The 72089-nt window shown below is 39.6% G+C and overlaps 1 protein-coding gene across 1 annotated transcript; it reads right to left on the reverse strand.

Annotated features, from left to right (window-relative positions):
* Window positions 1–3947: 3947 nt before the first annotated feature.
* Window positions 3948–55526, reverse strand: gfra4b (GDNF family receptor alpha 4b). Its single transcript, XM_058076646.1, has 8 exons — window positions 55147–55526; window positions 17977–18252; window positions 17817–17897; window positions 16724–17069; window positions 10298–10407; window positions 9563–9697; window positions 7737–7897; window positions 3948–4782 (listed from the first exon to the last, which is right to left on the reverse strand). The coding sequence occupies exons 1-8, from the start codon at window positions 55187–55189 to the stop codon at window positions 4645–4647; spliced, it is 1290 nt and encodes a 429-aa protein (XP_057932629.1). The 5' UTR covers window positions 55190–55526; the 3' UTR covers window positions 3948–4644.
* Window positions 55527–72089: the final 16563 nt, after the last annotated feature.

Below are 72089 nucleotides of genomic sequence, written 5' to 3' on the forward strand. Positions count from 1 at the left end.
ATTTCTCAATCAGAAATCACTCCACACTCTTTATTGCTCTCTGGTTCTACCATATCTTACTTATTGTGTGGAAATATGGGATAATAACTATAAAAGCAATCTTCACTTGCTAAATGTACTGCAAAAAAGGTCAGTAAGGATAATTCATAATGCCGCCTACAGAGAACATACTAACTCCTTATTTCTAAAATCACAAATACTTCAACTTGCTGATATAGTTCATCTTCAAACAGCTTAAATAATGCATAAGGCTAAAAATAAGCAATTAGCTAAAAATGTCATCCAATACTTCTCTACAAGAGAGGAGAAATATGATCTCAGGGAAGAAGTACATTTGAAACACTTCTATGCTAGGACTACGTTATGCTAGCCATAGCATTTCAGTATGTGGAATCAAACTATGGAATGGATTGAGTAAGGAAATCAAACAATGCACAACGATGAGCCAATTCAAGAAACAATACAAGCAGTTGATGTTTGCTAAATACAAGGATGAAGAGTCTTGAACCAGTCATGATGTGCTATATATATCACTATATTGACACTTACTATGGTACCCATTATGGCATTGGATGCTCATATCACCGAGTACTTCGGTACGGGACAAAAAATTTAAAAATAAAAAAAAGCAAACCCTTAAACTATATTAGGAAAGCAGGAAGTGAACAAATGTAACAGTTAGTGATTATAAAAGTACCAGATGCAGGGGTAGGTTTTAATAAGCTTTGCTTCTTCCTACTCCTTTTGGACATGTGGAACTGGGAACTGATTATGTGATGCATTCAGTTGTAATCTGATGCATGTTCAAATGAAATAAAACCATTCCCATATATTAGACATAATGGAAAATATGACATCTTAGTCTAGACACGGCCAATACTCAACTTGACATCGTAAACTAGCTAGCTGATTTTACACACATTTCCCAAGCCATGCTCCTTAAACCAGTCACGGATGTTACACTACATATGACATTTTTTTTTTCATTTAGCTATTTTTATGCTTCAAATCCATTCTGTTGATTCCAACGGATAACAGAGACAAAGTAACTTTACAGAAATAAATCCGATATTTGTATCTCTTGTCTTTGTACATTCTACCACCAGATAAGCCTTTCAATATTCTTACTGACCAAGAGATGGCAGTGATCCGGCCTGAGTCATTGTCACACATTTCCGTTTGCTTAGATTAGACAGTGCAAAAATAAACCATACTTACTTTATGCTGAGCCCTCAGAGCCAGCCACATGACAGACTTAAAAAAAACAACATTGTTTACATGTAATGAACAGCTTTTGTTCATAATTGCTGAGAGATTTCATTGCACTCACTGTGTTGTGACAACTAGTGTGTTAAGGGAATTACCCGCAGTGAGAAGATGGAGTCAAGAAAAGAACAAAAAGTCAGGTGTTTACGCCAATTAGCAAGGCGATCAATTTCAGTTCTTTCTTCCAACTCCAAAGCTTGGCGATATGGAGAAAAGAAGAAATCACAGATATAGTGCAGAGCAGTGGAGGTGTGTTGAAGTAGTGCAGGTGAAATGATCTTGTGGTAAATAGTGAGGCTTCAACACCCTCGAGCAACTTTTGATTGTTCTTATTGATCGCTGCTGGATTCAGAGTCTCCTCTCGCCGGGAATGGTGTTGATCATTGTTAATGCATGGTAGTTATAAAGCATAAAACAAAAGAAGCAGTAGGACGAACAACTCTTTCTTCTGTATTTCTGGATATCCAATTTTTCCATTCAAGGCACTCCTGGTGTCAAATGCAAATACTCAGTGTCAAATATGTAAAATCCTCCGTCTGAAATGATTTTCTAAAGCCCATTTTCCGTTGATCCATGCTCTGAATACATTTCCATCACTCTGTCAAAACCTAAAATGACCTTTTTGCGTTCATGTGTTTATGCTGTTGAGTAGGGTTGGGCATTATTTCAATTTGAACAATTCTGATTCTTTGTTTTGATTCCGCATTTGAACGATTCTCGATTTTAGAGGCAGGTTCATAAAAATGTGCATAGTTTTTGTTTGCTACGCCAAAGTTGGTGTAAGGTATTGTTTATGAAAGTTTTTGTTTGTGAACACAGGTCAACGGAATATAGCTGTTATTTTGAAGGCTGGAAGTGTATATTGTGTGAGCTGAGAACGTCCCTTGAGATGGACTGTACCAATAATGTCACAACAATGTCTAGCCAAGGCCCCCCGTTGTTTATTTGCAGTGAACTACCACATCAGCTAGCATCCTGAAACCCTGGCTTGCATTGGCATGAGACAGATGTGATTTATTCTTTGACTTCCCCGACGAAGTACGCCGTCGCACATTATAGACAATGTACTGTAATATCTCAATCTATTAATCATGATGATCGTGCACCCTCTTTTGCATGATATTATTGTGCTGAAAATATTACACTTTACTGACTTTTTAGCCGCTTCTTCTTCGCTGGTGTTCGCCGGCTTCTTCTTTGTTTGTATTCACAGCGAAGTGGACATGGAATCTAGGAATCGATCCGGAGACTTGATGCCAAACCCTACTAGTGAGGCATGTCTGTTTTTCTCCTCAAGTCTGTTTACAAAGGAGTGATTCTTTTTGACTATAATACATCACAGTGCTCTGGAAATGCATTTAACTATTCTTGGAACAGAATGTAGTGGATCTCTCTCAGCGGCCATGAGCTAATTTAGCTCTATCAACGTAATATTTAGTCTCATCAACGTAATAGTTTGTCATACAATAGCCACGTTTACATGAGGAGTTTTTCTCTTTCCGAATGGAATCTTTCCGAATGACCTTTCCGAAAGCAATGGTATACATGGAAAGGAATATTCCAATCGCGTGTCTACATGCGTCGCTATAATCAACCAGAATAGTCAATGGGGCATGCCCAGTAAAACGTAAACACCAACATCACGTGATACCGACTTGTTGGAATAACTCCGTATTGCCAGTTTTTCCTTCGTCCAGTCTTGAAATTTAGTTTGAATCAAAAACAAACTTTCCTTAGCAGTCCAGTGCCGATTGCTCGCCTCCATTTTTTTAATCGAAGAACGTCTGGATCTGCGTGTTACGTCATATCTCAGCATTCGCTGAAAGAACGCACCCGGGAACAGGAAAAGATAAAGTTCAATCTTGCTAATATTTTATAATTAAGCTCGGTACATGTTTTATATAGATATGTATTTTCTTTTTTAATAAAACTGGACTTGTGATTGGCGTATAGAAGGGTTTAGATTCTGTTCCACAGGTGGCGCTAATGCACACCAAAGCTGCTTGCCAACCGCCAATAAACAACAGAAGAAGAAAAACACCACGAAGAAGAACGCAGTCAACAACATTCGATTGAGCGGGTACAAGATACCTCAATCGGATTGGGGAAAGGAATATTGCACCCCTGGGAATCCGATTATATATTCATTCGGATTGGCACTTTTCTTTGGGAATGAGGTGTACATTCTTTCCGTTTGAGCAAATAACCCGAATGGAATTGGAATATTTGGGTCCATGTATACGTGACATAAGTGCCACCCATTATCCGTTGTGCTAAAAATGCTTTGGAAGGTATGCTAGCATAAATATGTGTTTCCCGGTCTCCTTCAAAGGTGTGTACCAAATAGTGGGTGCTTTCTTGATCTGCTTGAGAAGTTTCAAGTCAGTCCGACTTACAGAATTTAGTAAGAACTAAATTGTTCTATTTGTAAGAAAAATAACAGTACAGGCAACACAGTATGGGGTGCATGTTGGTCAGGAGTTGAAGATGTAGCTCACACAAACGAATACAGTGGAACCTTGGTGTGTATCATTAGAGAAAGGGACTTAACCCAATCAGTGTTTCCCATAGGAAATCATGTAAATCCAATGAATCCATTCCAGAAAGCCAAAAAATGTTAACACAGACACATTTTTATATATATAGCAATCGTAAGTAAAGAGACCCTTTTTTCAAGACTTTTATTTCCAGTATAGGAAAATTGCTTTTTCCTGGAAATTTCCTTTTAAGTGCGACAACGTATTTTATACTGTAGCTTTAGCAATAACGGTTTGACAAATGGCATCAGTCCTGATGGAAAGCATGATCATGATGTCAAGGTTTGTCTTATGCACTCTCTGCCAGGTAGCGCTGCAGGACAACGAAGAATCAGGGCATCTGTCCGCCATGTCTGAGTAAAATGTTGTTCTATTGTCTCAGCGCCTCACCCCCCCCCCCCCCCCCCTTTTTTCCCAGTATTGATCAGAAATAATGGTCCTCTTGCAGTCACTTGAGGAGAGTGCTATTAAAGCCCCATGTGCTCCAACAGCTCTCTAAACACTGACTCACAATATTCCACATAGGAGGTTCTGTTGATGTCCTCAGCTTCTCATATTCTTCCTTCATAAATCCTCGTATCATACACCCACGGAGATAGCTGTGTTATAGGGTCACGTTAACTTGAAAACACACGGAAGCCGAGAGCTCTGTCAGCTTCATTTTGGCATCAATTATGTACAAATGTACATACAGGCTTCAGATTTAGCGTCCAACGATACCTAGACACAAAAATAGAATTGCTGTACATGTTCAGAAGGAAGGAGGAGCTGCACGGTGCGTGAACTGCCTCCGTTCCGCTCTGCACCGTGGGGAGCCAAAGGGGGTGCACCCCTGCTGTCTTTAGTGTCCGCTGTCGAGCAAGTGAAACAACAAAAGGCTGACAGCAGCTGGAGGAAGGAGCCGGAGAGGGGATGCCGAATTTGGGATGCCGTTGGATGAAAGGGTGGACCGGGCTACCAGTAGCTCATTTCCTATGGCCTGCAGGGAGAAACAAAGATTGATTAATGGACGTTTAATTATTCTGACAACTCTGTTGTCGACTATTCCAAAAGATGATACTTTTTGTCTAAATTCAGGACTATGAATGTGTCTAAGCACATTGGCTCTATATGAAATGAACAAAGGAAATGAATAAAGAAGGGAGTGAGCATCTTCTCAGCTATTAAGCCTCTTTGTGCCAGTAGTGGGGCTACTTGTTTCAAGTTAGCAACGAGACGCAAATATGAATAACGGCACAAGGCCATCATTTGTAAGCCTAATACCACAATGCACAGCCTTCCTCCTGACAGTCAACACTTGCTGAGTGTTTTTAAACGGTGGAGTAAAAATTCAACAAAACGGCACAAAATGGTGCGCAGTGTTGTGCGCTGTGGTCCTGCTTGTAATGGTGGTGACGCGTAGTGTTGTGTTCAAGCACAGGGTGGATGGCTACCATCTAAACAAGTCGTGCAGTCTGTCATATCCATCATTTTACACGGCTTAAATACATATGACCCCCCCCCCCCCCCCACGATAGATTAACAGTACACTACATAACTGTGTGTGTGTAGGTTTAATTGGAGCGTTTTTTTTTCTTCATTGAGACGATCTATATCAGGGGTCTCAAACACGCGGCCCGCGGGCCAAATGTGGCCCGCAGGACGCTAGTTTAGGCCCCCGCCTTGATATGAAAGTTTAATGTTCGTGTGGCCCACCAAGTTTGATATGGATGCTGTATGGTATCATGTACCCAGAAAAAATTATTACGTTTGATTAATGTTCATGTTAAAAGTTAAATAACTGTTAATACTGTTAATTTTAATCTGAAAAAATAATTTGTCTACCCACCAACTATATGTGGTCTCGTAAGTTTTTATTTTTTGACGTTTTATTATTATATTTATTTATTACTGATTGATTTTCTTTATTCTTGATTTGTTTATTTATTTTTCATCTTATTTTGTGTAGAAAAATAAAAATTAAGATATTTGAGAACAGTGGAATGTTTTATCAGAGCTTTTATTGTAGAAAATCGGAACCAAAGCAAAGTTGATTCATTTTTCTGTTTTTAATAAATGCGTTTTTTTTTTTTTTTTTGAAAACCTGATGCGTCCCAGTCTCACCCAAACCCTAGCTCCAGTGGCCCCCAGGTAAATTGAGTTTGAGACCCCTGATCTATATAGTATATCGTCGCTGTGAGTACTTCCTCTTTCCTTGTGTGCTTTGCTGTACAGTTTTTGTAAAGCCTGCTGGTTAGAGCTCACATAGTTGGGTAATATTCTGCATTATACGTTGGTAGTGCATTTACTCTTTTTATCCACCTATTGTGTTGCTGCGTGTGTAGTTCTTTCAAGAGTAGGAATTGTGTGTGATGTGGTGACGCTCCGCAATCTGGAGCTAATATGGGTGCCGAGGAGCCGCTTGTCATTTTGGAGACGCGGTTTGCTGACTACTGGTCTAGTGTAAGGAACTACAGTAAACCTCGGATATCATCGCTATTAAGTTCAACAACAGAAAAAAAGAAGGTAGCATTGCTGAGGAAGAGAAATTACCTGAAATAAAAACAAACATCTACATCAATAAGCATCTGACATGTGTCGGTCGTAAACGAATCAGCTCTAAGAGGCTCATGTGAGCCAATTTCCAGTTGTTTACTTTCTGTTAAAGGCAAATGTCATTGGTCAAGATGTGTAGTGAAAAAGCGACAAATCAACAACTTTTTCTGGCATCATTGGAGAGGTTTCTGGTATATGGGGACTTAAAAGTATGTATTCTTCAGTTTCCGTTCCTACTACGGGCTTGCGTTCCGCCAAGTGCACCGTATCACACACTGCTCTACATGCCACAATATCACAGTACATGTCGGAATTCATCTTTCATCTCATTGAACCACAGCTCCCCGGCAGTTCTTGACAGGGTTAGGGTTAGTCAGTGTCGGGAGGAGCGTTGGAGGTGGACTCTTGGTGAGGCTGGACCCCGAAAAGTAGTCACTCAGGAATCAGAAGGCATCCCATTGCGAGGAGTGCTCCCCAGCCTGCTTTGCGGATTTGGCACTTTTTCACTAAAGTTACACGTTTAGCAGGGCTTCACGGCGGACAAGTGGTTAGTGTGCCGACCTCGCAGCTAGGAGACCCGAGTTCAAGCCTGTGTGGAGTTTGCATGGGTTTTCTATGGGGACTCCGGTTTTCCCTCCCACATTCCAAAAACATAGGGGTGTACACAGGGTGTACCCCGCCTCTCGCCTGAAGACAGCTGGGGTAGACTCCAGCACCCCCTGCGACCTTCGTGAGGATAAGCGGTAGAAAATGAATGAATGAATGAATGAATGAATAATATATTATGGGGCTGCACGGCGGTCAAGTGTTTAGCACACAGGCCTCACAACTAGGAGACCCAAGTTCAATTCCACCCTCGGCCATCTCTGTGTGCATGTTCTCCCCGTGCATGCGTGGGTTTTCTCCGGGTACTCCGGTTTCTTCCCACATTCCAAAAACATGAAAACATGCTAGGTTAATTGGCCACTCCAAATTGTCCATAGGTATGAATGTGAGTGTGAATGGTTGTTTGTCTATACGTATGTGCCCTGGGATTGGCTGGCCACCAGTCCAGGGTGTACCCCGCCTCTCGCCCGAAGACAGCTGGGATAGGCTCCAGCACCCCACGCGACCCTTGTGAGGCTAAGCGGTAGAAAATGAATGAATGAACACTATTAGCATTAACATCGTCGTTTATTCATCCCCATAGTAGCAACAGTTGTGATAGGTGTGTTTATTTCCCTGTGCTCTCATTTCTGCATTGGCACCTTGACTGTAGTTAGTGTTCTCTCCAGTGGACCCCCCGGACTTACTCTTATGGGATATTGTACATAATTATATTGATATAATGCAGTGTTACGCGTGATGTCCTCATCAGGTACCAAAAAAGTGACAGATGATATCAAGGGTACAACACACCTGTGTGGGTATTTTTGTATCCAGAATGTTCCGCATGGTTACTTCGGTTTCGGGCGGGAAAGTTGTGCTCCGGTTTTCTCTGCTGCCATGGGTTGTGGAACTGGACTGGCCCACTGTTGGATGCTGGTCAGATTCACTTCCAAACACCCTGAGGGCATTCCCTGATGCACGACAAGACAAAGGTCAGCTTCATACGTTTATTTAGTAGTATTGGATGGATGCTGGCGTGAATTGTAGCTTAGCGTAGATAAAAATATCTTCTTTTTTGAACGACTCATGTTCATGAGGTCTCGGTTTAGACTTCACTGGCAGGGGATGGCCCAAACAAACCAAATAGCATCAGTATTCTCCGCCAGCCCGGGCACTGCACCTGCATCTCCACATCGGCCTCATTAACTCATAGAACCTTGTGAAATGGCCAAACTACTCTGAGGCGCTCTCTGTGTATCTTTTCTCGGCAGCAGGCCCGAGAGAGCCGCTCTCATCTGTGCCACGACGAGCTGTGCAAGCCTTCCGCTGGCAAAAAACGAGTGCAAATCAGAGTCGAGCGAGCGCCTCTGGAAAATAATTTGGGAATTGGAGATCGGAGCCGCGTACGGAAGCGTTCATGCGGCGGCGTCATATTGGCTTTCACAGGTTCAGGCTGCAAAGTGCAGACCCTATCTGCAATATTCCTGTGAATCATGTGACACGATCTAATTATATCCAGAATAACCATTATAGTGCAGTCACAGGGCAGTATTGTTACAGGTATTAACACCTAGAATACCTCAACTCCAATAAATCCAGCAAATTAACAGATCTAATTTCATGCATTAACCCTGGTTGCTTTTTAACTTTGAAAGTTGACTGTTTTTTTATTTGCAAACTCACAACAACCCCTACCATCATACAGTAGCGTCGTTGTCAGACTATGCAGCCTAACCAAGCCTGTGGTATTCCAATCCCAATATCAGCTCAGTTATTATTCTCCAAAAGAGTGAAATTCTGAGCAAGCTAAGTGGAACCAGTGTGAGGAAAATGAGTAATAAAAAGAGAAACAGTGAGATACAAAGAATATTTAATTATGTTTAATCTATAAAAAAAAGAAGGGGCTGTTTGATTAAAAAGCACTGCTGTTGAACATGCTGGCAAACATCTGTCTGGCGGCCTCCCGTGGGCTCTATCCCATCATGATGACAATTTTTCATAGACGTCATGGGCACATTCTGGTTCAGGTTATGATTATAAATGACTCTGACAAGTCAACAGTTCATCACAGATGAAAATCAGCCTTTTACTGGAGTTGGACAAAGGCTACCAAAATAAACGGTAAGTTCATGTTAGGTATGTCAGGTCATGCCAGTGTCCAAGAGCTTGTACACTTTTTCCGTTCAGTTAGATTCACATCGCGAATGAATACACTGAGAAGTCCCACGTGGTTGACGCCATGTTTGGTTACAAATGAGCTCAGGGTATGTTACGACAGGCCGCACGTCACAGAAAAAGAGCACTTGATATGAGTTATTGGTTCATGAATCATTCGTCGTTCCTCACATCGGTCCGAAAATGATCAGTCTAATAATAGTTGTGCACCCCTGAGCACCTATAAAACAACGCTAGGTTACATTACAGACAGTATTGCTCTATAAACCTTATTGGTCCCTCTCCATTAAGTGTGAATAGTTTCATTTTAATATGGTTTTATTCTACAGTGATTAGCTTCACTTTGCACTATTATGTGAAGGATGTTACGGGAAATTTTGTTTTAAAAATGACACCAACTTCAAAGTCGACCATTATCCATTGTCTCCCGTCATCATCTGACCCCAAAAATCACAACTCACTGAGACAGATGTTGTCTGTGAAGTAGCCCAGGAAGTCCTCACATTCTTTCCTCTGGTTGCCGCTGGCCGAGCAGGAGCAAAATGGCGCCACGCTGGATGTAGCGTTGTCGACATAGTTGGGTGTTATCGTACTTCCTGTGGAGAAAACAGCACCTGGTATCAGTCTGGCTTTTACATATTCATTCGCCGGTGCGTTGTAGCACTAATGGGCTAACCGGCTCTCCTCGACACCCACCTGATGTAAAAGTGTATGATATAACATACACAGCCAGGTACGCCAACGTTCAAGTTCAAGTAAAACGATTTTTTTGTTCCGTGGCAAGGCGATGGAATTGGGATTTGAAGTACTTTTGTAAATACAAGCCAAGTGTGTTTGTGCCATGGGGCATGGAGTGTGTCAAGTTATCTCTGTGGTGAGATGGATATTCTTTTTTGTTACAAAAATAAAAGCCACTTTAAATTGCACAAACGAGCCTCCTTGAAGACATTTCCCTGCTGTTTGTGCGCCATCGTCTCCAACATTGTTGCTGTTTGCTTGAGAATTTCACAGATTTTGTTTACTTTTGTGGCTCGCTCATCAGCCTTCCTAGCTTCGCAGGTCTTGTTCGTCATCCTCTCACACAACAGATGCCGCCTTTTCAAGCTGCATACACACAAACTCCGTCTTTCGCTCTCCCTCCATCTGTTTGTTTCATGTTCCTCTTGAGAAGATATTTCTCAAATATATGCACCCACCGATGAGCCCCGTGTAGGCGAGGAGGCAAGCTCCATAGTTTCTTTGCTTGCAGCCGCTGGCAGACGCTTCAGAGGGCTCGCAGTCGTACTGAAACTGTGCCAGACGAGACCTAAACAAGAGTAAAAGGAAAGATTGTGCTTAGTGATTAATTCTTGTTTTGTTTCATGTGATAGAAAAATCTTCCCTGGTTTTTGCTTTATGCATTATTTTTCCTCATCATGTTGACTAGTGTTTAAGACAAAGAGCTTAAAATGTAATAAAAGTAGGGAAGTCCTGCTACTGATACCCGCTGCATTTTGAAGATTGGACAAAATCGGCTTCCATCAGAGTTCAGGCCGATCCATTTGCTGTATAAGGCAGTGTTTTTCAACCTTTTTTGAGCCACGGCACGTTTTTTACATTGTAAAAATCTTGTGGCACACCACTAACCAAAAATGTTCCAAAATGTCACCACGACCTCACACGTGCATCAATAAGTCTATCGGAGGAACAAGCTAGGTGTTGCCACACGGACCAATATTACATTATATTATTATATTAAAAATATATATAATATTACATTGCTCTGCCAGTCTTTACACCACAGACACTCCACAGTAGCCACGTTTTTACATCACCACTTTTTCTCTTTCCGAATGACCTTTCAGGAAACAATGGTATCCATAGAAAAGAATATTCCAATCTCTACATGCGCCGTGAAAATCAACCAGAATAGTCAACAGGGCATGCCCAGTAAAACGTAAACATCAACATCACGTGATACCGGCTTCCCCGAGTTTTTCTTTCACTTGTTGGAATAACTCCGTATTGACAGTTTTTCGTCTGTCCAGTCTTGAAATTTACTTTGAATCAAAAACAAACTTTGCTTAGTCCAGTGCCGATTACTGGCCTCCATTTTTAAAAGTGAAGAACGGATCTGGATCTGCGTGTTACGTCATATCTGAGATGCGCTGAAAGAACGCACCCAGGATCAATTTAAACAGGAAAAGATCAAATTCAATCTTGCTAATATTTTATAATTAAACTCAGGACGTGTTTTATATAGATATATATTTTCTTTTTTTTATAAAACTGCACTTGTGAATAAAGTATAGAAGGGTTTAGATTCTGTTCCACAGATGGCGCTAATGCATACGAACCACTGCATACGATGCCAACCGCCAATAAACAACAGAAGAAGAAAAACACCACGAAGAAGAAGGCACCCTGACAACTTTCCGTTTGAGCGGGTACAAGATACCTCAATCGGATTGGTTAAAGGAATATTCCATCCCTGTTCCATTCTTTCCGTTTGAGCAAATAAACCAAATGCAATTGGAATATTTGGGTCCATGTATACTATTGACATAATATTTGTAAATGATGATTAATAAATGTTAATTATAAAAAGTGATATTGGATAATTCCTCACGGCACACCTGACGGTTTCTCAAGGTACACTAGTGTGCCGCGGCACAGTAGTTGAAAATCACTGGTATAAGGTATAACTCCGGGCCACACTCCAACAAGGTATGTGCGCTAATGCACCTCAAAGCTGGTTGCCACTCGACTCCCGTCACCCACAAGAAGAAGGAAACGATACACCAGCGTGCACACATGTCCGCCGTGAAGTTTCATTTTGGATAAGTAGCTACAGCGGTAGTTCCCCCTCACTGTGCCTGGATTGCTGTGTCATGGTCACACGGAAAGTGTCACTCCAACCGCTGGTTGTTTGTACTAGGGACCATCAATAAAGGACTATTACGTTGAAGAGAGTTTGTTTTAAAGGCATATATTCTAAATCACACCACAAATTGATCTGTAACCATGTCAAATGATTCGTTCAACACTAAAATATTTTTGCACACCCATTTTTTCCCCAATTGTATCTTTTATTGAATTGACTTTTATTGGATCTTTTATTGAATTAGGGACCTGACTCACAGAAGTTTGTTACAAAAGCCAAACAATATTGTTCGTCATGCTGTGTAATAAAAAAGTAAATTCAATGAAACTTGAATTGAAGCTAATATCATAACCATATTCAATTCAATTAAATTCACGTTTGCAACAAAAGCTTTCATTCATTCATTTTCTACCGCTTATCCTCACGAGGGTCGCGGGGGTGCTGGAGCCTATCCCAGCTGTCTTCGGGTGAGAGGCGGGGTACACCCTGGACTGGTGGCCAGCCAATCACAGGGCACATATAGACAAACAACCATTCACACTCACATTCATACCTATGGACAATTTGGAGTGGCCAATTAACCTAGCATGTTTTTGGAATGTGGGAGGAAACCGTAGTACCCGGAGAAAACCCACGCATGCACGGGGAGAACATGCAAACTCCACACAGAGATGGCCGAGGGTGGAACGGAACTCAAGTCCCCTAGCTGTGAGGCCTGCGTGCTAACCACTCGTCCGCCGTGCAGCCCGAAACAAAAGCTTAATATTGAAAAAAAAAATTATAAAAAAAGGATCAGGATTTGATCAGCAAGGCTATTTAAAAAAAAAAAAAAAACAGATGGAAGTCCAGGATTAGAATAGAATTTAAAAAATAAAACTAAGAATAGAATAGAATAAAAATCTAGCATTTCACCCCAAACTGAAAGCCTGAGATGATAAGTAAAACTTTTGAGTCAAATGGAGCTCTGGAAAAATAATGACCATGACACGAGATTGCAATGAGCGATAACTCTGATCCATCTGGCTCTTTATTGGTATATTGGTACATATTTCATGTGCTTCTCCGAGTGGCTCTCTGGGGTGTTCTCACCAAATGATGACGAGACTTCAGGGTAAAACAGTGGTTAATTTTTTTTGCTCAATGGCTGTTTGTTTGCTTTCAGAAAGCCTTTAAGCCCAACAGCAGTGGCCCCACTCATTATGATGAGTATCCAGTACTGCGTGTGTGGCTTCAATGTAGGAAGGTTTGAACGGGGTCAAGTTGAATCTGTCCACTACCAAGCACTTTAGCAACAATTTTCTTCGAATTCTGAGTAGTCGTCTTCAAACCAGATTTGAAAACGTGTCCCAAGTGGTCTCCTGACTGGCTATGCCACGTCTGGACTCAAGACTTACCACTCCACTTCCGACACCATTTGTCACAAAAAGAGTAGTGCAGTAAACCTCGGATATATCGGATTCAATTGTTCCCACTGGTTTTGTCCGATATAAGCGAAATCCGTTATATGCGTATACCGGAAAATGTCCGTTTTGTCGGATTTTATCCGTTATAAAAAGGCACCTCCTTGACTATGTTTCCAATGTACCTGGATGCGCAGGCAACGCTGCAAACGCTGCAAATGACGTCGTATAGCGGCCTGTCACGATTCGGCGAATCGGAGCGCCACGATGCGGCCATCCGATATATGCGAGGGAAATTTAATGGAAATGCATTGGAACGGGACTGGAGATTTTGTCCGAAATAGGCGAAATCCGTTATAAAAAATCCGATATATGCAATGAATTTTTATTGGAAATGCATTATAGAAAAATTGGTTCTTTTTTATCTGTCCGTTGTGAGCGAATTTCCGATATATCCCAGTCCGATATATCCGAGGTTTACTGTACTTGGTAATGATGGCATGCTCCATCATAGGTGTCCATTTTTTTTCTCCTAGTGGCTCAACCATCTCCAGAGTAAGTCACATAGAGGTCACTGGTCACAAACATAAAGTCATTGTAGCCATGCGGTACGGCTCTGAATGCAAACCCCAAACCGCTACTGTCCAATCTTACGATTATGCTGCGTTCAAGAAAACTCTGGGAAAGGTGTATGTTTTTGTGTGCTGTGCTCCAAGAAGCTTGTGTATGCTATAGGGGTGGAGCCAAACCCGAATACAGTATTCGGAATGGCACGAATCATGACTTTCTTTTTACGAATAATTAATTCAAACAAATACTTTTAAAATGTTTGTATTCGGAACATTTATTCATTCATTCATTTTCTACCGCTTTTTCCTCACGAGGGTCGCGGGGGCTGTCTTCGGGCCAGAGGCGGGGTACACCCTGGACTGGTGGCCAGCCAATCACAGGGCACATATAGACAAACAACCATTCACACTCACATTCATACCTATGGACAATTTGGAGTGGCCAATTAACCTAGCATGTTTTTGGAATGTGGGAGGAAACCGGAGTACCCGGAGAAAACCCACGCCTGCACGGGGAGAAACTCCACACAGAGATGGCCGAGGAATCGAACCCTGGCGCGCTAACCACTAGACCGCCGTGCCGCCTGTATTCGGAACAATTAACACACATCAGAAGGCTGTGTTTCTTTATGAAACGGCAGTGCATGCCCAGATCAGCCTATGAGTGACTGGCGTTCAGCAGTCGGGGGTGGCGACAGAGCAGTCCGCCTGTCCGTCACAAGACGCTGCAGCAGAGGAAGAGGCTGAACTTAGTTGCATCTGTATTTTGCTTTGTAAACATACGTACTACCTTTCACCTCAACTGGGTTTCATATGCTGTCTTCAACTATCAGTAATAGCAGAGTTTGACCGGGAGATGATTCTGTTGGGCTGCATTTAGTTGCTACAGTAAACCTCGGATATATCGGACTCGGATATATCGGAAATTCGCTCACAACGGACAGATAAAAAAGAACCGATTTGTCTGTAATGTATTTCCAATAAAAATTCATTGCATGTATCGGATTTTTTATAACGGATTTCGCCTATTTCGGACAAAATCTCCAGTCCCGTTCCAATGCATTTCCATTAAATTTCCCTCGCATATATCGGATGGCCGCATCGTTATGCTAATCTTGTTGATGTCACTGGCTATTGTCTTTCTCCTGGCTCCAGATTTAGGACAAATACAAAAGTGAGTGACGTCAATAATACTAGCACAGCAGTGAATGAGATCTTAACCTCACTATTGGAAATAACGTAGGCCTGACGGGCGTAACAGGGCCTAGCTTAATTAACAATTTGTTATGCTCAGAGTCCAATAAAGTTAAATTGTCATTACCTTACGTCTCTTTTCATTGCCCAGTCCAGGTACATTGGAAACATAGTCAAGGAAGTGCCTTTTTATAACGGATAAAATCCGATTTTATTGAATATATATCGGATTTATATCCGGTATATGCGTAAAACGGACATATACGCATATAACGGATTTCGCTTATATCGGACAAAACCAGTGGGAACAATTGAATCCGATATATCCGAGGTTTACTGTATTTACTTCTGCAGTTGGGCTCCTCCTGTTGGCTCTACATTCACCCGCTAACGTTAAGGCTGTTGACAGTGTAACGTTCACATTGGCTTGAAACAGTTAAGTAACTTTTGGGTGGTATCTTTGGTACCTTTAAGTTAGTGGGGGATTAAGTGTGTGTGTGTGTGGGGGGGGGGGGGGGGGGGGTGAATTCATGTTCACAATGATATGTTGGTAGTTTATTTTTTTTTTTGGGGGGGGGGGGGTTCAGGCTCAGGATTATTTTTACTTTCAGCCCCGTGACTTAGCCTAACTACGAAGCATCCCACGTCTGACAACATCTGTTACAGAAATAAAATGTACACTTTTTATGTTTATGAGGTCAATATAAAGTGATCTTGAATGAAATTAGGTATATGGGGGGTCGGTAGCCAAACTGAATCCAAAAGTTCCGGTGCTAATCCAATTTCTTTTTTTTTATACCAACAAAATTAGGGTTCGGCAGTAGTCCAGAAGTAGTCCGAAGTGCTCAGGAGTGTGACCAATCACAGCAGAGTCTGGTGAAATAAATTAAAATAGACCATTGAAATCCAACAAAATACAGCTGGAATAGGTGCAGATTCTGGAAGCTCTAGCAAGATCTGTGGGGTTATTGTTTGTAGCTGCTCTATAGGAATCCACACCTCAATACAAAGGGCCGAAAATGTCTTTTAATTTTTTATCCAAATTAAGATAAGCTCAGAGTGCAGACGGCCGTTTTGTATCCATTTCAAAGTCCTTCTCATCACCTACAAAGCTCTCCACAATTTGACCCCCCCATACCTCGCAGACCTCCTCCAACCACACAATCCCCCTTTGCTCCTCAGACTCCAACCTCCTGGCACTCCCCTGTAAGACCAAGCTCCAAACCTGGAACCTGGGGAGACAGAGCCTTCTCTATCGCTGCCCCCGCCCTCTGGAACTCTTTGCCCCATTCACTCCGTGCTTGCCCTGACCTTCCCACCTTCAAAAACCAACTCACAACCGTCCTGTTTAAATGCGTTTTTAATTCTAACTTTTTATACCTGACTGCTGTGCCCCGCCCCGCTTTTAGCCTTGTTTTTAGCTCTGAATGAATGTATGGATATTGTATTTGAATGCATCTTTTACTCTATTTTTCATTTCTTTTTTCTTCACTGTAAAGCGTCTTTGAGTACTCTGAAAAGCGCTATACAAATAAAATGTATTATTATTATTATTATTATTATTATCCGAGTGAGCAATGAAATGTTTATTCTAACCTGCACACGTAATCAGCATCACATATCCTCCTCTGTGTAATACAGCTCGGCTTCTCCGTGCTTTCGTATGAGCAGATTGGCACGATGGTCTGCCGCCGACGTTCCGCGCAGGCGGTGTCCGTGCAGGGGCAAAAGAGCAGCTCATGTGTGTAGTCTGCAGGGACTCGGTCAAAGAATCTGCGCAGGGCCTTGTTGCATTTGGCACGGTTGCACAGGCCGGATTTAGCGGTGGGCTTGATGCAGGCCGAGACGTACTCCGTGCGAAGCTTCTGGCACAAGTCGTCCACGTTGCAAGCCTTGGCTGCATCGAGGCAGCGGTTCACTGTTGCTATGCCAACATCAGAGTCTAAAGACACAAACAAAACAGTTTAGATTGTCACAAAAGTTGAGGAGTGAATTTGCTTTGGGAAGATACTGGGAAGATGATCCGTAGGTAATTCCCAAGTAAAAACATTAAAAGACTGTATGACAACGATATAAAAAAACTTCAACTTTTTAAAAATCTTTTTAGTCCTATTTTATGCTTTTAGTCTTTAGCTTTTAACTCCAGTGTTTCCTCAGGGGGGGTCCTCCACACTGGGGGCTGTGTCGGGTCTGCTGAGGGGGTGCCGTCCTTGGGTCCCTTCGACCCGGCCGGCTGGGGGTTCCTCCCTTTGATGTGGGGGTCCGCCTGTCTGTCGAGGCGGGGGGCCCGGGTGCTGGTCGCCTGATGGCACGGCCTGTGGCCCCTCCCAGTGTGGATGGCCCCAAAGGTGGCGTTTCCTTGATCCTCAGTGCCATGTGGGTGGGTGGGTGTGTCTAGTATGAAGGGTGGGAGGGAGGGGCTTTCTTTGTAATTGTTTTTCTTTTCAATTGTGTTAATTGTTTTTAATTCTGTAAAGCACTTTGTGTTGCGTGTCCTTGCAGGAAAAGTGCTCTACAAATAAAGTTGATTTGATTTGATATCATTTTGGATTCAGGAATTCTGTAAAGATAAATTTTCGAAACAGAAAGCACTTGTCTTTGCCTCAGGCCAGCTGCTCGGGAAAATCCAACCGCGCTCGAAAGGCTACAATAGAAAAACATGAAAGTTAATGAAGGTCAGCTGACTCACCTGCTGTGATGGAGGCCAAACGGACGTAGTCATAATCCCTCTGCACCGTCTCGTAAGGATAACTCTCCACCAAGTTGAGGCCTGACAGAGGAAGTAAAGACACAGGTGGTTTGAAGATGTTGTGTTGAAGGATTTGTAACCTTACCCGTCAAGCACGAACCGTGAATGATGGATTGGTGAAGGCTCCAGTAGATGCTTAAGCAGTTCTTCTCCTTCTTCATGCCCCTTTTGCACTGGCAGCCATGCAAAGGGCTTGACATGAGCGCTGACACTGCATTGGCGCACTGGCTCCTGGCGCCAGGGCCCAGCTTCATGCTACCATTGCCTGCTACACACTGACGCAGAGTGCGGAGGCGTGGACTGCAGGTGTCGTCGCTTGAACAGGAGTCTCCTGCCATCAAGCAGTCCCTGCCTGCCAGGATGACCTCAAACAGAGCTGTGATGGAGAAGTGAGGAGTCTTAAACATTTAGCAGATGTTAGACCAGACTCTGCACAGACTCAGCAAGGTCTTTCAAATCACACAGTCTGCTTGAATTAATTACATTTTTTAATGTCCTGTGAAAATTTGCAATGACCCATGGCGTTTATTTTGAGGTACAAAAGCCCAAGACGGAATTTCTTTAGGATTCTTTGAAAGCACCACCAGAGGACAGCTTGTGAAACATTTGTAAAGCACACCAGGTCTTGTCTGAATGGGTTTGAAATCAAAGATTCTAGGCTTTTTTGTCTGGGTGATGTAGTTTGTGCATGTGCCTCGCATCAGGTGATCTGTGTTTTGTTTGTGTAAGGTACATAAAATATATGCATAAATATGTTTAGAGCATTTAAGAGTAGTAATAGTTCATGTCATACATAAAAAATTCAGTTGTAAAAGAAAAAAAACCTACTACCCTACTATTTTGTTAATATGTTTGTTTCTAAAATAACCAAGTCTCCATTGTTGGCGTTTGGGTGTAATACCGCGAGGTCCACTAGGGGGTGCTAGCAGCGATGGTGGTTTTGAGTAGGTGACAAAACCACAGAGGAAGAATAAATCCTGAGGGTAAATATACGTCAAGTCATCGTGGATTGTCTTCCTTATTCTGTACCACAGGTTAGTACAAAGTATAGATAATTTATATTTTAACGGCTGTAAAGAGTTTAGAAAGTTGCTAGAGTAAACAGCTGACTGCTAAATGTTTGTTACAAAATGTGTTGTAGAGCATTTGAACATAAGCAAAATGGCTAATGCTAGCAAGCCTTAATGCACAGTTGATAGCATGAAGCAGGCTTATTGAAATATGTGAAATATGTCTGGAAACAAATGGGTATTTGTTGATGTAATCATCTTATGATATCTGAAGTGTTTTTGAGAGAAGAATAAATCCTGAGGGTGAATGTACGTCGAGTCATGGTGGATTGTCTTCCTTATTCTGTAACACAGGTTTTTCAATGCAGACCCCTCTCGAAGTTGTGGAGGGGCTACATTTTGTTTGCAAAACATGTTGAGGACTGTAAATTATCCATAGACGCGACTGTCTAGGTTAGGTTCAAGTTCACTTGGGACGCTCATGACGATGACAAGCGGTATTAAACATTGATGTAATTAGTGTAAAGGAAATGGGTAGTCTCATTTTAAAATAAAAATCTATTAAATTGGAGAGTAAATAATATTTTTTTTTGGAATAGTCCATCGTCCGGGCTGCACGGTGGTCTAGTGGTTAGCGCGCAGACCTCACAGTTCGGCCATCTTTGTGTGGAGTTTGCATGTTCTCCCCGTGCATGCGTTGGTTTTCTCCGGGTACTCCGGTTTCCTCCGGCATTCCAAAAACATGCTAGGTTAATTGGCCACTCCAAATTGTCCATAGGTATGAATGTGAGTGTGAATGGTTGTTTGTCTATATGTGCCCTGTGATTGGCTGGCAACCAGTCCGGGGTGTACCCCGCCTCTTGCCCAAGACAGCTGGGATAGGCTCCAGCACCCCCACGATCCTCGTGAGGATAAGCTGTAGAATATGAATAATAATAATAATAATATGGAGAATAAATAGATGACACCAAATATGAACAAGAAAATGTACAGCGTAAACAGTAAATTGCATACATAATTTATAAAAAAAATTAAAAATTTAATAAATTTAAAATAATTTTAAATAAATAATAATAAAAAAATACAAATACAGCCAATAAGACGGCATTTTATGAATGTAGTTCTATACATTGGTCACTAGGTGTCAGTCATTGTTCAATGATACACGATTTTAAAGACAAGTACAATGAAAAAATATGACTGGACAAACTTTTTTCTTTAACGGAGTCGCTAAACAATGCAGGTGCATTTTGAAATGAACAGCTGGGATAGGCTCCAGCACGCCTGTGACCCTGGTGAGGATAAGCGTTAAAAAATGAATGAATGAGTCCATCGTCCTCCTGATTTCAATGACTTGAGAGTGATGATCTTTAAGACATTTCTGTTTCTTTCCATGCATTTTCTAAAAGCCATACTGTCAAGGAAGTAGCGTGCGGTGATCGCGAGAAGAAATCAGCTTCTATAAAGTGTTCGTTTCCAGGTTTGTATGTCATCTCCAAAAGCATCGATTTTAATCTGAACTCCTGTGAACTCTCTGGCATTGGATTCAATGAAACATCCTCAGCAATAATTCCAGGATGCAATTCTCCAACTGTCTCATCACTGACATCACAAGCTTAAGCGAGAGTAAACGCTCATCTTCAATTCATCAGATGTCAGCAAAACCTATACAATAGAGACGTGTGTGTGTGTGTGTGTTTGAGGACGTACCGGCCCTTTTCTTTGCGGCTACACATGTCAGTATGTGCTGCCTGGGGTTGTACGCTGGAATAGATGCCATACATCATGAATGCAAATGAGTAACTTGATTTGACATTTTCCAATAAGCCCATCTCAGTGTACGACTGGCTTTAGCCAATTAAACATGTCAGTAATCGATGTGTTCTAAAGCTCAGTGAAGTCTTCACTTTCACTGGCACATAAATCACCGGCGAATTAGCTGATCAGTTAGCTGTGCACACTGACTGAATTGTCCACTTCGGGACAGATAAAATGGAAAATTAAATGTAATGAAGCCGAGTGGTTTTGAGTGAAGTTCAGGCGTCACTCCCCGTGGCACCATCACACGTGCTCCTATGATCCGGAAATTGACTTTATGTCTGGATTAAAGCGACTATTCCCAGTGTGCCAACATCAAGTTACTTGAGTGACAAGCCCTTTTCCGAGGAGCCAAACAGTTCACAGTGTTATTACACGCTCATCTGCAACTGAAGTCCGCCCGCAACCGAAACCCGTCACCAGGAATAAGATGATAGAAAACTTTTCTTTATAATTTACAGTTGTGCCTTATTTTCCTAAATTGATTCTTGAATTTCCGTCTTTCATTGGCTGCACGACAGCCAAGTGGTTAGCGCACAGGCCACACAGCTAGGAGACCCGAGTTTGAGTCCATCCTCTGTATGTTCTCATGTTCTCCGTGTTCCGAATACAGGCGGCAAACCTAAATACAGTGGTTTGCGCGCAGGCCTCACAGCTAGGAGGACCAGGGTTCGATTCCTCGGCCATCTCTGTGTGGAGTTTGCATGTTCTCCCCGTGCATGCGTGGGTTTTCTCCGGGTACTCCGGTTTCCTCCCACATTCCAAAAACATGCTAGGTTTATTGGCGACTCCAAATTGTCCATAGGTATGAATGTGAGTGTGAATGGTTGTTTGTCTATTTTGATATAATTATATATATATATATATATATATATATATATATATATATATATTTTAAAAACATATAATTTTATATAATTATTATTTTTTAAAATACTAAAAAATAATAATTATCTGATTCAGAATATTACCGAAGATAATTAGGATCAAGTAAAAAGTTGCAAGAAAAAAAAGTTGGCATTGTATAAAAAAAAAAAATTGATTGTGATATATAGATTTTCAACAAGAATTTTCAGGAAATTGCAAATTAAACAATTAAAAAAACATAACACTGACAACAGGGATTCACGGCAGACGAGTTGTTAGCGCGGAGGTCACACCCGAGTTCGATTCCACCCTCGGGCATCTCTGTGTGGAGTTAGCATGTTTTCCCTGTGTGTGTGTAGGTTTCCTCCCACATTCCAAAAACATGCTAGGTTAATTGGCCACTCCAAATTGTCCATAGGTATGAATGTGAGTGTGAATGGTTGTTTGTCTATATGTGCCCTGTGATTGGCCTCTCGCCTCTCGCCCGAAGACAGCTGGGATAGGCTCCAGCAGCGGTAGAAAATTAATGAATGTAATTATGGCATGGAAAGCATATTTCCAATCTTCTAAATAAGTTTTTTGTACGTTAGTCAAGCCATCCAGACATGAAATAACCCTCATCATCGTCACTTTTACATGTTTATTACATGATTATGAGTGTGTTATTATTGGAGATAAAAATGTGACGAGACAATGGCATTGATACTCTGAATGATAATACAGTAATATGGAAGTGGCAGCGTGCAAGGCATTATTGTAAGCACACAGTAATTGCTTTATGCACACCTTGCAATCCAGCCTCCCTAATTTGATCAAATTTTACAGCAGATTTGTCCCATCAGCCCATGAAGATATTCAAGCTTGTCTGCACCCTTAATGACAGTACGATTTTATTGACGCTCATTACATTTGCCTCAATGCCAACTTTCAAACATCGGCAACCACTGGTTCCATTTCACAACACACCTCATACATAGAAGAAATCCGCTTTGACAAATTAGCCATATTGTCAGTATATTTAGTTTCCTACATCATGCATGTACTATATCCGGTAATTTAATACAAGCCATCAACAAAGATGAAGAATCCGCTGAGTTCCATCTCCATAACCATGCAATGCATGTATGGAAGATGAAAATAATAGCTTTGAGCCTCAATTTGTGGGACAATAAACATTTCAAAATGCACCTGCATTATTTTGCGACTCCGTTAAAGAAAAAAGCATGTTTGTCCAGTCATATTTTTTCATTGTACTTGTCTTAAAAATTGTCTCATCAAACAATGACTGACACCTTGTGTCATGTATAGAACTACATTCATAAAATGTGGTCTTAATGGCTGTATTTGTATTTGTATTTTAAAATTATTATGTATTTAAAATTATTTAAAATTTATTTAAAATTTTTTAAAAACTGTATAAATTATTTATGCAATTTACTGTTCATGCTGTACATTTTGTTGTTCATATTCGGTGTCATCTATTTATTCTCATTATTATTATTATTATTCATTCATTCATTCATTCATTTTCTACAGCTTATCCTCACGAGGGTCGTGGGGGTGCTGGAGCCTATCCCAGCTGTCTTCGGGTGACAGGTGGGGTAAACCCTGGACTGGTGGCCAGCCAATCACAGGGCACATATAGACAAACAACCATTCACACTCACATTCATACCTATGGACAATTTGGAGTGGCCAATTAACCTAGCATGTTTTTGGAATGTGGGAGGAAACCGGAGTACCCGGAGAAAACCCACACATGTTAACCACTCGACCGCCGTGCAGCCATTATTATTATTATTATTATTTATCTACTTTTTTTCTGATATTATACGGGATCCAGGCAACAACATTTCATTGGCAATTTCACTGCTGTGTTTTTGTGCAATGACAATAAAGGAAGTCTATCTATCTATCTATCTTAGTTAATTAACCATGTTTGAATAAGCTTCATGAATATTTGTTTACAGTCAACCACTGAACTGCGCTCATTAATTAATGAATGTTTGAAAATAGTGAGGAAGTGTTGTTCGAACTTCCATGTAGCGAGGGACGGCTGTATTATCTGGTTCTGCTAAAACTGCAGTTATGGTAGGTCTCAGTCTTTAGAGACCTGATGTATCTGATCTTCCTTTATGGATATTAAGCCCAGACATTAATAGGAAGTATAACACTGGACTTGTTTGGTATCGAATGGGATGACTTCAATTGGTTTCAAAAGGTCATCCAAAAGGGGACTGTTTCTTCAATCATTTTGTTTCCTGAATCGTTTCTTGAATCAACGCCAACTAAAGGGCATACAATAGGGCCATTCGTGCCTGCTGGACTTGGATGTGATTTACCTTCTTCTCTCCTGGCTCCCGCTGGCCTGCGCTCGCACTGAGCATTCTTGCTATAGTTCTTGTGCCATCGCTCCCGCACTGCTGTATTAATGCAATTTTTCTGGCTTTGTGTGTTATTTGTAGAGCTGTCAAATGATTTAAAAATGGAATCAAATTAATCAGTTTTCAAATAAATGGTAATGGTTTTATTTCATTTGAACATGCATCAGATTACAATTGAACGCATCCCATAATCAGTTCACAGTTCCACATGTCCAAAAGGAGTAGGAAGAAGCAAAGCTTATTAAATCCTACCCCTCCATCTGGTGCTTTTACAATCACTAACTGTTACATTTGTTCACTTCCTGCTTTCCATAATACAGTTTTTTTTTTTTTTAAATAATGTACCTCGTACCTCGTAGGAGGTGATATGAGCATCCAGTGCCATAATGGGTACCATAGTAAGTGTCAATATAGTGATATATATAGCACATCATGACTGGTTCAAGACTCTTCATCCTTGTATTTAGCAAACATCAACTGCTTGTATTGTTTCTTGAATTGGCTCATCGTTGTGCATTGTTTGATTTCCTTACTCAATCCATTCCATAGTTTGATTCCACATACTGAAATGCTATGGCTAGCATAACGTAGTCCTAGCATAGAAGTGTTTCAAATGTACTTCTTCCCTGAGATCATATTTCTCCTCTCTTGTAGAGAAGTATTGGATGACATTTTTAGCTAATTGGTTATTTTGTAGCCTTATGCATTATTTAAGCTGTTTAAATAAATCACGATTAATGACTATCTGCACTTATGTGTGAAATATGCCCATTTTTACTTTTTTATATACAGAAAGGTAAATGACAAGACAGTTATATGAATTTGTATGCATTAATGGTTCAAAATGAACTGAAATTAAAACCATGCTAAAAGACATCACGTCTTAACATTAATTTGCCTCATTCTTGCCTCTTCGGTAGTAGCAGAAAATTTGAATCACACTTTAACCGTGTTATCATGAGCCATAAGGGGTGGCTTTGAGCGAGTGTTGGTGCATTATTGGTCTTTTTTTAAAATTATTTATTCATATTCTGATATATGTTGGGCTGCACGGCGATTGAGTGGTTAGCACGCAGACCTCACAGCTAGGAGACAGGGTTCAATTCCAAACTCGGCCATCTAGTATGTGTGGAGTTTGCATGTTCTCCCTGTGCATGCGTGGGTTTTCTCCGGGTACTCCGGTTTCCTCCCACATTCCAAAAACATGCTAGGTTCCAAATCGTCCATTGGTATGAATGTGAGTGTGAATGGTTGTTTGTCTATATGTGCCCTGTGATTGGTTGGCAACCAGTCCAGGGTGTACCCCGCCTCTTGCCCCAAGACAGCTGGGATAGGCTCCAGCACCCCTGCGACCCTTGTGAGGAAAAAGCGGTAGAAAATGAATGAATGAATGAATGATATATGTTGACTGTCATTAGGAACTTACAAGGAGGGCTCATATTACCATCACAAGTCAGCTATGTTGTCCGCGAATCGGAGCCAAATATGCCCAAGCACGGTGCGGCTGGCTGAATGTGAGTACACCATTAGACACAAAGGATGTTCAATTAACCACTGAATGCACATAATCTATAGTTCTTTGTTAGCACATCTGCATTTCACGATTAAAAATGCCTTTGTAATCAATGCATCAAAAGTCTGACAGAGCTCCTTATAATAAAAAAATGGTAATATTAACTATCAAGTAGGCTGGGTTAAAAAAAAAAAAAGTTCTGAACACCTGAGAGACTCCTGTATGAACCCTGTCTTCATAAAGTCACCTTTAAAGGCTATGTGCATTAATATTAAACATTAAAGTCAGGCCATAATAAGTGAATCTAAACTTTGGCAGCTATGAATTATCATCTCTCTGAATATGAAGCATGTATTTTTTTCCCCTTGTAAAATATTAGATTTTTAGGGCACAAAGTGAGCTATTTCAGACATCAAAGACCCGGTAGTAGATTGATATTGAGACAGCAAACTATTCCAAATGAAGCGATGTCACTTGGCTCACACTTCAAACACGCTGCATTCACTTTTCCCGAAGAAGCAGTGTCATTTTGGCTTCAAAGCGTTGAAAAGAGATGGCGTCACATTCAAAGCACAATATGCCCAAAATGCAAAACAGTTTGACCTGATATCCACCCGGCAATTTAGATTACATAAGAACACAGATAAGATCCTTCACGTTCTTAAGATGGTTGTATATAACAAATGCGGTTTTAAACTTCAAAGCTTGACCCCATCAGTATTGTATTGTCTTGAAATTTCTCACACAGCTCAATGTACTCAATTCCAACACTCGCTGCTACTTTAGGGTGTTTAGCCAAATCAGTGTGAAATTTGATACACAGCTTTAGGACACTGGCAAGCTCATGTATGTAAAATTTGATCTAGATTGGTTGGAAAACATGGTCGCTATCAAGCAAAATATCTTTGCTTGGGCACGTGCAGAACTTAGCAACTTAAAGCCGTAGCCGTCTCTTGTGTCCCTGCAGTGATCATGTAGCCTGCACATTAGCAATGTGATGTAAACAAAGAATAGTAGGTGTCTAAAGGTGACTATAGGGGTGTTATTTCATGTCTACAGAGCTTGAATAATGGTTACAAACAGGTTTTCTATGCTCTAATTATGAAAATATTCCATTTATTAAATGGAAATTCACTTATCGCTAATTCATTTAACTACGGTGAACAAGGGACGATTGTACTATACTATACTATACCATACTATACTATACCATACCATTCTATGCTATGCTATGCTATGCTATGCTATATTCTATTACTCTATATACTATACTATACAGTGAAATTTTGGTTTGTGTTTTCATTCATTCATTCATTTTCTACCGCTTATCCTCATGACGGTCGCGAGGGGTGCTGGAGCCTCTCTCTTCAAGCGAGAGGCGGGGTACACCCTGGACTGGTGGCCAGCCAATCACAGGACACATATAGACAAACAACCATTCACACTCACATTCATACCTATGGACAATTTGGAGTCGCCAATTAACCTAGCATGTTTTTGGAATGTGGGAGGAAGCCGGAGTAAACCGGTCTGTGTTTTTAAGTTGTTCCAAAAGGTTCAACTTGCTGAAACAAACCTTTACTTAATCTTTTCTTCCCATAAGAAGTAATGTAACTACAATTAATTAGTTCCAGAATGCCAAAACGTTAACACAAAACACATTTTTATAGTTTCACAATGAATTAGTTTAACAACAAAAAGGTGGTGGTGTTGATCTCACTGCTACATTGTATCTTTGGGAGAAGCACGTCATCAATGAAGGTAAAAGTAACCATAAATGTTAATTTATCCATTTTGTTTATATTTATATTTCTTTTATATGCCTTTAGGATTATTTTATACACTTAAAAATATATTTGAAAAACTATAAAAGTGTGTTTTGTTTTAACATTTTTGAAAAATGGGACGGACCAACTACTGTATTTTTCGGACTATACGTCACTCGTAAGTCACATCTGTTAAAAAACTAAAATTAAAAACAATATTTTATTCTTCGTATTATTATATATTGTTATATTTATTGTATTTATATTCTGATAACAGGACCAGCCAAACTATGAAAACACTGTGAATATAGTCTGGTTTGTTTTTAAAATAATGAAACTCTAAAGTTGAATGTCGCCTACACAACTAAAGATATATTTGCATTTTGTTTTCATTGAGCGCAATAAAATCTGCAGGTCCCTCTGTATGTCAAGTAATTAAGTAATTGCAAATTTGATCCGACCTTGTCTCTGTACACATTCAAACAGTGTCTCCCCTGCAGCTGAATGCACAAGATGATGTGCAGACATGCTATGATAAACAGGCAGAGACACAAATGCCAACTGGCACCCCCTCGGATGCTTAATGGAGAGCTAATGTTGTGTCAGTGTCGCTTGTGGTTCAGAGGAGACGGGAAATGAGATCAACTAAGCCTTCTCTCAGATCCATGAAGGCTTATCAAATGTCAGAATGTACGCACAAATGCACAGCGCCAAGTACAAGTCATAATTTGTCATCCGCTCAATCAAAGGTGCACACTAGTCATCATTTTTAATTAGTCTGTTTTTATTTATCTTTGTTCTTCAAAATCAACAACTTTACTTTAATGAGGTTTCTCATATTGTTCAATGTACTCTACTAAAACACTCACTGTTTACTTCTAATCGACAAATAAAGTTTGGCAGAATTGGTTGAAAAACATGGCCACCATTAAGAAAAAGGAGTTGTTTGATGTCTGAGAGAGTGCAGCTGCACTCGCTGACGTAGCGCTAACTACCTGTTATCATGTGGATACTGGAGCGTTGCAGGAAATATGACTCTGTGACCTAAGTCCTGTCCCACTCATGTATTTGTATCAATTGTGACTCCACTCCGAATTCCTGCTGGCGCACATTAAAAAAGAAAACAAGGAGGTGTTTCTTTCATCATGCATTTTCTCATCAACTTGCAGCTGGAATCGAACCGCTTTGGAAGACTGCAGCCAGTCTGCAGCCACTCACCGCTCCCCCAGAAATATGGAAACCAGGGATGTTCAAGATGTGGCCTTAAGGGACTAACAACAGCACATTGTAGAAACAATATAAATATGAAAACAATTCTAAGGTAATGAAAAAAAGCAGTGTAGACATGTAGGAGTCTGAAAAAAATGGCATTTTGCCCACCAGTAAAATGTACATAAGACACATGTTTCCATACCCCCATTAGTAATGTCAGCTTTTGATGGGATGTCACTCATGTTGTGTGACTGCATTTGTAGCTTAGTACTGTGTGTACAGGATGTAGTATGCCAGGCTATGTATGATACATGAATATTTGTGTCCCAGGGAGATGTAAGAATTATGGGGGCACTCTGATTATACTATGTACCAGCCCACATGTCTGATACTGTGTACGGCTGTGGAGCCCTGAATTGTGAGGAATAGCAGCTTGTACACCAAGACAATCAGAACTTAACAGGGACCTATTATGCTTTATCCACTTTTCTGACCTTTAAATGGAGTTAGAATGTTGTATTCATTCATTGATTCATTTTCTACAGCTTATCCTCACAAGGGTCGCGGGGGTGCTGGAGCCTATCCCAGCTGTCTTCAGGCGAGATGCGGGGTACACCCTGGACTCACAGGGCACATATAGACAAACAACCATTCACACTTACATTCATACCTATGGACAATTTGGAGTCACCGCTAACCACTGGACCACCGTGTAGCCTGTTGTATTGTTGGCTTCTCCTGTTAAACCATGCCAAAGTTTCAGATAATGAGGTTTGCACATTTGGAAGTGCAAACCTGACTTCCTTATATGGTTCATAGTTAGGAAGCACTTGTGACCAATCACAGCGGAGTGGGCATGCCTGTAGGCGGGCTGTGGGTAGAATAAATTAAAACAGACCGTTTTATCAGGAAGCACAAATAAAAGGAAATCCAAATGGAATAGGCGGCATGACGGTCGAGTGGTTAGCGCGCAGCACAGCTAGGAGACCAGGGTTCAATTCCACCCTCGGCCATCTCTGTGTGGAGTTAGCATGTTCTCCCTGTGCATGCAAAACCCATGCATCCAGGTACTCCGGTTTCCTCCCACATTCCAAAAACATGCTAGGTTAATTAGCCACTCCAAATTGTCCATAGGTATGAATGTGAGTGTGAATGGTTGTTTGTCTATATGTGTCCTGTGATTGGCTGGCCACCAGTCCAGGGTGTACCCCGCCTCTCGCCCGAAGACAGCTGGGATAGGCTCCAGCACCCCTCGCGACCCTTGTGAGGATAAGCGGTAGAAAATGAATGAATGAACAAATGGAATAGAAATAAGTTTTCTGTGCGGGTTATTGTGTGTAGCTGCTCTACAGGAGTCCACAACTCAATATAAAGGGTGGAAAAATGAGCATGATACTAGGTCCCCTTTAATTTTTTTGTTATATGATCATAACTTTAATTTTGCTGTTTTTATCATTGAACTCATACTGGGTTGTACAGATAACTGACAAGCGTTATTCTAAACCAAATGCAGTCTCATAGTACGGTACTGTAGTTTTATAAGAAGGGTAATACTGCTCTGTCTCAGCACACAAGGAGATTTAGCCCTGAAACAAAGAGTTTTGTAATGGATTCCAACACCAAAAGGCTATTTATTAGACAGTACTTTTGGCCTTGTGTACTGTGAACAGTAGTAACATTGTGATGGTCCTCCATCCTGCTGCCAGCCAGCTGTGGCTGCCTTTCAAATGCCACAACATGAAAGAGGAGTTATCATACTTTTGCTTCCAGCATGCATTCAGACCTCAGGATCCATTTGGGGTCGGTGCAATGAAGCGGAAGCAGTGAGATGTTCTCGCTGCATGAATCATGTGACTTTTTCAGCCTCCCATCACCATAAAGCCTCTGAACACGGCAAAATCCATAGCGTGTTTTATTATTATGCCATAAATCCACAGGCATTTGCTTTGTTTTCCGATTTTATGGATCCAGATGCACACTAAACTAGCGATGTGCGACAAGTGCGTCTGTTTTTAGCTCCATGTTATTTAAATGCCTTTCATGGCCTCTCCAAAGCGCCACTGCTTTATGTCTCACTTTGATTTTGTGTCTTCAGCTGAGCTTGGTGATCTGTAATCATAGTCCTCGCGCATCCATGGAAGAAAGCAGATTTTCTGGGAAAGAGCCGATACAAAGATCACAAAAGTGAATTGTGGGTCAACGTGACCAGATGTTAGCCTATCGCATTAGTCTGTGGAGCAGAGGAGTTCATCACGGTGCACCCGCGGGAGTCCAGCTCAGTTACATAGTTTATAGGGGCTCCTTTTTCTCGTCACTGTTTTTAAAAGGCTCAGGAGAAAGGTCACTTGCAGACCAATGATATGTAAAAGCAGATCCAAAGAAGAATTAACGAGGACTTTTGGCTCTATTTAAGTTTCTCATAGTTGGTGTTGGCTAATGTGGAAGTTATACTGATGATGATTGATCATGTCATATGTGGGGTTTAATGAGACATTTCCTCATATTTTTCATTACTGGAACATTCAATTCCCTCCACATTTCCAAAATATGCATGATTAATTTGGGTTTGTAATTTCTTGGTATGAATGTGAGTGTGAATGGTTGTTTGTCTATATGTGCCCTGTGATTGGCTGGCGACCAGTCCAGGGTGTACCCCGCCTCTTGCCCAAAGATAGACACTACATACACATTGAGTAAGGAAATCAAACAATGCACAACGATGAGCCAATTCAAGAAACAATACAAGCAGTTGATGTTTGCTAAATACAAGGATGAAGAGTCTTGAACCAGTCATGATGTGCTATATATATCACTATATTGACACTTACTATGGTACACATTATGGCATTGGATGCTCATATCACCGAGTACTTCGGTATGAGGTACATTATTTAAAAAAAAAAAAACAAAAACGAAAAAAAAATATCTTATTATTAGTATTATGGAAAGCAGGAAGTGAACAAATGTAACAGTTAGTCATTGTAAAAGTACCAGATGGAGGGGTAGGATTTAATAAGCTTTGCTTCTTCCTACTCCTTTTGGACATGTGGAACTGGGAACTGATTATGTGATGCATTCAATTGTAATCTGATGCATGTTCAAATGAAATAAAACCATTACCAATTGTATTAAGGAGGTTAGTGTGGGGCGGCATGGTGGCCTACTGGTCAGCATGTTGGCCGCACAGTCAGGAGATCAGATCGATCTGGGTTTGAATCTCCGCTTGGGCACCTCTGTGTGGAGTTTGCATGTTCTCCCAGTGCGTGGGTTTTCTCCGGGTTCTCCCACAAAAATATGCACGTTTGATTAGAAGACTCCAAATTGTCCATAGGTATGAATGTGAGTGTGAATGGTTGTTTGTCTATATGTGCCCTGTGATTGGCTGGCCACCAGTCCAGGGTGTACCCCGCCTCTGCGACCCGACTGAGAACAAGCAGCATAGAAAATGAATGGATGGATTTGCGACTGAAAGGAAAGAGATTTAAATGTCTGTGGGTGAGAAAGAGAAAAAGTTCTAATTTCCGTCCTTGATTTCAACCAAATGACAGTGCAGAGATTAATTTATGACAGATGACTGATGGCTCAATGTGCACTGAGGAGACTTGTCGTGTATGTTTCTTCTGTGTGAAAGAAACTTTTAGAGTGCACAAATCGGACGAAAACAGGAAAAAAAATGACACTGAGTGAGGGAAGTAAAGGGGGGGAAGCAGACTGAATAATTCCCCTCCTTAACAATACACTGAAGGGTGCACGGTGGTAATCACACAGTGTGCTGTGTTACCATTTGGATGACATCACAGTGAATGCTCGTCTTATTTTATCTTGACACTCTTGGCCATAACCGGCTTCTGCTGAGAGCTGCATACGTCAGCCACTTGACAGCCAGTTCAAGGAGTTCTGCTGTCGTCTTTAAATAGGAATGCATGATGGGCAGACTAGTGTGATTAACCAAGTCACTCAAACTAAGTCTCAATCCCATTTCTACCCCTTATAGCTAGGATTTGCTTGTTCACGGGAATCAAGTAATGTCCCAATTGTCCTGAAATCAAGGGGTAAGTGTTGTCAGGTATCAGACTTTAAACTAAGGGGTAGGCGAAGTTAACATGGATACACTCCAGCGGCAGACCACAGACCGAAAGAAGTAATTCAGCATAATTATTGATTTCCACCGTCACTCACTCATTTTTTTGTAGATATTTTATCATTTGATACTCCACGTAAATATTTGCCATGTTTTGAATTGCTGGTTGTCGCTGGTTATAACTGGCAGACTAACACCGATATCTAACTTCTACCTACCCAAAGAGTTGCATGGAAACAGGAGTTCAGAACACCCATAGAAAGATTCTCCCAGCCCTCGTTGGATGTTGGATTTAAGTACTTGGTGAAAATGATTAGTTTGGCGTTTTTTGATGCTTTTTTTTTGTTAGTGCAACATCCATCCATCCATTTTCTATGCCGTCTGTCCTTGTCATGGAGCTATGCTGGAGCCTATCCCAGCTGACGTTGAGAGAGAGGCTGGGTACACCCTGGACTGGTTGGCAGCCAGCATATAGATATAAACAACCATTAAAAAACTAAACAAAATAATATTAATACAAAAATATACAGTATTTTCTGGACTATAAATCGCTCCAGGGTATACAAAAAATAAACATGAACAGAAAATGTATCCAGTGTTCATGTAACATACCAAACAGTTTGAAGTACAATAACCGTTTTGTTTTCTTCATGGCAGTAAGAGTAGCCTCCGCTTTATGCCAGTGCCCTGTTCTGTCGTGTGTTCTGTCGCTCTCAGTTTTCTTATCGATATCGGTGCGAAAGTCTAGAGTGCCCTCTTGTGGCTGTCTATGACATATATATTTTTTTCATTAATACCTCACTCTGGAGTATAAGTCACAGGAACAGCCAATCTATGAAAAAAATGCAACTTATAGTCCGGAAAAATACGGAATAATATAATATATAATATATACATTTAAAACATATTTCAGTTCTGATGTTTTAAGAGGAGAAGCACAAAACAACTTTGAAACATTCCATTTGAATTTAATTTCCGTACTTTTCTGTAATTTCCGGTGTATAAACTACAACTTTTTGTTAAACTCTAAACCTTGCGGCTTTTACAGGGATGTGGCTCATTTACGGCTAGGCTCTAATGTTGTGACATCTCCTTTACTTTAGGTCTAGTACTACTTCTTTAAATACTGTGTTGCTCGCAAGTCAGCGCTTTTTTTTGGCAGGAGTCAATCAAGAGCTATCAGTGCACTCACAATGAGCTTGTCAACTGATTGGAAATCGCAGGAGGTCATTGTACTGGATATAAAAATAACAATATAACAGTCTGATTCACTGTCATCTTACCAAGAACACAAAAGTCATCACACAGCAACTTAACACTAAAAACTATATATGAGAAATATATAAACACAAGTTAAAATGATGAAAATAAACAAGTTCAAAATGGAAAAAAAAAACATCTTTTAAAGTTTTGCCGTAATGAATTACATCTGAGCAACACAATCATTGGTTTCTGCCAACGATGCGATGACATCAGCCTCTAATACATTATGTATTAATGTATTTTACAGTACAGGTTGGATTTTAGTTTGTTGCACTGCAAGGATTTGCGGTGTTTTGAGAAGACAAGATCAGTGCGTGATTGCACACACGCACAGCTTGGAGGGGAACGTTGCATATCACATATAACACAAGATGGTCACGGTTGCTGGAATCGAAAGTGAGAGTGGTCAGTACTTGTTACTTGTTAGTACTCTAGAAATTGCAAAAAAAAATCATACAGGATATTCTCAGAGGAAAGTAACCACTGAACTGAGAGTACTATATTATCAGGAGGTTGCAACTGAGATACCGAAAAAAAAAAAAAAAAATCACTGAAGCAGCAGGGCATGCATAAAAACAAAACATTGAACCGTTGGACAAAATTTCGAGATGAATAAAAGATGAAAGTTCACCTGTAAAAGGTTAAGTTGATGCTGAAATTTCACTTGGAAGCCCGATACCTCCATCTTTTTGTGAGTAGTGCATGCTGCTTTTATGAAGTCAAACATCTGTTTCGACCTTTTTTAAATAGCTTGTACTGAACAACTGAAGCAAGTAATCTCAAGCAGCAGTTTGTACTGCAAACACACTCTGCCCTCAAAGCCACTATGCATCCACTGATAGTTCTGGAAGATATGCCAAGCTCATCAAAAAAAAAAAAAGTCCACCATTCTCAACTTTGCTCGGAATTCTTGCGCCGAGTGGACATTCAGCACTTTTTCACTTCATACAACTTCTGTAGTGCGGTTCGATGCTTATAGAAACACAGCAGGTGGTGTGTATTAATGTAGTATATTTATCATGACGCATCCCTGCAGGAGTTCCTGATCCCCTAAGAGTCTGCGGCTGTAATGTGTGGTGATTCTTGTCAAGGAACCACATTCTTAGGAACGCCGCTCCGGTTTCACAGTGATTACTCACACCGAGCTGTCCGAGCATTCGTGGCATTCTCTTCATCCGATTAATTAGGGCCTTAACAAGGCTCCAAGAGGGATGGGGACTTGGATGTGGATGCTGGTGACAGAGTCAAAGGCTTCCAATGCCAAACTCTTGTTGCCGCGGCCTTAATGAGGCACAAGAATGTATAGCAGTGTCAGAGAATACTTCTGTTTAACTTTCTGTTTGCATTTTTTAAATGTCCTCATGCGGTATCCAACAATAGTCCAGTCAAGTTTTTCCCTTTGTAGCATTGTTTAAACATGCCAGCGCAGTATAATGCATGTCAAATGAGTAATTGGCCAAACCAAGTCCTGAGGCCCGACATTGTTGTTTTGGTTTGTTTACTTAAAACAGATTATCGGACTAATCACGTAACATAGTCATGGGCCTATTTAAAAAGTGTAAATGAAGCTGCCTGCCCTGTGAGCTTTTACGAACAATACTCGACGGAATGGAACGGCTAAGTGTTAGCTGTCAAACATTTGTTGCATTTCTCTTTTGTTTATTATAAATTATTGATAACATACAGTATGCTGGTCTTGGACTGTTGACTTAATTGAGACATTTGGTCGTTTAAGTGCTTGTGATTGACATTGTGTTCTGTTTTCTGAAAAGCGGTTTTGTTGAGCTTTTAGCTGAAGTGCTTCTCGTTATGTGGAAGAATCGTGTAGCCGTTCCCAATGCAACACAAAAACAAAACATCTTCCATTAGTATGGGATGCTGGTGTTTTTAAATGTTTTGAAGTTGTTTCCATCCCCCAAATATGAAATACAAGGATTAAATTGCAACTGTAGTATTTTTGGAACACAAAAATCCTTATCTTTATGCACTTTTGTTCCATTTTCTTTGCAGTCTCACCCCAGAGAACAAGTTAATATGAGCTAGCTAACAATGTACGTCATTGGGATAAAAACAAAAACGACAGTGTACCATTTACATAACTGACCTGTATACCAACCAAGCTACAGTGATATTGTTATTTTAGCAGCTAACATGAAGTACTATATTTCTGGTATAGCACCACAACGCGTCGCTATAGGTGTTACTTCAAGGTACTCCCTAGTAACGCTACCTACTGGTGCTGCTAAATGTGTTGTTAGTTTTGAAAAGGTACGCTAGGTTATGTATTATATATTGTTGAAGGTTGTGGCAATAAGTCGAAAAGTTGGTCAAGTTTGAGATTCCACAAGCTACCAACAAAACAACGGGACATGCCGAAGCAGTGGGTACAAGCCCTCAACTTAGGTGTGTCCCAATGACGTGCATTGTGAGTTAGCTCATATTAACCTGTTTTCTGGTGTTATAATGCACAGAAAAGCTAAATAAATATGTGTCCATGTTTCACATAAGGATACTGAATGACGGGCAAAATTCCCAAAAAGTGCAGTTCCCCTTTAAAAGTGGAACCGAATGATTATTCAGTAATGCGTAATGTGTAATTTGAAGTTTTTATTTTATCTTGTACCTAAGTCGCATTGATGTCCCTCAACAGATTCAAGTCTCAGCATATTCCAGCTGAGCCCGTACTCCAGGAAACCTCACAATCCTACAAGAAAACTTTTAATAACCCCAGTTTCCCAGAGTTACAAAAGTATCGCTGAACTTGTGAGTTGGGGATCTGCCACGCAATTTTTTGGCCGCATCATTGCCTGCTCCGGAATGATTAATCTTGCCATGGCGAACGGAGGTGGCATCCTCCCCCCTCCTGCATGAAGCAGATGTTGTAAATCCACTGCAGCTCACGCAGACAGGTGCCCTCCAGCCACTTTTTTTTTTTTTTTTTTTTTTGCGTCTGGTGCCTCGGTAATGGCGCATTTCCTTTCCTTTTCCTGGAACACGGAGGGAATGAGGCAGGACACCATCCAACCTCGATCATCTCCTCATTATAAGATTATACGGTAGAGGATAGTTGACCAGTCACCTCAGAGGGGGGGTTGGAGAACACGGTTAAGTATTTTCAGATGTAAGCTCTTTGTAGATGGTGATTGAATAAGATTGTTGCAATGAAAGGAATTAAAGTTGAGTGTCAATTTAGAACCACGAGTTGTGGTGCAAACACTTTAGAAGACATTACAGTCTAAACAAAGAGCCACTTCTGCACCGCTCTGGATGGCGGCCATGTTGTTCAACCAGTCTTGCTCAAACTTTACACATATCTGCTTGTCAGTCCACTAAAGCTGAATACTACATTTGGGGGAGATTCAGCTAAACATCTCAAAGTCAAGTTAGAGGGGACCTATTGTGCTTTTTTTTTTTTTTTTAATGCAACTTATAGTCCGGAAAAATACGGTATTTATAATATATACATTTAAAACATTGTTCACTTCTGATGTTTTGAGAGGAGAAGCACAAAACAACTTTGAAACATTCCATTTGAATTTAATTTCCGTACTTTTCTGTAATTTCCGGTGTATAAACTACAACTTTTTGTTAAACTTTAAACCTTGCAGCTTTTACAGTGATGTGGCTCATTTAGGGCTAGGCTCTAATGTTGTGACATCTCCTTTACTTTAGGACTACTACTAATTGTTTAAATACTGTGTTGCGCTTTTTTGGAAGTCAATCAGTCAATCAAGAGCTGTCAGTGCACTCACAACGAGCTTGTCAACCCATTGGAAATCGCACAAGGTCATTGTACTGGATATAAAAATAAAATAAAAATAACAATATAACAGTCTGATTCACTGTCATCTTATCAAGAACACAAAAGTCATCACACAGCAACTTAACACTGAAAACTATATATGAGAAATATATAAACACAAGTTAAAATGATGAAAAGTTAAAAATGGAAAAAAAATCTTTTAAAGTTTTGCCATAATGAATTACGTCTGAGCAACACAATCATTGGTTTCTGCCAACGATGCGATGACGTCAGCCTCTAATAAATTATGTATTAATGTATTTTACAGCACAGGTTGGATTTTATTTTGTTGCACTGCAAGGATTTGCGGTGTTTTGAGAAAACAAGATCAGTGCGTGATTGCACACACGCACAGCTTGGAGGGGAACGTTGCATATCACATATAACACAAGATGGTCATGGTTGCTGGAATCGAAAGTGACAGTGGTCGGTACTTGTTTCTTGTTAGTACTCTAGAAATTGCAAAAAAAAATTCTATTGTGCTTTTTCCACTTTTCTGACCTATGAATGTAGTTGCAATGTTATATTCTGGTGTTAATCAATGCCAAAGTTTCAGATAATGAGGTTTGTGTATTTGGAAGTGAGCCCTGAAAGAAGTTTGGGATGGCTCAAAACGTTCGTTTAGAAAAGGTGTGGTAGAACCAATCCTTTGTGACATCACAGAGGGGTGGACTTCCTTATAGATTTCAGAGTTAGGAAGCACTTTGGGCGTGTGACTAATCACATCGGAGTGGGCATGGGTGGAATACATCAAAACGGGCCGTTTTGGCAGGAAGCGCAAATCAAAGGAAATAGGTGCAGATTCTGCAAATCTAAAAAAAATTCAGTGTGGGTTATTGTGTATAGCTGCTCTATTGGAGTCCACAACTCATTACAAAGGGTCGAAAAATTAGAATAATAAGTCCCCTTTAACTCTTTCAAGACATATTTCTACTTTTTATAATCCAGAACGCCTGATTCTTCCAACTTATACGTATTTTATGTTTTTTGCGCGAGAGGCAAAAAAAAAGGTGATGGCAGAAGTGCATTTGGATAAAAGCTTGGCTGGGTCATTTTAAAGGAATAATCACACATGACAAGAAGAGAGCGTGGAGGGGTGTAGCGTGCAAAAGGTTGCATATTATTTTTTTAAACTTGTATTAACCAGGAACTGATATTTTACCAAAACTTTAACTATATTCTACTGCTGGTATAGCACCACAAATTATGGAATGGAATGAGTAAGGAACTCAAATAATGGACTAAAATGAGGTTTATGACATTTACAAAGTACAAGGAAGTACTGTGTACTGTGTACATGCAATCCTGTCTAACCACTTTCTACTTACTCTTCATTGTTTTTGTTTTCTGTCAGCTATTAGCCCTTTCATAAGTTATTTTTATTATTATTATAAGTTGTTATTATTATTATTATGTGGCGGGCGAGTGGTTAGCGCGCAGACCTCACAGCCAGGAGACCAGGGTTCGATTCCACCCTCGGCCATCTCTGTGTGGAGTTTCCATGTTCTCCCCGTGCATGCGTGGGTTTTCTCCGGGTACTCCGGTTTCCTCCCACATTCCAAAAACATGCTAGGTTAATTGGCCACTCCAAATTGTCCATAGGTATGAATGTGAGTGTGAATGGTTGTTTGTCTATATGTGCCCTGTGATTGGCTGGCCACCAGTCCAGGGTGTACCCCGCCTCTCGGCCCAAGACAGCTGGGATAGGCTCCAGCACCCCCCGCGACCCTTGTGAGGAAAAGCGGTAGAAAATGAATGAATGAATTATTATTATGTATTTATTATGACAGTATTATTATGATAATCTATTTATGGTGACCTTGACTCCTACTTTTACCACATTGTTATACTAACTTATTATTTTCCTATGTATTTAAAACTGGCAAAGACATTTAGAATACAAGAAGTGAACAAATGTATTGCAATTGAAGTGAAACGGAAATGAGCCATGTAGAACTGTGAATTGTATTATGGGATGTATTCCACTGTAACATGGATTTTCAAATCAAATGAAACCATTACAAGTGTGGACACTCTGTGTAGCTATTTGTTTGCCAAAAAAAAATGAAAATTTAAAAAAATAGTTTTTGATTGAAAAACCCATATAGCAGTGGTGCTGTGTTCCATTCCAGTGCATTATTTGCATTTTAACCACAAATCCTACTGAAATGTATGCATTGTCTATCCATGCTGTTCTTATTTACATCAATCCATACCCTCATTAAATGCGACTAATCAATTAAGCAATTGCTATTCCTTAGGGACCATCTACTCATCCTTTCAGCCAGCTCCTGCCCAATGACCATGTCATGTCCACACTGTCAGCGATTGCTTTAATGGTGTCATTGGTAATTATTTTATATTATATTTTATATATTTTGTATTCCCTATCCTTTGCATCATTGGAATCCGGTGTTCTTCTTTCCTGCATGTCAATCTATGATATTGAATTCAATTAAGGGATTGTGGCATGATTGTGATGCTTATAGTCACGTGGCCATTTCCTGTATTTCCCATTTCTACGCCGCATTGATAATTACATTTATTCATGCAAACAGACGTTTCCAGACATTCCTTTTTATTGTGGCTAAGTTTGGGCCACACACGGCTTTGGCTGATTTGATTAACAAGAGAGCTCCTCCTGGGCATAAGAGATGGCAAATTAATTTCAGTGAAAAACTCAGCTGCTGTATGTTCTGCCCTGGGAACGCAGATAAGAAACTATTGAATTAGCCGGTGGTGTTTACTTGGCTGTGCACGCTGTAAACTAACAATGCAATACTGATTCAATTCTATACAACAATTATTCTTTAATGAAATAGCATCAATAATTCAACACAAAGCGCGACTGCAGATATCAAATAGTCCTGCTTACTGGCGTCGTTCATCGCGACTGTCAGGAAATCTGTGCAATGAAACAGTGAAACGTGAAGATGAAGATGAAGATGAAGGTGGCTGCATGATGCTTTCTCGTGCATTGGGTTTAGCTCATAAATGTTTCAAAATTGTTTTTGGCTTGCGTTGCAAAAGACTTTTGACGTAGCAGATACCTTATGGGGTAGGCAGCGTAATAGGCTAATGTTTATGGAAGATTGATATTTGAGAGACGGGGGAGGCTAAGGCTATAAAAGCCCCGATATACTTTCACCAAGGGAATGGCTGAAGGAGATGAATATCAGTAGCTGCAACAGGGCATCGGAATTCCAAAGGAATTCATCTTGGACTCGGCAGGAGTTTGCCTGACTACTGATTTGGAATTATACGGCGGCCATGTTGTTTAAGCAGTCCTGCGGTTTACACGCATGTACTTGTCAGTCCTCTAAATGTGTGTTCCAAATTTTGTGGTGATTTGGCTAAACAGCCTAAAGTTACAATGGGTGTTTTGGATAGTGCTGTGTGAGAAATTTCAAGTCATGGTTTTGGGGTGTAGCATGCTCAGACGCTTGTGATGGTGCCACTCGTACATGCACGCACACACACACACATCACAATATCACCCCACACATTGACAGATGGTAATAAACAGTCTATAATATTGTTCTTATGCTAATTCATTCATTCATTTTCTACCGCTTTTCCTCACGAGGGTCGCGGGGGGTGCTGGAGCCTATCCCAGCTGTCTTCGGGCATAAGGCGGGGTACACCCTGGACTGGTCGCCAGCCAATCACAGGGCACATATAGACAAACAACCATTCACACTCACATTCATACCTATGGACAATTTGGAGTGGCCAATTAACCTAGCATGTTTTTGGAATGTGGGAGGAAACCGGAGTACCCGGAGAAAACCCACGCATGCACGGGGAGAACATGCAAACTCCACTCAGAGATGCCCGAGGGTGGGATTGAACCCTGGTCTCCTAGCTGTGAGGTCTGCGCGCTAACCCCTAGACCACCATACCGCCCGTTCTTATGCTAATGTTTTTAAAATATGTTTTAAAGACAAAACATTACATTTTTAATGTTTTCAAAATAAATTGTTCCAGACATTTTTTTTTTACTTTAATCCAAATTTCTGTTTGGTAGCCTTTTGTTTTGTAACAAAATAGTTGATTTAACATGGCATTTCTCCTTGTTATGATTTGTGTCAGATTTCCACCCCAACTACTGCATTCAAGAAGCTAAAAAATTCCAAGTTGACTCCACTTAAAAAAATTTGTAACCTCGCAAAATCTAGCAAATTATTTCACGTAATTTCAACACACAACTAAGTTTCTCCAAGTTGACGTGACTTATTGATTTGTTGTGGGAACTTCATTTTTTAGGTCAAATAACCAAATATTTTGGTTGTATCAACAATGTAAATCAAGTCATCTCAACTCATCAACAAATAATTTCAATTAATTTCAATTTAATATTGAGTTGAATTTACTTGAGCTAATTAGTTGGACTAAATCAAAATTCAGTTGAAATGACTTGAGTTCTATTGTTGATACAACACAAATATTTGACCTATTAAAGAAAGTTCCCAAAACAAAGCAATAAATCACGTGAACTTAACCTTTTAAGTTGGAGAAACTTAGTTGTGAGTTGAAATGACCTGAAATAATTTGCTAGATTTAATCACAATTTCAAGGCAGCGAGGTTACAAATTTTTTGAAGTTGAGTCAACTTGGATTTTTTTTACAGTGTAGTCGTAGTAGTCGTAGTGTAGTAATGTTCATTCAGTGGTAGAAGATTTACACCATAAGGTGTCCTAATTTTCTCACATGACTGTATCTTGCGTGTTATAAGTAGGAGTGTCTTAAGCCTCGATCACAGCCCACTCTGCGTGTTTTTTTTAGTCACGTTTTAGTGTTTTTTAGTGTTATAGCCCCTACCTGAGCAAAACAAGTGTCTTGTTTTTGTTCTAAATATATACGTATATATAAATAGCCTATTTTGGATACAAAAACAGTACATTTTGTGTTAATAAATAATTGAAAATGATGTGTGTGTTTAACAGAAGACTATTCTTACTACACATAAATAAAATCCCCCGCTTCAGTGGCACGGTCCACAGGAGCTGAGCGTGAGCTTTTAACGCGAGGAAGACCGTCAGCATCGACTTATTGGTTCAAAATGGCCAGTAAAAATAAGGAAGTATTTTGAAAAGGTTAAAGATGATTCCAGAAACATGCAACATGTGTAGCAGCTTCTTCCATGTCATACCGCAACAACCAACATGGCATATCATTTCATTAAATTTAGGCTGTTATGCCAACTCATTTCCCGAATGTGGATTTTAATGGAAGAAATTGGACTGCCAACCACTTTGGTAAGCCATGTTGTCCTATTCCAGTGCTTCTCAATGAACTTGAGACTGAAACCAGAAAAATGCAAGAAAAAGGAGAGCAGAGACGCGTATAGAAGAGTAATTCAAGCATATTCAAGAGGGGGTACTGTTGCGTTCCCCTTGACAGTTCCCGGTTCCCTACTATTTAAGAAGCACTGTCCTATTCAATATGCACTTTTCTGATATCGGATATGCCCACTTGCCACCAGCGACCGTGCTTCGGAATGTTTTTAGCCTTTTCATTTGATGAATGAGATCTGTTTATTTGTTGGGATCGCCATTAGCTAAGCTCTTTGGCGACTATGGAGAAAGTCAAACAAATTGGTACTGACTATGAACTTCTATCTATCTTTAGTCGAAGACAGCCCTCGTTAGCACTGACCAGTAACTCTTCATTGTGATGAGTATATTGTCTGAACTCACTCATTATCATCCTGTTTCTGTCAACTGTTAACCCTTTAATCAGTTATTATTCTAATGTATTTGCAATAAGTATAAACATTACGCCACCACATTGTTATGTCTTATTACTTTCTTATGTATTCACAATTAGTGAAGACTAGATTTGGAAAGCAGGAGGTGAGCAAGTGAATTGCAACTGATGTGGTATGGATGGTGGTAGGATTAAATAAGCTTTGCTTCTTCCTAGTCGTTTTTGGACATGTGGAACTGAATTGTTCTTTGTGATGTACTCAGTTTAACTTACATATTCAAAACAAATTAAACCATAACCATAGCTGGAACTATGTAAAATCCTATTTTTCTCACGGGAAAGTCAACACACGTCAGAGAGAGCAAGAATGTAGTAAGGAAACAAAGAAATTGCATTTTCATTGAAAATCAACATTACTGTGTTTCAGTATGTCCTTCTGAAAACGAGTGGCGATATATACGTAGGTCTTGGTGTGCAATGAAAATTTTCATTTCACACTCAGCTAACCTGGGAAGGTATATGTACTGTATGTCCTTGGACCTTTTGGCAGAACCCCCACCTCAAGAACTTCTTTCCATCTATCATCATGAAAATCCACTCACCCCTAACAGAGTCCAGGAAAGATGTGGAGCTCAGGCTTCCTCTTTAAAAAAAAAAAAAAAAAGGCTCCAGTGGGGGTTAGGGTAGGTTAGCTTGTCTGAAAACAGTTTTTCTTGCTGGGCAACCACCTGCAAATCTGAGCTAATGAGCTTGTGTTTCGCTCTTCTTTGAACCTACTATGAAATGTGGATAAATGTTTTTAAGATATCGGTTTTCTCAGCTTTATGAAATTGTCTTGTATCGTTGTACTCCCTCGCTCATCCTCACAGATGTAGCAAACACATATTGGCTAGATACTCTGAAAAAAGGAACCATGAACTCACCATGATTTAGACCAGGGGTCTCAAACACGCGGCCCGCGGGCCAAATGTGGCCCGCAGGACACTAGTTTGAGGCCCCCGTCTTGATATGAAAGTTTAATGTTAGTGCGGCCCGCGCAAGTTTGATATGGATGCTGTATGGTATCATGTACCCAGAAAAAATTATTACCTTTGATTCATGTTCATGTTAAAGGTTAAATAACTGTTAATAGTTATCCTCCATATCCGTGTGGAAGTGGTAAGTTTTTGGCTATTTAAGTTTAAAGGAAATAACTTGAAGGCTACCGTTTAGGTCGCTAGCTCTCTAGTTTGCGAGTTAGCATGTGTCTCAAGACCCTGCAGTTGCGCAATATGTTGTAAATAAAAAGAGTATAAATGTGACTATAGTCGTGTTTTGTCATGTCTACAGGGCTCTAATAATGCTTTGTTCATTTTAATCTGAAAAAAATCATTTGTCTACCCACCAACTATATGTGCTTTCTTAAGTTTTTATTATTTGCCATTTTATTATTATTATTATTATATATATTTATTTATTACTGATTGATTGATTTTCTTTATTCTTGATTTGTTTATTTATTTTTCATCTTATTTTGTGCAGAAAAATAAAAAGTAAGTTATTTGAGAACAGTGGAATGTTTTATCAGAGCTTTTATTGTAGAAAATCGGAACCAAAGCACTGAAAAAGTTTGTATATTTTTCTGTTTTTAATAAATGCGTTTTTTTTTGTTTTTTTTTGGAAAACCTGATGCGGCCCAGCCTTGGCCAGACTCTAGCTCCAGTGGCCCCCAGGTAAATTGAGTTTGAGACCCCTGATTTAGACAAAAACATTAATTAATTCATTCATTCATTTTCTACCGCTTTTCCTCGCCAGCCAATCACAGGGCACATATAGACAAACAACCATTCACACTCACATTCATACCTATGGACAATTTGGAGTCGCTAATTAAAAAAAAAAAAAGTAACCATAAATGTTAATTTATCCATTTTGTTTATATTTATATTTCTTTTATATGCCTTTAGGGTTATTTTATACACTTAAAAATATATTTGAAAAACTATAAAAGTGTGTTTTGTTTTAACATTTTTGAAAAATGGGAAGTACCAACTACTGTGTTTTTCTCATTCCTCATCAGTTTGTTTTTAAAACAATGAAACTCTAAAGTTGAATGTCGCCTACACAACTAAAGATATATTTGCATTTTGTTTTCATTGAGCGCAATAAAATCTGCCGGGGAGAACATGCAAACTCCACACAGAGATGGCCGAGGGTGGAATTGAACCCTGGTCTCCTAGCTGTGAGGTCTGCACGCTAACCACTCGACCGCCGTGCAGCCTTGACAAAAACATATTTTACTTATTTTTTCACTTGTGAAACTTACAGAGGATGAGACAATTTCCTCAAAGAGTTGGGGATGCTTCAATGGATCGGCCACCAATCGGTAACGACTGATTTTGTGATTGACATATCACGATAAAAGCCACGATAAAAGCCACGATAAAGCGTGCGGTGTAGTGTCGTGTCTTCTCCCACTTTGCAACAACAACACATCATCACTAGGGTAAAACTAAACGGTCTAAATTCACTATTTGTGGGTGAACGATCCAACGTTTGGCCGTGTGGAATGAACTTCCAAGACATGCCGTGAAAACCATCTTATGGTGTTCTAGCACATTGTAAAGCTTTACTTTTATACGGAACATGAAGAACAAACACTTGACTGAATATGGTGAGTTTGAGGCTCACGGTGTGACCCGATCACATGCTTTTCCACAGAAATCGATTGGGGCATCCCAAGAAACTTTCACTGCTGCAAATATGACGTTCTCTCAGAATAAGCAAAAATTGTGCAATTTGAAGAGAGAATGGATGATAATGACCCGCAGAAACTCCCATGGCCAAAATCTAACCTTGAATTCAAATTTAAAGTGCTTTAAAAAGCTCTGCTGGGAACACGCCATTTTGTGTGTCTGTAGCTTAAATGCTAATGAGCTGTGTTCGTCCACGCCCATCTTCAACAGAGTGTGTTTCTCTTCCAAGAAGAGTTATTGTGTACTTTATCACTGTTTACATACGTATGTCCATGTACGTAGCAGAGTTTTATTTTTGGATGTATAGCAAAGCTTGGTTCATCAAGGGGCGGCACGGCGGTCAAGTGGTTAGCGTGCAGAACTCACAGCTAGTAGACCAGGGTTCAATTCCACCCTCGGCCATCTCTGTGTGGAGTTTGCATGTTCTCCCCGTGCATGCGTGGGTTTTCTCCGGGTACTCCGGTTTCCTCCCACATTCCAAAAACATGCTAGGTTAATTGGCCACTCCAAATTGTCCATAGGTATGAATGTGAGTGTGAATGGTTGTTTGTCTATATGTGCCCTGTGATTGGCTGGCCACCAGTCCAGGGTGTACCCCGCCTCTCGCCCCAAGACAGCTGGGATAGGCTCCAGCACCCCCACGACCCTTGTGAAGAAAAAAGCGGTAATAAATGAATGAATGAATGAATGAATGAATGTTTCATCAAGCTTGAAGAGAATCAGATCAGTATCATGTCCATAAAGAAGGAGGTTTTTACCCTGAGTCATGGAAAACCGCAACTTCAAAAAGTGGGCATTTCAACACGTCCAACAAGTTCGGGAGATGATCGATTATTCTCACATTTGGTAATGGCAATGGTTTTATTTCATTTGAACATGCATCAGATTACAATTGAATGCATCACATAATCAGTTCCCAGTTCCACATGTCCAAAAGGAGTAGGAAGAAGCAAAGCTTATTAAATCCTACCCCTCCGTCTGGTACTTACAATCAGTAACTGTTACATTTGTCCACTTCCTGCTTTCCATAATTTTTTAATTTTTTAATTTTTTAATTTTTTAATTTTTTAATTTTTTAATTTTTTAATTTTTTAATTTTTTATTTTTTTAATTTTTTAATTTTTTTATTTTTTTATTTTTAATTTTTTAATTTTTTAATTTTTTAATTTTTTAATTTTTGGTGCTTTTAAACAAGCTCTATGTACACATACAGTATTGCTGGTAGAACAACATTAAAAAGTCACTTTTACATAATAGGAGACCTTAAAGCTCAGCTTTCATTTGGAAGTGATTCTCTCCTCCTCTCAACTTTGTGTAGGGATTGAAGTCATTACATATTATATTGTAATATTGTAGGCAGATGATGATGGCAGTCATTCAGTAATGACACTGTAAAAGGTCATCAGAGCGAGACGGACTTTGCTCGAATGGCAACGCGTCGGCCAGGCTATCTCCTCTGCAGACTTCACAGCCTTAATAATTAAATACTTAAGGCATTTTCAAAGCTCTGACAAAGGCTGGAGAAGTGAGCCGATTCGCGGGAAACGCATAACGGCCTCACTGTCTCTAAAGCTTTTAACTCCAAGCTCAGACAACAGGGAAGTAAATGTTGCTGCACTTTATTGATAGGTAGAATACGCACATCCTTGATGGACTTTTACTTCCTGCTCGCTCAACGCACAGCCATATATGATAATAATAATCAGCTATGTTAAAAGTTGAGTATGAGGACAGATGCAAGCTACGTCTGGCCGTTACTTCCTTTTCTACGATGTTTTGATGTATTGCAGATAATACTCAACTCTAGAGTACAAAGTGGACATAATTATATGATGGTGTGGCTTCATAAATCATACAATATGTTTAATGTAACATGACTGAGTACTTTGGGGAGTACATGTATTGGAGAATTCATTCATTCATTCATCCATTTTCTACCGCTTATCCTCACGCGGGTTGCGGGGTGCTGGAGCCTATCCCAGCTGTCTTCAGGCGAGAGGCGGGGTATGTTATGTTATGTTATATAATAGTCTGTAAAATTAAATAATTTTAAAAAATAAAAAAATTGCTACAACTATAATGATGAAAATGGTAATATTAATGATGATTATAATAATGGTGACAATAATAACAATAATAATGGTAATAATGATAAAGATGATAACAATAATGATGATAATGATAACAATAATAATATTACAATGATAATAATAACAGGGGAAAACAAGACTGTGGCATGAACATGATTATATCTTGCAAAAAGGGGTAGGCATTTAGAAGCTTTTGCTTCAGCCTACTCCTTTTGGGCTTGTGATCAGATAGTTGAATATAAATGTAAATAATGGAAAGTTATATTTTGATTGATGTAAGAAATGCACTGTAATATTTCATATATTTCCCCAAATAAAATAAATATATATATATATATATATATATATATATATATATATATATATATATATATATATATGTGTAAATATATATACATTTTTAAAACTCATATATAAAAATTTGGTTTCTACCATTATAGAGCCTTGTAGACATTAAATAACAACCCTACAGTCACCTTCACACTTTTTATTATACATTATAGTAGGCATAGTAATAGAAAATAAGCCATCTTAATCATACATAAATAATATAAGCTAGATTCACAGTTAACCCCGACATCCCCAGTCGTGGCTGTTGTGTCATCAATGTAACGTTACTGACACCTAGAGACCAGAATACTAGAATAGAATACTGTACTGCCGCTGTGGAGAGACTCACAATGCACTTAAGTTGCTTTATGAACAAGCAGTGAAAATCCACACAGCCACTCTTTACACTGTTAACTGTGACTATGAATGTCTATATGGTCTATAGTATGTGGCCTACGATTGACTGGCGTACCCGACCTCTCGCCCAAAGCCAGCTGGGATGGACGCCATTATATGTATGCCCTCGACCTTAGTGAGGACAAGTGGCACCCAATGAACATAGTTCCAAATGACAGACACTTTTAGAAAGTAAGACCAACCTTGATGTTTTAGTTTCAAGTTTCCATTGTAACCATGACAACAGATACATGTATGCAAATGGTTATATTAGGACTCTTAACTGGAGTACCCTACCCACACATTTTCTATTGTAAGTACATAAAGGTACGACATAATCTAAATTTATGCTGCTAAATAATGATGACTAAGCATAAAACAGGTTGAAAGAGCACATCAAATGTACATTTATTATCTAATATTTATTATCAGACATGGATGTGTTATTAATGGCCGTGTTCCACGTGGCGAAGATGTTTTGTCACCTTCCAACGACAAAATTCATAGCAAATGCCTTCCAGGAGGTCAAGCCAATATGCTCGGTAATGGCATGCTTTGCGCTACTTATCTATCACCATTAAAGACTCGGGTCACATCCCACAATGTCGAAGCCATAAAGTCCAAAAATACCGTTGGACTCGAGCCGGGTGCTGATACAGTGGAAATCTAAACCAGGGAAATGTGGCAAAGTGTAAGAATTTAGTAGGACATCATTTCCCAGTTAAAAGCTATTGATGTAACCGTCAACAAACATGGTGGACAGGCTATGTTAAAAAACACCATATTTTGCCTGTATTGCAAAGTGCATCAGCCATTCCAGTCATATTAATAACAAATGTTATTTGTTCATATTTTTGATTGCAAATTCCAAATTCCAATCAAGCTAAGCGATACCACACACACGCACAATAAAAAATCTATTCCTCCATCACTAGTCTCTTTAATAGTAGCAGAAGATTTAACCACACTTTAAACTCTGCTTTTTTGAACAATGAGGAGCTATGTTCAAAGATATCACGGAATTTAGGGTCCATGTACTTGTTGTCAGTGTATTTTCCACCATGTATTTTCCAGTTACCAAGTGAGTGATAAGAATATCCACTTCATGTTTTTCTTTATCGTCCTCTTTATTGACACACAGGGAGGTTATAAAGCTGTTTTTGTGATGTCCAGAGTGTCCCTGAATGCATCTATGCGTTCTTGTAATGAGATTGAGTAAGTGCCTGGCCGTGTGTGTGTGTGCGCGTGTGTATATATGTGTGTATATATGCCTCGGTTAAGGTGTGTGTATATATATATATATATATATATATATATATATATATATATATATATATATATATATATATATATATATATATATATATATATATATATATATATATATATGTGTGTATAGATAGATATATATATAATATACAATACATATAGTGTTGATATACTGCTGTTGATGTGTTCAGGTGTGTTCACAAAAAAAATGAATGTAGATAATAGATAATGAAGGTTCATGGTCATGCATTCGTGCGCGCACGTGCGGACGTGTGTACATGCGTTAAATTTTCCCTTGGATGTGTATCCTCCTGCACGCTACACTCCCGTTCTCTTTCCCTTCCTGCTTGCTGTGGAGTGTTTATTACATGAGACAGTTCCATGCCGAGCTCTTATAAAATGCCATTTGTGCTGCATAAACTACACTAAACATGATCTCTTTTAGTGTGAAGTTGAGTCATCAACTTATTTGCCTCTCGCACAAAAATAACGTAAAATACGTTAAATGGGGGGGGGGTTGGGGATTTTGGGATCAGGCGTTTGGGTTGGAAAATAATGTATGAATCCATCTTTGGTAGAAAATTAGTTAAAGGGGACCTATTATGCGAAGTTCCTGTGCTTTGTATTGAGTTGTGGACTCCTATCGAGCCGCAACACACGATAACCCACCCAGAAAGCTTTCTAGATCTTCCAGAATCTGCACCTATTCTAGCTGTATTTCCTTCGATTTCCAAAATGGTCTGGTTTAATTTATTCCACCCATGGCCTGCCTCTGGTCACGCTTACTCTGCTGTGATTGGTCCCACTTCGCCTGTACAGTTAACACAAGGCCCATATGAGGAAGCCTGGCTCACTGTGATGTCACAGGGTGCCAGTGTTTGAAAAAAAAAATTCTGAAACTGAGTATTCTAACTACATTCATAGGTCTGAAAAGTGGATAAAGCATAATAGCCGAAGAATGTTTGCTTCAACTCTTAGTATGTTAATTAAATCTTCAATTCAGACATTATGCTTGTATTTAATGACAGATAATCATAAAATAGCACCAAGATAATAAGCACATTGGTCAAGCGGAGATTCATTCATTCATTTATTTTCTATCGCTTATCCTCACGAGGGTCGCTGGAGGGTCCCAGCTGTCTTTGGGCGAGAGGCGGGGTACACCCTGGACTGGTGGCCAGCCAATCACAGGGCACATATAGACAAACAACCATTCACACTCACATTCATACCTATGGACAATTTGGAGTGGCCAATTAACCTAGCATGTTTTTGGAATGTGGGAGGAAACCGGAGTACCCGGAGAAAACCCACGCATGCACAGGGAGAACATGCAAACTCCACACAGGGAGGGTGGAATCGAACCCTGGTCTCCTAGCTGTGAGGCATTTGAACATGCATCAGATTACAATTGAATGCATCACATAATCAGTTCCCAGTTCCACATGTCCAAAAGGAGTATCTGGTACTTTTACAATCAGTAACTGTTACATTTGTTCACTTCCTGCTTTCGTAATATAGTTTAAGTTTTTATTTTTTTGTTTTTTTTTGTCAGTACCGAAGTACTCGGTGATATGAGCATCCAATGCCATAATGGGTACCATAGTGCGTGTCAATATAGTGATATATATAGCACATCATGACTGGTTCAAGACTCTTCATCCTTGTATTTAGCAAACATCAACTGCTTGTATTGTTTCTTGAATTGGCTCATCGTTGTGCATTGTTTGATTTCCTTACTCAATCCATTCCATAGTTTGATTCCACATACTGAAATGCTATGGCTAGCATAACGTAGTCCTAGCATAGAAGTTTTTCAAATGTACTTCTTCCCTGAGATCATATTTCTCCTCTCTTGTAGAGAAGTATTGGATGACATTTTTAGCTAATTGCTTATTTTTAGCCTTATGCATTATTTTTGCTGTTTGAAGATGAACTATATCAGCAAGTTGAAGTATTTGTGATTTTAGAAATAAGGAGTTAGTATGTTCTCTGTAGGCAGCATTATGAATTATCCTTACTGACCTTTTTTTGCAGTACATTTAGCCAGTGAAGATTGCTTTTATAGTTATTAGCCCATATTTCCACACAATAAGTAAGATATGGTAGAACCAGAGAGCAATAAAGAGTGTGGAGTGATTTCTGATTGAGAACAAATTCTACTTCAATACTGAAATATTTCTGGCCACCTTATGTTGTATATTTGTAATATGAGGTTTCCAGCTCATATTTTCATCTATTGTGATCCCCAGCAATCAATTAATAATTATTTTTTTATAGGAATTACTAGTAAAGTACAGATTACGGATGAGAGTGACCTAAATATACTAACTTTTCCTAGTCGAGAGACTATCGGAGACTGAATGTTTTGAACTCCTACTTCTGTGACAGATTCCAGGATGTAGTCTGCCTAGATCGTTTGTCGTTTGTTGGAACTGACCCTGTGTTACAGTTGCAGCTTCTTGATGGGAACTGGTTGTGAAATATCTACTTCCTAAAATAATCCCAAAGTCCCCAAAATTGCACAAAACTCTGTATAATTTACAGCTTCTGTGTGGATTTGTCAACATGAGCGCCCGTGCACATTTATCATGCAGATAACATCAAAGCCTGCATTGCCTGGACTACTTGCCGGGCATCCGTTCCATTTTTCATAACAGCAGCGATAATGCAGTTTGAACTCTCTTGTCTCTCACGCTAGCATTCTACTGACCCTCCAGTCCATACACACATGAGGACCTCCAGCAGGCCCACCTCCAGCAGGCCCAGGCAAACCACCAACAAGTCAACCAAACACGCAACACAATTTATGACCTTTTTTGTGGTTTTGTTTTTGATTCCTTCAAACTGCTTAACAGGTTCCCTATCAAGGAACATGTCACTCATTTCTCTCGAGCACAGACATATTTTCCTGACATGAATCAGCAGGCTCCCCTTGAAGGCATCTGGCTGCTGTGCGTGTTATCGTGTCAAACATATGAATCCAAAACTTTTCAGCGAGCCAATTGGAAGCATGTCTAACGTGTACTTGAATTATTTGAACATGCATGAGGTTGACACCCTTGTCTAGTACCAGGGAGACAATGCACCGACAGCAGGTCTCTTAACACCCCCTCCAAAATCAATAGCGCACCTTCTTTCAATTACACAGAGAGCAGGTGTCACATTAATGTTGCCACTTTGGGACGTTTTACTGGAATAAACAGCTCAGCAGAACATGAATAGAAAAGGAATGCCTTATTTGTTTTGGTCATTGATGTGCATGATGGCGCGTCAGTACATTTTCACCGTCCAAAACTAAGAAGAACTAAGAAGCCAAGTTTATTTATCCCTCCTTCATCATGTGTGTTTGATATGTTAAATAATAACTGAATAGAAGATTACAAAAATTAAAAGATTGAAGGTACAGTAATGCATGCATGTGCTGTCAAATAGTAAAATAGTAAAACACATTTGAATATTACTCAATCACACCACGGCTGAAACTTTTTATGATTAAGGAAGAAAAAAAAAACCTCCAACCCTACAGGGCCCCATGTGAAAAAGTGATTGCCCCCCCCCCCCCCCCCTTTAAACATAACTGAGATTAATTGAGCTCTATCAGTCTGGAAAATGTCATAAAGCCATTTCAATTTTTTTTACATTTTTTCAATTTATTTTTAATTTTTTATTTTTAATTTTTTATTTTTTATTTTTTATTTTTTATTTTTTATTTTTTATTTTTTATTTTTTATTTTTTATTTTTTATTTTTTATTTTTTATTTTTTATTTTTTAGCTTTAAAGCTTTAAAAAAGCCATTTTTAAAGCATTAGGACTCTCACGATCCCAGGAGTGGCTGGGCAACTCATCCAAGGGGTCACAAAAGACCCCACAACAACATCCATAGAACTGCAGGCCTCACTTGCCTCGGTTAAGGTCAGAGTTCATGACTCCACCATAAGAAAGACACTGGGCAACAACAGCCTTCAAAGCAAACTTAATAAAACTGCTAAAGAAAAAAACAAAGCATGAGGAACCATCTCAATTATGCAGAACACAGCCTGATGATCAACAAGACCTTTGGGAAAATGCAAGACAAAAGCTGAACTTTTTGGAAAGAGTGTGTCACATTACATGTGGCCTAAATGTGAAAAATAATATCACACCAACAGTAAAATATGGTGGTGGTAGTGTGATGGTCTGGGCCTGTTTCGCTGCTTCAGGACCCGGAAAGCTTGCTGTGACAAACAGAATGATGAATCTACTCTCTACCAAAAAGTCTAAAAGGAGAATATCCGACCATCTGTTGGTGACCTCAAGTTGTGCAGCAGGACAATGATCCAAAACACAGCAGAAAGTCAGAATCCTGACCTAAATCCTATTAAGATGCCGTGGTATGACCTTAAAAAGGCGCTTCATGATGGAAAACCATCCAATGTGGCTGAATGACAACAATTCTGCAAAGATGAGTGGACCAAAATTCCTCCGCGGCGCTTCACTGCAAGTTATCACAAACACTTGATTGCAGTTGTTGCTGCCAATGGTGGCCCAGCAAGTTATTAGATTTAGGGGGCAATCACTTTTTCACATATAGCCATGTCGGTTTGATTTTTTTTCCTCCATTAATAACAAAAGGTTATGTGAATTTATGTTATGTTATGTAAATTTAAGTTATGCTTTGTTGTCATTGACTATTATTTCAATTTCTTTGATGATTCATGATCTGTGACATTTAAGTGTGACAAAACGCAAAAGAAAATTTTTAAAAAATCAGGAATGGGGCAATCACTTTTTTACGTATATACATTTATATATTAGGGATGCTCCCATCAGGGTTTTATGCTGCCAATCAGCCATGAGTGACATCTACATTAACTCTACATTCTGGTATCGGTCAGGGGAACTGTTAGACAATCCCAAGGGCCCCAGGCAAATAGGCAAATATAAAATAAATACATGTATATACACTGTATACTATCTATATACTATATATATATATATATGCATTGCAGCCAGTCATTTTGGTGCATTAAATAAACACTTACCTGAAGTTGTGAGGTGGAACAGATAAACCCCCCAGAGGTCCATGTCTCTGCACCAGCTGACAATTTGTTATTTTGTTCTTTGCTACAAACGCGCACCTCTGCTGTTCAATTAGGCGGCAAGACGTTGGTATCCTGAAACACGCATTCTTCTTCTTATTGTTGTTATTGTTAATATTGATGAGGGGAGACGAGGTGTAATCTCCCCAAAGCCGTCAGGTCGTCTTTTGGTGCCTTTTTATAGCTGATAGAATCCCATCAGGTGATCCCAGCTGCGCTCGCTCACTTGCTTGCTGCGCAATTGGAGCCGTGCGTAATAATGAGCTAGAGTGAAAGTTCCACTGTGCGCTTTCTTGTCCATTCGGTGTGTCTGTGTTTGTGTGTCAGTGAGAGACAGAGAGAGAGAGAGAGAGAGAGAGGGGAGGGGAGAGAGTGTGGGAGTGGGAGTAGGGGACGATGAAGCCTCAGGGTGGCGGGATAAGTTTTGCTGAGGCTGAATTGCTGCCTGAATTTCAGCATCTCTGCAAATAGTACACTGATTATTTCCATAGATACACCACACAATCTACTCATTTGCAATACACAAGCTGTATAAAATATGTTGCCTAATGTATATTTAACATTATGAGCTGTGCTGGCCTAAATATTACAAACAGCCGTCATAATCAGCACTGTAAGTTGCATGCACAATAATAAACATATTGATACCTCTGTATCATCATCTTTAGAAATAATAATAATAATAATAAATAATAATAATACATTTTATTTGTATAGCGCTTTTCAAGATACTCAAAGGCACTTTACAAAAGAATGAAGTTGAATAGAGCAAGTAAACAGAATAAAAGACACACCAAAATACAACATTCATTGGTTAATACACAGTTAAAACATGAGTAAAAGCGGGGCGGGGCACATGAAATGCTGAATTTCCCATGTTTTTAGGTTCAGATAGGTGTACCTAATGTTGTGTCTTGATGAAAACATACAATGTAATTTTCCATAATGGTAATGGTTTTATTTCATTTGAACATGCATCAGATTACAATTGAATGCATCCCATAATCAGTTCCCAGTTCCACATGTCCAAAAGGAGTAGGAAGAAGCAAAGCTTATTAAATCCTACCCCTCCATCTGGTACTTTTACAATCAGTAACTGTTACATTTGTTCACTTCCTGCTTTCCATAATACAGTTTAGGGTTTTCTTTTTTTTTTATAATGCACCTCGTACCGAAGTACAAGGTGATATGAGCATCCAATGACATAATGGGTACCATTATTGGCGTCATGGTGTGGAATTAAAGCAACAAGGTGCATCCCAATAAATCGGGATATATAAAAAGTGAAAAAGTGATATTCTATTGATTCACTGCACATCAGTTAACTATCTGAAAAATGTATTTCTTAATCATTTTTATTGTACTGCTAATGAAACCCCCCAATCTAATTGTCAAAAATGTATTCAGCGTTGTAACTTACTAGCTTGCGCTTAAGTTAGCAGTCAGAAAATGAACAGCACAAACTTTCCTGAGGCTGTAATTGCTCTCTCCTGAAATCAAGTAACTTTTACAAAATATTCCAATTTAGTGATCTGCACTTCTATATACTGTAATAACTACACAGTTTATAGTACGAAAAATAATACAATTCGAAGTTAAACCCAAATGTTGAAAAATATGTTCAAAATTAAATAGGAAGCATGGAGGAAAAAAGTGCGATGATAACCATAGAACTAGAAATCATAGCATAATAAATACCTGTGGATAATTTGGAGTGGCCAATTAACCTAGCATGTTTTTGGAATGTGGGAGGAAACCGGAGTACCCGGAGAAAACCCACGCATGCACGGGGAGAACATGCAAACTCCACACAGAGACGGCCGAGGGTGGAATCGAACCCTGGTCTCCTAGCTGTGAGGTCTGCGCGCTAACCACTCTGCCGTGCTGCCCAGAAGTTAAACTTGAGCAAGATTTTTTTTAAAAAACATGGCTACCATCAAGCACAATGCCCTTGCAAGGGCATAGGCAGGACTAATTGTCCATTAGTCACTGACCATTTGCCTAACGATTATAAAACATCGGGGATATTATTTGTCAAAAATATGCATATTGAAGAAAATAATTACATATTTTTTGCCTAAATTACCGGTAAGCATTTTCAAGGATTAAAAAATGGCGTAACCATGATATATAATATAATATAATGTTGGTGAGACACATAGATTTGTTTGACACACAAGACTTGATCACCACAATGACATGCTTTTATTGCAGGTTTGAATGATCTCACAATAATCTCTAAACATAAACTAAACATCCATATCTAGTAAAGTCAGCTGGGATAGGCTGGCCGTGACCTTAGTGGGAACTAGTGGCATAGAAAATAAATGGGTCAGCATTGGGTAATACAAGCGTGACGGTGACTAAAACTATTCCACCATAAGGAATCCTACTTTGAGTAAGTTGGTCTGGAAACAATTAGCCGTGATAAACAATGTATGCCAGTGTGTCGTTTACAAAGTGTATGTCAACGTATTTAAACCGCTGCACCTTACAATACAATGCTCGCTATTTCTCAGTCCAACTTATCAGATCAGCTTATAAATATAATTATAACCTGCTGGGTTTCAGAAGAAAAGCACTCTTTGGTCTACTGTCAGCTCAAGGTCTTAAAGACCATAAAGTGTGTTGAAGAGGATAAGCGGCATAGCAAAAGGATGGATGGAAGTATGTTCAAGTAGCATAGAGAGAAGAGCTCATAAGCAAACACAAGGTGAGGCGTATTTGGAGGTTTATCATCTTTTTTTTGGCGCTTGGCCGTGTGGTGGATGAGTCAAGGTCTTATGCGAAATCGGAGAGAAAATGAAACACACAAAAAGTACGTATATGAGATCTTGTGGTTCCCAGAAGAGGCAGATTCGGGGCACTCAAGGAGAAACCTATTTCAACAAAGGTTTTTCCACATACAGCTTTGAGGCCTCCAAGTCCAAATTCATGCTGACAGTGCACCTCTAATTGGTTCTACAATAATATGCGAGCAGTCAGGCCATTGTCTCTCGTGGACTCACTCTCAGGTCGTGTAGGTGCAGGATGTAGTCACATTTAGGGTTTCTTTAAAAATACCAAAACAGACTTTCCTGGGCGCAAGTTTTGTCCAGTGTAGGCAGTCGGTAGAATGAAAGTTGAGAGCTAAAAGCCTGGACTATCAAAAATAGAGCTTCTTTGGAAAAATAACAGCCAGTCTCAAAATATTCCCTACTTCCAATGAACATTTTCATGTTTAGCCAAAGAAAGCCTTGGCTGTGATCATTTACGGTATACTGACACTTTTCCATTACACGCTTCCTACTCGGGGCTGCACGGTGGACGAGTGGTTAGCACACAGACCTCACAGCTAGGAGACAAAATTCCAAAATTTTCTGAAGCCGAGCGACACCACACAGTTTTGAAGAGTTAAAACAACAAGTAAACATCTTTGCAGCTCAGTAAATATGAGTATGAAAGTGAAACTACAGCTTTAGTGCAAATGGTGAGGAAGTTTCATTATTTCAAATAAATTAAGTATTTAAGTTCTTTCATTCATTTTCTACTGCTTTTTCCTCACGAGGTCACAGGGGTGCTGGAGCCTATCCCAGCTGTCTTCGGGCGAGAGGCGGGGTACACCCTGGACTGGTGGCCAGCCAATCACAGGGCATATATAGACAAACAACCATTCACACTCACATTCATACCTATGGACAATTTGGAGTGGCCAATTAACCTAGCATGTTTTTGGAATGTGGGAGGAAACCGGAGTACCCGGAGAAAACCCACGCATGCACGGGGAGAACATGCAAACTCCACACAGAGATGACCGAGGGTGGAATTGAACCCTGGTCTCCTAGCTGTGAGGTCTGCGCGCTAACCACTCGACCGCTGTGCTGCCAGTATTTAAGTTATTAAGCAATTAAAAGGCTGCACGACTGACAAGTGGTTAGCACGCAAGCCTCACAGCTAGGAGACCAGGGTTCAATTCCACCCTCGGCCATCTCTGTGTGGAGTTTGCATGTTCTCCCCGTGCATGCGTGCGTTTTCTCCGGGTACTCCGGTTTCCTCCCACCTTCCAAAAACATGCTAGGTTAATTGGCCACTCCAAATTGTCCATAGGTATGAATGTGAGTGTGAATGGTTGTTTGTCTATATGTGCCCTGTGATTGGCTGGCCACCAGTCCAGGGTATACTCCGCCTCTCGCCCCAAGACAGCTGGGATAGGCTCCAGCACCCCCTGCCACCCTCGTGAGGATAAGCGGTAGAAAAAAAAAAAGAATGAATGAGTTCCTACTCGGCTTCCATGGCTTCTATGTCCACTTTTCCACTAGCAAAGGCTGGCAGGTATTTCTATACTCAGTCAGTTGGGGCTTCCAGGGGTCACTGATAGTCATTTGCTATCTTTTAGGCTACATATGACAAAAAAAGTAAACATAAGCGTACCCTGTTGATGCTGCGTGATAAAGCTCCTCTTGTTCTCCTCCATGTCCTTTGGATATATTAAATGTGATGTCATTTTCTGGAAATCGAACATCCCAAACTGAGCTGAGATGGTACAGTGTTGTGGAAAGTAGTATTGGTTTCTTGTTGTATGGATAAAACCTTGATCATTTCTACTTTTGTTGGCCGAGAGGCAGATCCTTGGTCACTAGCGACCACCAGGGCAGCGCAGCTCCACTTTCAGAGCTGTTCACTGTTTTGAAACCTCATTGATTCTTTTGAAGAATTTTGGCACCATCTGTTAATTTTATGGTTCAGAAGCCCTTTTTCATTGGACGAGCCCGGATGTGCATTTCGGAGTTTGTTGACCGACCCCCTTTAGTGCATCTCTGCCACACAGGCAACTGCAAATGGAGTTTCCAGATGATCCATGCAAACAAAGCTGGCGAGGAGCAGATAACAAAGGGTCACTATGTTGCAGCAGCCAGACTCAGACTGTGTGCTTTACTGCATGTGTGTGGATGAGCCAACTGTGTGGCAAAGCCACGGTGAAGACCCTCTGGTGTTATCTTTGCTGACATTCATGCCTTTTCTTCCACAGGCTGGCTGCATTGATTCCATCTCTTTTGTACGTTTTAAATTCTCGTGTTCATCGAGGACACTTTTTGCTTACTCAGCCTGCAAACGTTAATGTCTTTGCACCTCGGCGATAACACAAGTCTACCTAACAAGCTTGCCATGACAATATCTGCAACAACGCATTAGCATCTCTGCAGGGATGCTGTTAAGTTCAAATGTGAGCAGAATGTTTTATGAGCCTTTAAAGAGCCGCGCCACTCAATGGGGATCTTTGGGCTAAATATATATTACACATTACCTGCAAGGAGCAGCATTTGCAGTTTAGATGGACATTAGATTAAAATAAGAAATGACTGTCAAAGTTTATTTCCAAAAGTGGAATAAAGGTGCGTTCGCACTTGTCATGTTTGCTTCGGTTAAAAGGAACCGGTGTGTTTCCTCATCTGAATCCTGATGCTCAATGACAAGTTTGAATGGCGACTGTTTGACAGAACCAGTCAACATAAAGCATGCACAATTGACACATATGCCATTTAGTGCTGTCTCTCTTTCCCCCGTCAATGGTGCTCCTTAAAAGTACATTTAAGAAGATTTTAGTAAGGATGGTGAATGCAGCAGAACTATAAAAATAAAAATATGTATTCAACCCAGCAGACAGAATTTTGGTTCGGAATATTTGATGTATGTGACATACAGGGGCAGGCAAAATGATCTGACACATTTGTAGGTTAAATAAAAGTAAAATAAAGTAAAGAAACAAAAAAAGTGTTTTTATTTTCGAAAAGTATTGCCGTTTTTTTTTTCATATAATGCCATTTTGCTTTGTTTCTTTATAATGCCATTGTTTTTTGTTTCTTTTTCATTTGCTGCCATGAATTGGACTGGTGATTATTATTATTATTTTTCGTCTTCTTTATTTCGAACATCATCTAAAGCACAACAAACCAAACATAAATCAACACAATAAAAATACCTATGTACATATAAACATACACATGTTCGAAAGGGAATGGGCTCTTTCTCCCGTCAATGGTGCTCTTTAAAAGTACATTTAAGAAGATTTTAGTAAGGATGGTGAATGCAGCAGAACTATAAAAATAAAAATATGTATTCAACCCAGCAGACAGAATTTTGGTTCGGAATATTTGATGTATGTGACATACAGGGGCAGGCAAAATGATCTGACACATTTGTAGGTTAAATAAAAATAAAATCAAGTAAAGAAACAAAAAAGTGTTTTAATTTTTGAAAAGTATTGCCATTTTTTTCATATAATGCCATTTTGCTTTGTTTATGATGCTATTGTTTTTTGTTTCTTTTTCATTTCCGGCCACGAATTGGACTGGTGATTATCGCGCTTTTATTGTGGAAACGTTTATCAAAACAAACAAATCTGTAACTTCAAACACAACAAGGGTTCCGTTTGCACTTCAATCTTGATAGACATGACCCCTCACCAGCTCCAAACACCATCTTGTTATGGGTTACCAACTTCAGAGCTACTGGATTTGCATTGAAACCAAAATCAACCGGCCGACCTCGCACCTCAAAACTTGACTTTATTTGCCTTTATTGAAGCTACAAATATCAGATCATTTTGCCTGACCCTGTATTATGTCACAAAGTCTGGCCAATCAAGTCCTTACCTGGCGCATATGTTCTACAGTGTACAGACTTTGCTGTACGGATACTAGTATCATTTTTGGTCTGGATCAGAGTCTCATTACACAGCCTCAGGTTGGCCTCCTCGTCCCTCAAATTAAAAATGCAGACTCAATCTGAGCTTGGGTTGTGGCGGGGATCAGTGTCCTGAGCCACAGCTAATGCACTGATGATGGCTGCCGGATCCCTGGCATCTTTTTATGGATAGAAGCAGAAAGCTCCCAGTTTTGGCTCCGGGCAAACATCCATTGATTTCCTATTTCGTGCAGCTGCTGCTGCTCTATGGACGCAACATTAATGAGAGATTCGTTATTGCAGACGTCGTCATCGATCTGTCAAGGCGTCAGCTTAAGGGGGGAGTCGAGAGGCTTATTCTTTTGGTGCTTTTAACACCCCTACTTGTATGTACAGTACGATCCTATGGGAAGACATCATTTGAGTGCAATGCTGTTGTGTAACGGAGAATAGTGGACTCAATTTGGTGCCCTCTGAGATGGCATCAGAGGCAGGATGTCGTCTGTGTGTAAGGGAATTCATTCATTAATGCTGGGACAGGGTGGAAGGTTTAATACCAGACATTCACTTCTCCCGCCATGTTGCCAGCTGACATGGCACGCATGTAATTAACTAATTACGAGATGCCCCATTGCTGTGTGAAAGTGTGCACATTTATTTTGCCGGGTCTTCCATTTACGCCAATTATACAGGTAAAGGTTTTCCAAAAAATGTTTTAGTCCAGGTGGACGTTTGCAGGGCTTATAAGCACATGCTTATAAAAAAAAATCAAAACATAGTTAGTTGTCTTTGCAAGGACATAATTACTATATGGGAGGACCTATTGTATAGTGCAGTACATAAAATGTACGCATTAAAGCATCAACATGAAATAACTTAATCTCTTACTCGCTTAAAAGTAGTCAAATTTGGGGGGAAAGTATGCCTGTGAAAGAAAGTGATGATAACCATAGAACCAGAAAATGATGGCATGTTCTATTTTTTCACTTGACCATACCACAATTTTGTTTACGCAAAGATCTAAAATGTACACAAAAAGTATATATATATATATATATATATATATATATATATATATATATATATATATATATATACATATCTCAGATATGGCTCCATAATATATAATATCTGTCTAAATCTGTGTTAGTGAGCATTCATCGTCCATGATTGATAATCTATCCACTTCACAAGAGGTGCTGATGAGACAGGATGATTATTATACCGGTGTGCCGTAGGTTGGACACAATAAAAGGCCACGCCAGAATGTGCAGTTTAACTGTATTGGGGGTGGACCTTTATTGGTTTGGTGATTCAAGTTAGAGTGATGGCTGCACGGCGGACGAGTGGTTAGGCCTCACAAGCTAGGAGACCTGAGTTCAATTCCACCAGCGGCCATCTCTGGGGAGTTTGCATGTTCTCCCTGTGCATGCGTGGGTTTTCTCCGGGTACTCCGGTTACGGGTACTCCAAAAACATGCTAGGTTAATTGGTGACTCCAAATTGTCCATAGGTATGAATGTGAGTGTGAATGGTTGTTTGTCTATATGTGCCCTGTGATTGGCTGGCCACCGGTCCAGGGTGTACGCTGGTGAAGTCAGCTGAGATAGGCTCCAGCAAACCCCACGACCCTTGTGAGGATAAGCGGTAGAAAATGAATGAAAAATATATTATGGGGCTGCACGGGGATCAAGTGGTTAGCACACAGGCCTCACAGCTAGGAGACCTGAGTTCAATTCCACCCTCGGCCATCTCTGTGTGGAGTTTGCATGTTCTCCCCGTGCATGCGTGGGTTTTCTCCGGGTACTCCGGTTTCCTCCCACATTCCAAAAACATGCTAGGTTAATTGGCCACTCCAAATTGTCCATAGGTATGAATGTGAGTGTGAATGGTTGTTTGTCTATATGTGCCCTGTGATTGGCTGGCCACCAGTCCAGGGTGTACCCCGCCTCTCGCCCCAAGACAGCTGGGATAGGCTCCAGCACCCCTGTGAAGCTCGCGAGGATAAGCGGTAAAAAATGAATGAATGAATGAATGAGTTGGAGTGATTAGTCAACAAGATCAGATTACATCAAAATAAATGATTTGAGTAAAGGAAATATGTAACATCTTTACAATTTGAGCAATATTGGCTGAAAAAGAAGGCTGCCATTATCTTCCAGTATTGTTCCAACTCAATTACCACGAGGTTTCATCATAATAAGAGCATTTTCTCCAAAGCCAAGGCCATCTCTTTTCCTTTTGATGCTGCATTGCAAGAATGCCTCAGTCATGGAGCGAAGCCTTTTCACTGAGTGCTGAAAGACAACTCGCACCGGTGTGACCTTTGGCCTCAGCTGCTTGGCCGAATATGATTAAAAAATCTATTGCGTTCCTGCTCAGATGCAAGTGTAATGATCCATGGAAGATTTACAAGAGTTCTACGTGCAGCTCATCTTATATGGTCTTGTCTTTTATTTAAAACGTCTTTCTTTTCTCAGCAAAACTACAAATAAAAAAAGACCATCTTGTTTCTGTCATAGGTGATTATTTATTTTTAGATCATGATATTATCATAATCTTGACAGCCAAGCTGTAATGTTACTCATTCTGCTTAATTTCTCTTTGTGTCGTGCCAAAACAATGACAGGATGCTTTTTAGTGGTTGCTGTCAGAAGCCGACAGATGCCCTCCAGGGAATATTTGGACTGTGAACTCATTCTGCGGTTCAGATACTGTTGCCGTGCAATTTCTCTGATCAGTATAAGTCTGTGATATATATAGATAGAGTAACATCATGTAGATAAGAAAAATAATAGAGATGTCCAATATTGTCTTTTTTGTCCAAAACCAATACACCGATATTGTCCAACTCTTAATTTCCAATACCGATACCAGCTGATATGAATATGTGTAACGTGACATATCTCCTGCGGTGGAATAAACACATACCGTATGTGTTGTGAAGCTAATTGATAAGGCAGAAGGCTGTAAACAACATTGTCAACAGAGTACTGTGCAGCAGCAGTTTGCGGAGCCAGAATTACTGACATAGCACCCCTATGTCAGTAATTCTGGCTATAAGTTGATACCTGAAATGTAATATTCTTTATTATTTTATATTCTTTATTTTATAAAAAATATATTTTTTTTTATTTTTCCCTCAAAAATAAATATTTGAGGGATGTGTTCAAAGACGCCACGTAATTTTGTGGAGGTTTCAAGCACACTTAAATGCTGATAAGAATATGCACTTACTGTTTTTTTTCACTTTCTGCGTATTTCGACCACACATAATAAAGACGTGGTGGTGATATTCCCAGCTGAACGAGCGAGTGTTGTTCCCAGGACTAACGAGTTGAAGATGCATTTATGGTGTTGGAATTACACGGCATTGTTGGAATTGCACAGCGTCAGATTGTGCCATCATAATGGAGAGGTGTGGCTTGCCGTGATGCACAAGCATTATTCATTCATAAAAATGAAATATTTCAATATTGAACAAAGCAAAATTTGTTCTCAATCAGAAATCACTCCACACTCTTTATTGCTCTCTGGTTCTACCATATCTTACTTATTGTGTGGAAATATGGGCTAATAACTATAAAAGCAATCTTCACTGGCTAAATGTACTGCAAAAAAGGTCAGTAAGGATAATTCATAATGCCGCCTACAGAGAACATACTAACTCCTTATTTCTAAAATCACAAATACTTCAACTTGTTGATATAGTTCATCTTCAAACAGCAAAAATAATGCATAAGGCTAAAAATAAGCAATGAGCTAAAAATGTCATCCAATACTTCTCTACAAGAGAGGAGAAATATGATCTCGGGGAAGAAGTACATTTGAAACACTTCTATGCTAGGACTACGTTATGCTAGCCATAGCATTTCAGTATGCGGAATCAAACTATGGAATGGATTGAGTAAGGAAATCAAACAATGCACAACGATGAGCCAATTCAAGAAACAATACAAGCAGTTGATGTTTGCTAAATACAAGGATGAAGAGTCTTGAACCAGTCATGATGTGCTATATATATCACTATATTGACACTTACTATGGTACACATTATGGCATTGGATGCTCATATCACCGAGTACTTCGGTACGAGGTGCATTATTAAAAAATAAAAATGTAAAAAAAATTTTTTTTTTAATCCTAAACTGTATTACGGAAAGCAGGAAGTGAACAAATGTAACAGTTACTGATAAAAGTACCAGATGGAGGGGTAGGATTTAATTAGCTTTGCTTCTTCCTACTCCTTTTGGACATGTGGAACTGTGAACTGATTATGTGATGCATTAAATTGTAATCTGATGCATGTTCAAATGAAATAAAACCATTACCATAACCTGTACAGAGAAAGGAGATAGAAACGAGTGTTGTAATGTTGAATGGGAGTTGCCGCTATGCCGCTTATCCTCACCAGGGTCGCAGGTATGCTGAAGCCTATCCTAGCTGTCTTCATAGCGAGAGGCAGGGTACACCCTACTGTTCGCCAGCCAATCGCAGAGCACATAGCAGTAGCTTTTTAGCCCGTTCTAACTACCTCCTGATGCCATACCTTTCCCATTTGTTGATTAGGATGTTATGATTAATTTTCCAACTATTTCCCGGTGACATTAGCTCCTTCTCACAGTCACACTCCATAAACACTTACGACATTCCGCTCCAAATACGATCATTTAAGCGTGTTAGCTGATTAAAGTAACCAAAATATGTAGCGCTTATTTCCTTATATGATGGAAAGAGAGCTGCTGTGTTTAGTCTAACACGCGTGAAAGTCTGTGTTTTGGTTATCAAATGGAGACGTACTCCGACTGTGCCAGACTTCATGATAAATATTTTCACAGATGGTGACTCAGTTACTTGCAACCCTTACGGATGGTGCATGGCATCCATACCGCTGTCTGCATAGTATAATAAGTATAGTATAGTACACAGTATACGCTCGTATTACTCTTTAGCTCTGTAACCTGATTTGGACCACACGACTCCAGATGCAATGTAAGTACAGATTGAATACATTTTACAATTGACTAAAGGATAGGAATTTGAAATGGGAAAAAGTTCAGTGATTGCCAGAATAGTGTCAGAGAAAGAAACATCACGAGTATGGAAATGACTATGCAAATTACAACAGTTTACAAGAAAAAAGGTGAGACGGTGCAAAGAAAAACTATGGTAATGTGGCAAAAATAATCCAGTTTTAGAAAGAAAAAAAAAAGAAAAATCAGCGACTTTGCTAAACTAAAGTAGCAAATAGGGAGATTATACTATTTTGCCAGAAATGTTATTTTATAGTCTTTATTTTTTTTATATTCTTTATTATTATTTAATATTTAATATTTACTTTAATATTATTTTATTTTATAACAAATATTTTTTTAATTTGCCCTCAAAAATAAAAATGTAAAAATCTGAACAATTGTGCGTATGAAATCAGACATGATGAAAACATGTGAAAAACTGAATTTGCACAGCTAAAAAATACATACTGTAACTTATACATCATTACATTACATTATTTTGTTGTGTAAATTATTTTTATTCTAATTATAATATGATTATTATATGAATAATATGATTATTATGATTATAATTATAGGAGAAAATGTGGCAATGTCCATCCATTTCTATGCCGCTTCTCCTCACTAGACTCACAGGTATGCTGGAGCCTATCCCAGCTGTCTTCAGGCGAGAGGCAGGGTACACCCTGGACTGGTGGCCAGCCAATCACAGGGCACATATATCCAATCCAGTTCATTTTATTTATATAGCACGATTAAACAAACACAAGGTTTCCAAAGTTTTGCAAAAAAAGATTAAAAATCCAAAGCACAATAAAAATGAAGTCAGTTTGGTAAATTTGAATAAAATAAGATAAAATAAAATGTAAAATCCATAAAATAAAAACATTAAAATCCATAAAATAAAAAAATTAAATTAAATTAAATTAAATTAAATTAAATTAAATTAAATTAAATTAAATTAAATTAAATTAAATTAAATTAAATTAAATTAAATTAAATTAAATTAAATTAAATTAAATTAAATTAAATTAAATTAAATTAAATTAAATTAAATTAAATTAAATTAAATTAAATTAAATTAAATTAAATTCAAGTACATTCAAGTAAGAGCAAATAAAAGCCAACAAGAAAGTAAAAAGAAGTCAGCCTGTGTTAAAGTGTTAAAAGCCAAGGAGAAGAGGTGGGTCTTAAAATGGGATTTAAAAACAGACAGAGAAGAGGCCTGTCTCATATGCTGAGGCAGATTATTCCAAAGTTTTGGGGCTACAACAGCAAAGACGCGGTCCCCCCGAGCTTATAGACAATTTGGCAATATATGGGTAACATATAATGTAACATTTGAATGAAATTGGAGGAAAACTTCTATGCTTAGGTGGCAAAGAACCACTCATACTTCTTTTTCAAACAAAATCTTAAATTTTGTTGATTTTGAAGTCAAGTGAAACAAGCCAAATATATGTTTTGAGGAGATGCTCGAACACTGATACACCTGGACACTGAACACTGGTACATCAACGCCTTTCATTACACCCCAGTGCTCAGCTATTACTTCTTTTATAATTCCAGATAAGAACAGAGATCACAATGATCAGGTTACCTTGCCATAGAGCCATGTCATGAAAGTAGGGGGTATGAGTGTTTGTGTGTGTGTCTGTGTGTGTTTGTGTGTGTTTGTGTGTGGTAGGTTGCAGAAGAGGTGATGAGGTTATCTGGAAACATCTATCACCTATTTCCTGACACTTCAAAATAATCACTACACCTGGATCAGCATCCATACGTGCTGTCTTTAGTCTCTTTAGCTGGAGGGGAAGTGAGAGAAACAGGACATTACTGGTAATGGTAATGGTAATGGTTTTATTTCATTTGAACATGCATCAGATTACAATTGAATGCATCCCATAATCAGTTCCCAGTTCCACATGTCCAAAAGGAGTAGGAAGAAGCAAAGCTTATTAAATCCTACCCCTCCATCTGGTACTTTTACAATCACTAACTGTTACATTTGTTCACTTCCTGCTTTCTATAATACAGTTTAATGTTGTTTTTGGAGGTGATATGAGTATCCAATGCCATAATGTGTACCATAGTAAGTGTCAATATAGTGATATATATAGCACATCATGACTGGTTCAAGACTCTTCATCCTTGTATTTAGCAAACATCAACTGCTTGTATTGTTTCTTGAATTGGCTCATCGTTGTGCATTGTTTGATTTCCTTACTCAATCCATTCCATAGTTTGATTCCACATACTGAAATGCTATGGCTAGCATAACGTAGTCCTAGCATAGAAGTGTTTCAAATGTACTTCTTCCCTGAGATCATATTTCTCCTCTCTTGTAGAGAAGTATTGGATGACATTTTTAGCTAATTGCTTATTTTTAGCCTTATGCATTATTTTAGCTGTTTGAAGATGAACTATATCAGCAAGTTGAAGTATTTGTGATTTTAGAAATAAGGAGTTAGTATGTTCTGTGAAGATTGCTTTTATAGTTATTAGCCCATATTTCCACACAATAAGTAAGATATGGTAGAACCAGAGAGCAATAAAGAGTGTGGAGTGATTTCTGATTGAGAACAAATTTTGCTTTGTTCAATATTGAAATATTTCTGGCCACCTTATGTTGTATATTTGTAATATGAGGTTTCCAGCTCATATTTTCATCTATTGTGATCCCCAGAAATGTATTTTCCTTCACCCTTTCAGTGTCCTTTCTGCTGTTAGCAAACAGCATGATTTTAGTTTTATTTAGGTTCAAGGACAATCTATTATCATCAAAGCATCTTTTTAGTGTGACCATTTCTTCTCTGACCTTTCTAATGATTTGGTCTTTACTCCCTCCAGAACAAAAAGCAGTGGTATCATCCGCAAATAATACCAGAGGTGGGGGTGTAACATTACGAGTATAAAGTCATTCATGAGAGAAATAATGTAATTTTATGGCAAAATAAAGACTGAAAAATTAAGTCATAATTTCTAAAATAGTGCAGTGTTGAGCAAAAACTGCTGTGTCATCATATGAGTGTGCATGTGAGTCCAAACTTTCCTGTAAAAGCTTCTAATTGGCTATGAAATGTTATGTTATGGATTATAGTGCATGCACTTGAGAGCCTGTGACTAACTCCACTGGCACTCGCTAAAACATGACTGTTTTAGCGAGTGTTAATTGGAGACTGGAACGTGTCCTTAGTGTGAAGATTTGTTTGTCTTTCTGTGCCCAATCGAGGGTGCACCCTGCCTGTCACCTGAAGACAGCTGGGATAGACTCCAGCTCCCCCGTGGCCATAATGAGGACAAGCTGTGTAGAAAATCAATACTTGGATTATTGCAGTTTTGTTTTGTTTTTTTTTTAGTAAAACTCCATGCGAGGGTCGCAGGGGTGCTGGAGCCTATCCCAGCTGTCTTCAGTCGAGAGGTGGGGTACACCCTGGACTGGTGGCCAGCCAATCACAGGGCACATATAGACAAACAACCATTCACACTCACATTCATACCTATGGACAATTTGGAGTGGCCAATTAACCTAGCATGTTTTTGGAATGTGGGAGGAAACCGGAGTACCCGGAGAAAACCCACGCATGCATGGGGAGAACATGCAAACTCCACACAGAGATGGCTGAGGGTGGAATTGAACCCTGGTCTCCTAGCTGTGAGGTCTGCGCGCTAACCACTAGTCCACCGTGCCGCCAGTATTTAAGTTATTAAGCAATTAAAAGGCTGCATGACAAGTGGTTAGCATGCAAGCCTCACAGCTAGGAGACCCGAGTTCAATTCCACCCTCGGGCATCTCTGTGTGGAGTTTGCATGTTTTCCCCGTGCATGCGTGGGTTTTCTCCGGGTACTCCGGTTTCCTCCCACATTCCAAAAACATGCTAGGTTAATTGGCCACTCCAAATTGTCCATAGGTATGAATGTGAGTGTGAATGGTTGTTTGTCTATATGTGCCCTGTGATTGGCTGGCCACCAGTCCAGGGTGTACCCTGCCTCTCGTCCGAAGACAGCTGGGATAGGCTCCAGCACCCCTGCGACCCTCGTGAGCATAAGCAGTAGAAAATGAATGAATGAACGAAACATGCACCAAACAAATCTCCTATACAAATATGCTATACAAAAACGCTATACAAATAAAATGTATTATTATTATATTATATTCATGAAAATGAACATGCTAACATGACATTGCCCAGCGTGCCACTGCTGATTATTCAAAAAAAAATATATATATATTGAGACACCGGAGTTTCTTATTAACAGCTACTAAAGTTACAAAGGTGGGGTCACACATTTAAACATGTCTTTATTACTCGTTACCACGGCGACAAAGAGAAACGCTCCTCATTGTGGCTGCACGTCTTTGTTAAGACGTCTGACCTGACCTGCGTTCATTGCATTGATGTTCCTTTGCTGCTGGTGTGCATTTTTCCTCAGGGGAGAAAATGTATTAGCAGAATTACAAGGCAAAATGTGCTGAAGGTCAAAGGTCACAGGAGGGGATAACTGCTGTTAGCTATTTTGCTTTTTAAGTAAATAACTGGGCTGCTGTGTTATTCCTGTGGAAAGTACTTAGCAAGCGTGTTGGTGTACACGCTACATGTGTAGGAGTTGGTTGCTGCAGTTTTTTCTTGAACCGACAGCCGAGTTCATGACCCCCCTCAGCAAAAAAAACAAAACAAAACATACTGAGCCTTGCATCTATTGAGTCTGTTGCTATTTTTTGTATTTCGATCATATGGTGCCAAAAGGGCCGTCCGGGGCCATTTGAGGCACACTGTAAAAATAAATAATAAGAAACCGAGCAAAAAAGGCACAATATAAAGAGAGAAAAGCTGAAATAATGATTTTAGTTTGTTTATTTCGGCTTTTACTGATAGTCGTACTAATAATAGTAATACTAATAAGAGTTTTTTAATGAATAATTTCTGCTGAATCACCATATGACATGGTTCATTCATGCATTCTGACCCATCTCAGATCCATCTCTTAAGAACGACACACAAGGTGGTCCTGTAGCACAGGGGTGGGCAAACTACGGCCCGGGGGCCACATGCGGCCCACCAAGCGTTTGAATCCGGCCCACCAGTTGCTTTCTAAGTATTTCAACTTTTAACATACAAACTGGCAACATGACTTGCAAGTCGGATGTCTTATTTAGTTTAAAAAAAAAAAAACAACAAAACTAAAATAAAATGACATAGTTTGATGTGGT

This window comes from Doryrhamphus excisus, chromosome 6 (assembly GCF_030265055.1).
Source record: "Doryrhamphus excisus isolate RoL2022-K1 chromosome 6, RoL_Dexc_1.0, whole genome shotgun sequence".
Classification (NCBI taxonomy): Eukaryota; Metazoa; Chordata; class Actinopteri; order Syngnathiformes; family Syngnathidae; genus Doryrhamphus; species Doryrhamphus excisus.

What these genes read in the sequence shown, in the direction of transcription:
- gfra4b (XM_058076646.1), bottom strand. Translation starts at nt 55,189, where the DNA reads ATGGACCTCTGGGGGGTTTATCTGTTCCACCTCACAACTTCAG. An exon ending in CGCCTACACGGGGCTCATCG is followed by an intron (nt 9,698 to 10,297) that starts GTGGGTGCATAT and finishes TTTTCTCCACAG; the next exon opens with GAAGTACGATAACACCCAAC. An exon ending in ATACAAAAATACCCACACAG is followed by an intron (nt 4,783 to 7,736) that starts GTGTGTTGTACC and finishes TTCTCCCTGCAG; the next exon opens with GCCATAGGAAATGAGCTACT.